Source organism: Durio zibethinus, chromosome 24 (genome assembly GCF_047325235.1).
Source record: "Durio zibethinus cultivar Kanyao isolate XHJ-2024 chromosome 24, ASM4732523v1, whole genome shotgun sequence".
Lineage (NCBI taxonomy): Eukaryota > Viridiplantae > Streptophyta > Magnoliopsida > Malvales > Malvaceae > Durio > Durio zibethinus.
Genome location: NC_143185.1, coordinates 8,700,792 through 8,772,880, shown reverse-complemented (window position 1 = coordinate 8,772,880; position 72,089 = coordinate 8,700,792). Strand labels below are relative to the sequence as shown.

At 28.7% G+C, this 72,089-nt stretch overlaps 5 protein-coding genes and 1 long non-coding RNA gene across 13 annotated transcripts; 3 read left to right on the top strand and 3 right to left on the bottom strand.

Annotated features, from left to right (window-relative positions):
- Positions 1–3,089: 3,089 nt before the first annotated feature.
- On the bottom strand, positions 3,090–8,675 carry LOC111316846 (putative methyltransferase PMT26). The gene is made up of 9 exons (XM_022919021.2): positions 8,325–8,675; positions 6,971–8,055; positions 6,731–6,880; positions 5,341–5,611; positions 5,104–5,214; positions 4,837–5,014; positions 4,326–4,598; positions 4,007–4,201; positions 3,090–3,606 (listed from the first exon to the last, which is right to left on the bottom strand). The coding sequence occupies exons 2-9, from the start codon at positions 8,006–8,008 to the stop codon at positions 3,378–3,380; spliced, it is 2,445 nt and encodes an 814-aa protein (XP_022774756.2). The 5' UTR covers positions 8,009–8,055; positions 8,325–8,675; the 3' UTR covers positions 3,090–3,377.
- A 10,335-nt stretch (positions 8,676–19,010) lies between these two features.
- On the bottom strand, positions 19,011–19,403 carry LOC149511901 (uncharacterized). The gene has a single exon (XM_089753449.1). The coding sequence runs from the start codon at positions 19,401–19,403 to the stop codon at positions 19,011–19,013; it is 393 nt and encodes a 130-aa protein (XP_089609575.1).
- An 11,431-nt stretch (positions 19,404–30,834) lies between these two features.
- TBL14 (TRICHOME BIREFRINGENCE-LIKE 14) lies at positions 30,835–37,226 on the top strand. 4 transcript variants are annotated; one of them, XM_022919020.2, is made up of 5 exons: positions 30,835–30,977; positions 31,067–31,278; positions 32,591–32,791; positions 35,242–35,437; positions 36,064–37,226. In XM_022919020.2, the coding sequence occupies exons 2-5, from the start codon at positions 31,119–31,121 to the stop codon at positions 36,890–36,892; spliced, it is 1,386 nt and encodes a 461-aa protein (XP_022774755.2). In that variant the 5' UTR covers positions 30,835–30,977; positions 31,067–31,118; the 3' UTR covers positions 36,893–37,226. The 4 variants fall into 4 exon arrangements, with proteins under 4 accessions (XP_022774755.2, XP_022774754.2, XP_089609908.1 ...); XM_022919019.2 differs by having other exon boundaries at positions 32,573–32,791; XM_089753782.1 differs by lacking the exon at positions 32,591–32,791.
- A 5,596-nt stretch (positions 37,227–42,822) lies between these two features.
- On the top strand, positions 42,823–48,134 carry LOC111316843 (putative mediator of RNA polymerase II transcription subunit 26c). 4 transcript variants are annotated; one of them, XR_016333332.1, is made up of 11 exons: positions 42,825–43,130; positions 45,336–45,831; positions 45,925–45,993; positions 46,075–46,157; positions 46,290–46,363; positions 46,894–46,943; positions 47,039–47,072; positions 47,178–47,293; positions 47,519–47,612; positions 47,705–47,957; positions 48,071–48,134. XR_016333332.1 is itself a non-coding variant. In XM_089753855.1 (10 exons), the coding sequence occupies exons 2-10, from the start codon at positions 45,451–45,453 to the stop codon at positions 47,812–47,814; spliced, it is 975 nt and encodes a 324-aa protein (XP_089609981.1). In that variant the 5' UTR covers positions 42,823–43,130; positions 45,336–45,450; the 3' UTR covers positions 47,815–48,134. The 4 variants fall into 4 exon arrangements, 3 of the variants coding, with proteins under 3 accessions (XP_089609981.1, XP_089609979.1, XP_089609980.1); XM_089753855.1 differs by having other exon boundaries at positions 42,823–43,130; positions 47,178–47,257; positions 47,705–48,134; XM_089753853.1 differs by having other exon boundaries at positions 47,705–48,134.
- Positions 48,135–53,055: 4,921 nt separating this feature from the next.
- Positions 53,056–54,834, top strand: LOC149511900 (uncharacterized). 2 transcript variants are annotated; one of them, XR_016333316.1, is made up of 2 exons: positions 53,056–53,543; positions 53,712–54,834. It is a non-coding gene; the product is annotated as an uncharacterized LOC149511900 (long non-coding RNA). The 2 variants fall into 2 exon arrangements; XR_016333315.1 differs by having other exon boundaries at positions 53,708–54,834.
- A 1,334-nt stretch (positions 54,835–56,168) lies between these two features.
- Positions 56,169–58,650, bottom strand: LOC111316842 (ABC transporter G family member 5-like). Its single transcript, XM_022919016.2, has one exon. The coding sequence runs from the start codon at positions 58,390–58,392 to the stop codon at positions 56,437–56,439; it is 1,956 nt and encodes a 651-aa protein (XP_022774751.2). The 5' UTR covers positions 58,393–58,650; the 3' UTR covers positions 56,169–56,436.
- Between the last annotated feature and the right edge of the window lie 13,439 nt (positions 58,651–72,089).

Sequence of the window (72,089 nt, the reverse complement as noted above, 5' to 3'; positions counted from 1 at the left end):
AGATGCAAAAGGGACAACAAAATGCCTTTAGAATACAATGAAACTTTGGCTTCCTTTGTTTCAAAAAAATTGACTTTCAAAAAATGTTTTCTAGACAATGTTTATATTTTTTGAATAAATAAAAATGTTATGTTATTTGGATGAGTTAATAAAAAATATTTTCTATTATTTTGTTTTTGTTTGAAAAATCAGTTTCTTTTCTCAAATAATATTAATATAACTATTAAAATATTAAAAATTATTTATTATTAAAGTATATTGAAATTATTTATTATTAAAATTATTAATTATTCAAGAATAATTATATTTTAGTAATAATATTTAATATTAAAATATTATATTAATATAAAAATACTTAAAATAAAACTATTTTTATGTTTATATTAATATTTTAAAATTTTAAAATAGTTTACTATTCTTAAAATATTATTTTTATTAATATTAACATAATATTATTTATTATTAAAATATTTATACTATTACAATATTTATATTTTATATTAAAAGTATCTATTATTAAATCAGAACAAAATTTTTTAATTTATATCTATTATTAAAATTGTCATATAAATACCATAATAAATAAAATATAAAATTATGTATTTTAGACTAAAAAAATAATAAGAAATTATTAAAAATATTCATATTAAAAAATAATATTATTATATGATTTAATATTAATTATTAAAATAATACAAATATTATTATATATGTTATTATTTATTATTAAAATAATAATATAATACTATTTATTATTGAAATATTAAAAATATTTATGTTTAATAATATACAAAATAAAAATATTTAAAATTGAAATATCAAAAGACTTTTAATGCTAATATTTTAAATTTTTAATTAAAATTAAATGAAATATTTTTATTAATATAATAATATTTCAAGCCAAATCAACTCAAGTTCAAACTTAAAATATTATGTTCAAAGTCTTATTTGAGTATAACTATAAAAATATTTAAAATTAAAATAATAAAAGACTTTTAATATTAATATTTTAATATTTTAAAATAAAATTAAATAAAAATATTATTTATTAATTTAATAATATTTTGGATCAAATCAAATTAAGTTTGAGCTTAAAAAATCATGTACAAAGTCTGATTTGAGTAAAATTATACTCAAACACATTGATAAGTAATTCTTCTCATATGTAATTTTTTTTTTAAAATTGTCTCCCCCTTTTAAAAAAGAAATATAATTTTTAGAAAAATTGTCTCGTTTTTCATTGACCAATAAGTTATTTTTTGTTGACCAATAAGTTTCTACTAAACAAACATTTGAAAATATAGAAATGATTTTTCAAAAGTTATTTTCTGTGAAACAAATGGAATCTTATGTGAAATCACCTTGTACTTATGATATCAAACCACTAGACACCTTTGATATAAGATGAAAATGCCTTCTTTGAATGAGATTTTTTACAAAAACAATGTAAAAGTCACTTCTATTTTGAGAGTGAGGGGGGAGAAAGTTCATCAAAAAATTTTAGCATCTCAATGTGTTTTAATCATCTCTATTTATAACGATTGAATCCAAAAATTATAATCATTTAATTGTATTGTTTCATTGAACAAAGAACACAACTCTATGAATAATTAAATATGTAATTATTCATATGAAAGATCATTTGATTCATTCTAACTCATTCACTATTCAAAATTACAGCTTTACAACTATAGTCGATTCCACCCCAAGGGGAATAAATCATTTTCTTTGTATTTTTTGTTTCTTTCAAAGGAGAGATCTTCTCTTTTAAAGGATATTTCTGCAACATTGATATTAATACATGAAAAGGTTAGGGAGCTTGATCCCTCTACTTTTTAGTGTTCTTGTACTAAGATGGTATATTTCTGGTTTTTACCTCATAACTAGGGTGACTAATTTGTTGTATGGATTGTCAAACACTATGACACGTTATATTTGATATATTGTCTGGTATATCAGAGGTTGATGCCCCAGATGGGATTATATAAGCCATTCTTGAAGGAGTCTTGCTACTACTTCCTAATTCTGAAAATTTTAATATAGTTATTTTATCTTCATATTATGCAACTCTTTCAATTTCCTGAGATCTGAGAGGCTTAGATGTATGTTAACATCCATCTTTGTTGGGAGTTTTACATCAGACCATTTAATAGTTTTTGGTACCACTAAGTTTGATTTTTCTATATTAACTTTGTAATAGTAATGTTCTTCCTTTTGATGATTCTAGTAATCTAGCATTTAGACATATAATGTTCATTACTTTGTAATAAACTCTAAATGCTAATGCTAAATTATGATATCCATGTAATCATATTAAATCCTGCTAGTTTTAAATTAGCAATAAAAATTTTCAATGCATGTTGGTCCTTCAATGATATAGTAAAGTTTGGACAGCAATTAAAATATACGGTCCTTCACACGAACTAGATTCTATTATTCCTAATATTAACAAACACATAAAATTAAATTATTTTAAATAATAAAGGTCAAAGTTGGAAAACAATTGATAAAAAAAATCAGAAGACAAACAGACTATCCAATTGATAAAAGGGTCTCTCCTTTGTCAACTTGAGTTCCATTTTTGGGGAAAATGAGTAAAATCTTTTAATGCACTGGACCAATTTAAAAGCTTATACCCTTAAAATTGTCCAGTATATCTTACCATTTTATAGAAAATAAAAGTTCGAGTTTAGAGTTTCCAAATAACTTTTTCTCTCCTAGGACCTCCACCCTTACTGTTTGACACATGTCAAATGGTACAAGCTATCTTTTTTTTTTTTTTTAATGCGATATACACATCCTCCGGTTTCGTGCGAACAAATTCATGAAAAGTTATTTTTTCATACAACTTTCCGATGAATTCAGTCTATAAAGAGAGAGACGCACCTCTTTTATCACTTGAGCCAGAGCCAATAGTACAAAGCTATCCTTTAAAATAACTAATCGTATTTGAATTCCTTTCCTCTTGGCGAAGGTATATCCGCCAAAATAGAAAAACACAAGGGATGACAAACAGATTCAGCACCAAACAATTTCATCACAAAATTGAACATTTTTGCCTGTCCCAATTTCTATGAATGCTCCAGCCATGAATGCATGAATTAATTTTCCATTAAGAACTAACAGAATGACATTACATGAAAACTTGGACACCAAGCTTACAGGATAAAGGAATAAAAATCAAAAATAAAAGAAAAAGTAATGTATCCAATACTAAAGGACTACTTAACACGATACAAGCCTACAAAGGCTAACTTAGAGAACTAATCACCATGAATTGCAATTAGCAACCAAAACAAAAAAGAATAACTAGTCACATAAAAGTCCCAAACATCATGGAATAAAATGGGAGAGAGTTGAAAGGATAGCTACCATGCCTAAGCAATGGCATATGTGATTGTCTCTACGTCTTTAGGTCGCCACATGGATTTCTGGACAAGCAGCAAGCCCTCCTTGTCCTTCGAGTAAGTCATGTGGACTTCCCACTGCATGGACCTTAAAATATTCTCAAGATCGCTGATGGTCTCAACATTGTCCCGAACAATAAGCTTCCCTTCTGGCCTTAGTATTCGATCAACCTCCGTAACCACAACCACAAAATTGCACCTACAAGCCCATAATCAATAGCGAAGTTAGGCTGAAGCAGATAATGAATAGCATATTATGGCAAACACACTTTCAGGCTGGAAATAGGGATTCTGATCCTAAACCTTACATGATAAAAAAGGTAAATGAAACTTTTTATATATTAAAAAAACACATTAATGAAACTATGACTCAAAGAAATATGAAAAAATGACAATCTGATAAAAACACAAACAGAAATCAAGAACATGGTTGAAAAATCAAAATTATTTTAATCTAAGAACTTTGCTAGGAGTCATAAACAAAAGTCTTCAAGAACAAGAGTAATATTTATGCTTTTACCTACTGAAGGAAAACATAAGTTACCCAGCAAGGAAAGTGCAAAGGGTTGAGTCAAGAAAATGAAAATATTGATACAAACCTCTTTTTAACCTTGGAGAATAGATGGTCAGCATGGAGAAGATCATAAGACCTTGGATAGGTGCTAAATGATTCACACCAATCATGATACATACCAAATAGACCTCTTTCATATATTATGGGAAGTGTATCTGGAGAGTCAATTGGGACCACATTCATGACCCATAAATTCAGATCTTTGAGTGCCGCAGCAAATCTGTGAGCATACCACAGTCAGAATCAAGGAAAAGAAGATGAAACAATAAAATAACGAAAAGAGAAACCTGTCAAACCATCATAGCATTCCTACTTCATTGAAAATAATTCTTTTTGGTGCTTACCCTCCATAAACAGCTCTCATGTCCATGACATTTCTGACAGATGACCAGTTTATTCCCATCCCATTTATGTATGACTTGGTTACCACCCGTTTCCAGTGCTCATTGTCTGCAGCAAAATCCTCTGGCGCTGCTTTGCCATAAACTCCAACTTGGGAACTCAACAACCAATAAGGTGATTTTTCCAACCTTGCTGGCCATTGCTCAGGCCACTGAGACCCACGTTCTGCTGCATCTACAGGCACTTTGTGCATGCACGATTGCAGTGGTACATTCCTATAAATAAGAATCAAATTAAATGGCCGTTTGGATATCTATATTGCAAGAGATCGATATTTATTCTATAGTGAACAGAGCAATGATAGTCTTAGGACGGGTGACATGCTTGCTCAAAGAACGCAAGTTAGCATATTGTTAGCCGCTCAATGAATTTTTCTAGTGTCATCTTAAAGATGTGTTAGATTTGTTTTTAGCCAGAAATAGTTTTTACATCCAAGTCAAAAAGAAATATTACCAGGCAGCATTTGGATCATCAGACTCTGGACACAGTGGAGGGTCTTGTTGTGACCTTTGCTCATAGCAGTCGTTAGAAGTGGGCTTCTTAAATGTTGCTACAGCCACCCCGTTTACTGCATCCTTACTAGTTTTGTTTACAAGCTCCCAGCACATAGATTTTGTTAGTTCAACCATAGCTGCAGAAAATATACACATAAATGCAGTAGATGTTGACACAATAGACTTCTCACACTAGATCCAGAGATAGTACAACGGAATTATATACCTCTCCAGATTTCAACATCTTCAGGAATTTTCTGATAAACAGGAGTAGCAGACCACACAAAGAAACCACCAGGTCGCAGCACACGGTTTAACTCGAAGAGGAGTTTACCACCTGCAATATTGCTAAGACCAGTGAATATTCAAGCACTGCAAATTGATAAAATACACAGCAGCAACTGATTACTATGACTTGAAGATGACTCACAATAAAAAATTTATAAATTAGGTTGTAATATACCTTCTATATGCCATGGCACTCTACATCGTGCACAATGAACAACATCAAATACTCTGCCAGGGTAGGGAAGTCTCTTAGTACCCATCACAGCAGACACAGCGGGAATTCCCCTTTCAAGTGCAAATTGTACTTGAGCTTCATGTTCGTCTTTAGGTGCAAAGGACATAGCAAGCACATTTCTGTCAAAAAGAAAACCTCCAAAGCTGGCAACCCCACATCCAACGTCCAATATTACACGAGAGCGTTTTCCCCATGCTACATCATTCACAGACTGCAGAATAAATAATCAAACATTATGAGTAAGTTGATAGAACACATTGCAGGAGAGGAAAAGATTTGACCATGAATAAAATTCACAGTCATTTGGAATGCAACATGGAATTCAATGGGTGGTAAACAAGCATTCATTTAAATCATATAAAATATTTGCTTATAGATTCATACAATCAAAATTGCAGATGTAGAAAGCCTCACAACAAATGAAACTGATATATCACATGTGCACATAATCAACATACGTGACACACACAAACATATATTACATATGTCCAGAATGTTAACATAATATAAGCTTCTTGATTCTCCTAACAGGAGTGCATATTAACCACAAAACAAATTCATGGATACTCCAATGCCAACTCCCTTTCATGATCAATTAAGCATAATGATTGAATGCATCACTATCCTCATCTTGGAAGAAATGTTCCAACAAAAGCAAGAAGTTTCACATCAAGGAAATGCTTCTAACATAAGATCATGTCCTCTTTCATGGAATGTAAAATCATAGGTTTAAGATAATTATTAGAACAAAAATCAGCTTGAAAGTATTCATTATGTTTGCCTTTACCAGCAGCCCATAAGTTTTTTTATGTTAAAATCCACTAATTTTCTTCCTTTACTGAAGATATGTCTTCTATAACTTCTAACTACAGGAAACATTAACTTACTAGAAGAAATGCAATCAGCAATTCCTGATAGGGCTTTAACAGATAATTTTGTTATAATTCAAATTTTAAGAGAATGGATTCTAGGTAAACAGAAGGTTGACATGGATGATATGTTGCATAGGCTGAATTAAAATTACAATCATAACAATCACAGTCGACTGATAATGGAAATCGAGAGAGTTGACAATAATAGCTATAGTGCTTCTCAATAAGGTAATGAAATGCCATTTTCAGCTAGAGTTTCAGGTAAAAAGTCATTAATACAAAAGTTTTTATCATGTGTTATATAAAGATTACCACCATAATAATAGCCAACAAACAGAAATATAGACAAAATGAGTATTCAACAAGTAAAGACCACACCAGGGGGAGTGAGACACAGTTATCGATGATGTCATATAATAATGAAGTTTGAAGACAATACATTCATTTTGAGCACTCACCTCTTCTATGAAGTCAATATAATGAAGAGCACCATGCTTAAACTGCGTTCCACCACCAGGAAATGTGAGGTATTCCCCAGTAACTTTCACCCAATTCTGATGCCCCTTAAATTCTGCCAGCTTGGTATGGGGAACATTGTAGTACCAAATCTGCAGCAGCAGGAAAGCATTTGTTAGTTCGTCTTATCCAGTACAGAATTAAAGTGAAAAATGAACCAGCACACGTTAAGTTTAAAGTACCTTATCCCTGCTTTTTGGCCACTCAATTGGGCGTTTGTATCCTTCAGGAAGAGGAACAAGGCAGGTTGGTGGTTTTTCTGGACAGTGCCTCTCTCGATGTTCATAATGTTTGGTAGAAGGGAGATGCCTGATAGCTTCCCAATTGTCAAGGCAAGGGATATAGTCAGGCCCAGCGGTGGAATTGCAAAGCTTCCAACTGTATTCCTTGGATGATAACTGAGCCTCCTTTTCATTCTTTGATTCTGTCGCCTGAGTAGAGAATGATCCATTCTGAGTCATGGTTTCGTTCAAAAGTTCAGACTGAGCACCAGATGGGAAAACTTCATTTAAGCTCTGGTTTTTCAACTGACCATCATCTTTTGCCTCATAAGAGCTTTTATCCGACTCCTTGTTATCATTTTGATCAACCTTCTCCTCGATCTGACCATCCACCTTATCCTCATTAGTCTCATAAGAGCTTTCATCTGGTTTCTTTTCACCATCATCAGAATCAGATTTCTTGTCATTCTCATCGGAGTCAGGTTTCGCATTGCTTTCTTCAGTATCAGACTTTTTGTCATCAGAATTCTCTTGAGAATCCCCTTGTCCACCCAACTTATCACCATTGTCATTGTCTTTCTCTCCACCTTCAGAATCCAATTGCACATCATCCTTCTTAGACTCATCCAACTTATTAGACTCTTCAGTATTCTCTTGATTTTCTTGTGTATTTAAGTTGGTGTTGCCCATATTCGAGTCCCCTTTGGTGGCATCCTCAGGTAAATCCCCGGGGTTATCTTCAAATTGCGGTGTGTTACCACTGTCAATCCTATCATTGATTACAGGCGTAACCTGATCCTTGAGCTGATTTTTCTTTTCTTGAGCCGGATCGTCCCCGTTTTGAACAGGAACAACCGAGGACGAAGTCATCATCCAAATCCCAACTAAACATAATCCCACGAAAACCACAATGGTGACAGTGGAACAATAACTCGAAGACGACGACTTCCTATTATTATTATTATTATTATCAATTCTACTATATTTTCCTAAAGCCATAATCACTATTTCCTTCCTTTTCCAATCAATTCTTCAAAATTTCACACCTGAATTTTTTTTAAGATAAAGGAAACCAGAACTAAGTTAATGAATCATCAAAAAAAATGCTGCTCGAATGGGATCTAAGAAATTAAAAAAAAAAAAAAACTTTGACATAGAAACAAAGCAACAGAGCATATAAGTGAAAGTTTTAAAGTCCAGATCTAGTAAAACAATGCTATGTAAAGAATAAAAAAAAAAGCATAGAATGGCGTCGCATCGCATTGGATCTGCAACAAACAAAGAAATCTATATCGTAAGCAGAAAAGAAATATACCTGAAAACAAAAATGAACGGATCTGAAAGAGAGAAGAGAGCTTTAACAGTCGTTATTGATTCATTGTTTCTGCATTAATTCCAGCTTTTAGCTGTCGCTGAAAATTTAAAAAATATATATATAGGTTTGGAGTTTTTTTATTCGTTTAATACAACGGTCCTAAGATGATATATAAAAAGGGGAAGAACGAGAGGGAAAAAAGGAAGGCGTCTTCAATAAGAGAACACGGAGAGAATGAGACGGCCTCGGGAAAGGGAAAGGCCGCGAAATCAGTAGGATAATTATTTAGTATGTCTATTTTTTTCTTTTCTATATTTTTTAGAGGAGAGAGGGTGAAAGCAGATAAGATCTGAGAGCATTTCACCTGAATTTTTTTTTTTATAAAAGTATTCTGTGTTGACTTGACATGTTTTCAAAATAATCGTTTATTAAATTTAAATAAATATGTTTTATTATATAATCATTATTCCTTATCGTGATAATAACGTAAAAATGTCATATTAACTTTAAGTGTATATTATCACATCATATTACGTGTTATTATCGATGCAACTTTAAAAATTTTAAAAAATAAAATTTTATTAATATAATAATATTATTTAATACTTATCACGACTGTTAAAAATTAATTATGATAAAATATATATATTTAAATTTTAATAATTAAATTAAAATTTTTGAAATATAATTAAAATAATTTAATTATCGATAGTATTATATACTCAATTTTTTATTTTCCGGATCAAAAGGTACTTTTGTAAATAACAAAATTATTTATTCGAACACTCACTCTTTAAAATGACAATATTGCCATTCCATGGACCCTACAAATGGTGACATTTCTTTTTCAAAATAATAAAAATCGACATTATTGATTTGAGGAAATTTTTTACATTTTAGAAAGAACGAAAAAAAAAATAAAAGAATAATCTTGGCTCTATTAAAAGAATTAGAATGATGCTCGCACTTAGTAGCTATATTTTTAAATAATTTTAATTTAAAAATTAAAAGTTAAAATTAGAAATTTATTATATAAATTTATTACATATAATTTGTTGGAAAGTACAAAATTTTTCGTCAATTATCGACTTAAATTTAAGGAAATTAATTTTTTTATTTAATGTCAATATATATTATTTTAAAATTCACATTTAAAAGTTTTAATCTCTACATTTATACTCATATTAACACGCTTAAAAGAATGTGAGTAGATTTATAAGGAAAAAAAATTATTTTGATTATATATTTTTCATCAATTATTATGGATTTATCATATTTCATTTTTTATGAATTTCGATACTTTAATTTTATTTTTTTATTTTTATTTTATTCTCTATGAATTTAATTAATTTTTATATTGAAAATTTTTAAGACATTGCTTAATATTTTGATAGAGTTAATGAAAATATACTAACCATAAAAATTATTTTATAAATTATTTATAACTTATTCAATCCTCATTTTTAAAATTTCTAAGACTTTATTAACATTTTGGTAGATTTAATAAAACTCTCATCAATTTAAAATTTTATTTTAAAAAATTATCACTATTTCTAATCAAACTTTCATCATTGTACATTTAAATAATTAATTAATTTTATATTTTAATAATGTAATTTTTCAAAATATAATTTTATAAATTAATGTAATATTAAAATAAAATAGATAATTAAAGAACACAAAAAATTTAAGTAAATATAATTCAAAGAAATTTTTAAAAAAGTGTTAATTGTCTTTGGTAGATTAATTTGGATTTGATATTGGAGGACTTGAATTGATATGAACTTAATTTTAAACTTAGATTTGATTGATTGGATTGAATGATACTTGAATGAGCGCAAAATAGAAAGCTCAACTTTTTTGATGCCATGCATTAAAAATAATAAAATAATTATTTTTATATGGACGTGTGTCAGACAAATAATTTTTATAAAATTTTTTTATATATAGTTATTTATATTTATCATTATGACATCAAGACATGAGATTAAACATGTAAACATTTTATTATTATGGAAATCACATGTTAGAATATGTCAAAACTTCACTAAGTTACTAACATGAAATTTAAATGCTGATGAGAGTTCAATCACACGTAATCAAGGTCCATGAAAGTGAAGCTTTCATCTCGTGCTTCTAAATGCCACCTCCGGTGGTCAAAATGGGAACTTAAACGTACAAAAATGATAGAGAACTTCTCTTTACCATTTTTTTAATGGAAGTTATGAAATCTAATCAGCTGCCTCATAGTATAATCCACATACACTAGTATAACTATTATATTTTTTGGACCTTTGAATTAAAATTAAATTCATGACTCATTTAAATTAAAATAAAATTTTTAAATTTAATAATTTTGATCTAAAAATTAAAAAAAAAAAGTGTAAAACATTATAATAGTGTAAGTGGATCCTACTATATATATATATATATCATATTTATTTAATGTAAAAAATTGCCGCCTATAATGAGTAAGCAAAATCTTATATGATAAATAACTACCAAAAGATACTTATGAGGGGTTTTTGATTTAAAACAAAACAACTACCTTGACTAGTTATTGACTTTGAATTAAAATGGATAAAAACCTCAAGCCCTTCTCTTTTTCATGAAAAATGACAACTGGCCATACGAGAAAAACATGAAATTCCTCAGACATGAATATGCCGTGTTCTTTTCTTCTCTCAATGAAACATGGTGTTCGACTATAATAAGAAACAAAAATAATGAATGTATTAAACTAAATCAAGAATGAGATAAATCTCAGTCATGTGGGATTATATAATTAATCACATAGAGAATAAGAGAGGAAAATAGTGAAATTGGCATAGAGAATGAAACTCTCCAAAAAATCTTATGTTTTGATGTTTAAGGACTTACACTGTAATTAATGGATAATTTTTAAATATGTGATCTTGTCCCCGATCAATCAATAAGTTGGCATCACTTTCATAACTCTTTGTAAACAAACTTCCGCTATGTTTTCACAATTTAAGTAAATCTTTCACATCATTTTCGATATATGATATTTTTTACAAATTATATTATTAATTTGAATATATCATAATACAGTACCAATTGACATTCATCAATATAGTTTGATATAAAATAACTTTATTAGTCCACTTACATAAGATAAAAACAACTTCACAATCGTATATGTATAAAAAAAGTAAGATTTAGATCAATCATATCTCAATTTTTGAACTTATTTTTTTTTCAAATAATTTTAAAGTTAACACCCTCTCAAAAAATAATGTTAATAAATTAGTAAAATAGTTGATTATTTTATTAAGATATTAAATTATAATATAAATATACATATGGGAATTATTTTTTCACTAATTAAAAATAGATTTATCAATTTAAAACTTGATTTTTTTTCCTAATTCACTTAATTTGAATCCTATCCCTTAAAACTCACTAGTATGTGTCCCCTACTTCATTGCGGGATTTTTTTATATATATTTATGAATCCTTTTAAGGAGGACTTCATTTATATTAATATATGAATTATATATATAAATTAAATAATAAAAATGTATTTTATAAATAAATATATTTGTAATAATTTATTAGATATTAATTTAATTTAATTTTTATTTTTAATGATTATTTTATTCATTTTATAATTAAATATTTCAAAGTTACCAACTTAATTTAACATATCAAAATTTCTTTTCTTTTGAAAACTGAAATATGCATACATTTGATTATTTGTAATGTTATATTGACTAATTAACTGATAAAAAGAAAATTTTAAAGAAAAAAAATTATAGATATTTGCAACATTTGATATTTTATATTAATTGTATATATATTAGGTATATAGATAGACAGATTTGTTAATACTCTCATGCAACATTGTATTCGGATTTTTTTTTATATATTTAATTAATTCTCATATTGATAATTTTTAAGAATCTCAAAATATTTTTATGGAGCCAACAATTATCTTAACTCAAGAATTAATTTAGAAAATTTATCATTTTCTAATCAAAGTCTCCTTCTTGGATTTTCAAATAATTAATTTATTATATATTTGTAATATATTTTTATCAATTTTAATTTTTATAAACTAATTGAATAAATTATCATAATAATAACAGTAGAAAAATTTATTAATGAACGTAAAAATACTATAATAATTTTTTTATTTGATTTCAAGCTTTGAATTTTTATTGTGCTTGCTTCCAAATGAATTGGATGATACTCAGACTAAGCCAAGCTAAGAAATTTTTTTCTAAAATGGATCAAACAAAATTCCAACCCGATTAATTCCCTTCAAAACCAACAAAAAATAATATAATTATTGACACAGCCCATAAAACTAAATATGTCAGTCATTAACGCTCAAGGGAATTCTTCTAATATTCTCTTCTTTTGAAAGAACAATAAATGATGAAAACCACACTCCAATAACACAAAAGAAAGGAAATTTGTGCCTATAAAAAGGAAAATATTGGTAAAACATAAAACAACCCACAACTAAATTTATGCAACAATTTTGACCTACAAAAACTCATATATAACCCATCAAAAAAAATAGTTTAGTTGTCATCATGATCTTAATTCTTATGAAATCCTTTTAATACAAGAAAGTATTGATGGCAGTGTACAAAAATTGATTAAAGAGCTCGGTTTTTCTTAAGTAAAGTTTTGATTTTAAGTTTTGAAAATGAAAAAAATAGGCATTGAAAAAACTTACTCCTCTTATGAGATTCGAACTAACTTGACTTTAAATTAATCAGAATTTAAAGTAATTACTGGACATTGGGAGATCCCAAACCAAAAAAATTTATAAAATCATAATAAATAGAACATACCAAAAAAATAATTTATGGAAATGGTGTTACTTTTTTCATCTTCATAATTAGTTCAAAACTTTACTTACGTGTTCTTTTTTCGTTGTAATTTTAGAAGCTTAGCTTTGACTTCAAGTTGGGCTCTCATGGAGTGAGGCCAAAGAATATGTTATTAAACTTTGGATAGGCGTCATCAATATATTTTGGATAACGCAGGACTAGTTTAATATTATTATTGTTGCAATTAAATAAAGTTTAAATTAAAAAAATTACATTTAAAAAATATAATTAAAAAGTTTAGGTCTTTGATATTGTTACAAATAAATGTTGTGAATAATTGAAATGTCAAAAAGATATGTAAAAAATAATAAATATTAAAAATATAAAAATATTAAAGTGATTTATTTATCTAAATATATTTTTTTATCGGAAAACATGTTTTGAATTTTTTTTATTTGGATTGAAAAATCAAAAGTTTAAATTAAAAAGTCTTTTTCTTTTTTTTTTTACTTTTTAGTATTGCATTTGAAACAAAAATAACTTTTGAGCACAAAAACTATTTCACCAACAATACTAAATGAGACTTTAATATTTAATCATTACTACTAAGCACTCGATGCTATTGTCTATATTCACAAGATATTAAACAGATATGTGTGCCTCAAGTTGATGAAAAAAGGTTACAGTTATTAATAAGGCTTAGTTCGATATTTATTTATGTTTCAGATGAAATTTGTGATTAGAAAAAACTTTTTATTTTGAAAATATAACCTCTTTTTATGCGAAAAAATCTAATGTTTATATTAAAGTACAAGTTTGTTTTGCATTTGTTTTTCATGAAAGCCCAACTATTTTTAAATTTCCAATTGGATGTGTGATAAATTATTATTTTATGCACAATAACAATAATAATAACAATGTACTAAGTCTTATATCTCATATTTTATGATCAACTGTATGAAAAACTAAATAAAAGAATCATGTTAGGTTGCAGTTTGAATTTTCTTGCACTACTCATTTCTATCAACAATAACCTTTTCATCTAATTCATTAACCATCATATTGTTTTTTATTACTTGCATCTATGTCTTTTGTAGTTTACCTCTAGAAGTTTTGATCTTTCCTAGATCTAAAGACTCAATTCTCCTAATTGGTGTACAGTTAAACCTACGTTTTATATGTCCAAATCATCTAAAATGACCATTTTTCCTCATTTTCTCAATTCAGATTACTCCTAATTTTTCTTAAATATCTTCATTTTTTATTTTATTTCTTCTAGTCTTACTACACATCTATCTAAGCATCCTCATCATTATTACGTTTATTTACTTCTTATGTTGTTTCTTAGCAGCTCAATATTCAGTTCCATATAGCAATGCAAGTCTTATAGTTATTTTATACAACTTCACTTTTAACTTCGAAGGCATGTTGCAATTACACAACACACCGAACACTCTTCACCGCCTTGCCCATCTTGCTTGAATTATGTGTTTGACATTCGTTTTGTATCTCAATATCATTTTGAATAATTGATCCAAAATATCGAAACTATCTATTTTTTTGTACTACCTCTCCTTCTAGCTTAATCATACTAGTACCTGCTTCTCTATCATTACTAAACTTACATTCCATATATTCAATTTCAGATCTACTTAATTTAAAACCTTGAGATTCCAATGTATTTCATAATTCTAATTTCGTATTAAGGTTATCACTAGTTTCAGCAACTAAGACTGTATCGTTGACAAATAGTGTCACCATAGCACCTTATCTTGGATATGTCCAGTGAGATCGTTCACAGCTAATACAAAAGGAAATGGACTCGGCACTGAGCCTTAATGTAATCTTGAGATAATGGAGAAGCTCTTTGTCATACTTCCAACAGTCTTCACATTTGTTACAACTCCTTCATAGATATCTTTAATTATGTTGTATTTTAAAGAGACTCTTTTTTCCATTAAGATCCACCAAAATATCTCTCAAGAAACTCTATTGCATGCTTTCTCCAACTTTCCAATAAAAGTCTTCAAAGGTGGATTGTCTTTGTTGTAGAATGTCCTAGCATAAACCCAAATTAATTGTCATAAATAATGACCTTATGTCGTAATTTATATTTAATTACTCTCTCAAATTATGTGACATTGTTATTTATACATAAATATTAAATTTTTTTTATCTCAATAAGCAAGTTTATCATTATCATAATAAATAACAAAGTTGAAATTTTTAAATTTCAGAAGCAAAATTAAAAGTAAAGATGTCATAAGTCGAATTACTCACATAGGCTCATGTATTCTATTTTATGAAGATTATTTCACATATAATCATTATAATATAATTAATCAATTATAATTTAAAATTATGTAAAATTCATCAAAATTTTTAATTATGAGTAATAAAAAATTATAAATGATTTGCTCTTTTTTTGTGGATAGATTTTTAGACCCTAGCCCAATCAAAATATTTTACTAATAATATTTTTTTTTATTTAATTTCTAAAATATATTTTAAAATATTAATATCAAATGATAATGAGTACTGAACTTTTACTAAATAAGTATGATTAGCTTCAAACAAATTGGTAATTTGTAAAGTTGATCGTTGGTAAAAAAATGTTATTTTCTATTGAATGTTGGTTTTTTCTTTTCTTTTTTTTTTTTTCTTTCCCTCTTCTCTCTTCTTCTCCTCTCCATGGCTTTTAGCACAATGTTTTTGTGAGATTGTTAACATCCACATAACACTAGATGTAGAGGCGAATCCAATAATAAAGATAGGATATTAGGGTTAGGGTTAAATCCTAAAAATTGAAAAAACAAAAAAATTTTAAAAAATTTTCTCCAAATATCCCTCAATTTTTAAAAAATATTTTTATTGACAAAATTAATAAATTTATCATCAACTTTATATATATATATATATATTTATATATATTATAGATAGATATTTTCAAAAGAAATCCAAAAGATATCGCCGATTAGATGTCTAGAGTTATTGAGGCTAGATATGATGCAAAGTTGAGATTAATCATTTTCGATAGGATCAATCTTCTCAACAAATATAAAAGTAAAAATTAATTATAAATTTCTTAATAACAACTTGGAAAACTCATTTCCTTTGCGATAAATATTTATTCCCGTAATCCTAGTGTAGTCAACACTAATTATTCCTGCTCCATTGCTCTTATTTGTAATTCTAAGAGAAAAGACAAATGTTAAAAATTTTCTACATAAAATGATTGTTGTAGAAAGATACGCCGATTAAAATAATATTTTTAAAGATATTTTTAATTAATATTTTGTTTATTTTTAAATTTAATAAAAATAATACATTAAATAAAAAATCAACTAATTTGTGTAAATATTTAATAAACTTCCGATTGCCAATTTATAAAAAAAAAAAAAAAAAATCATAAAGATGGAAGCGTCTAGGATGTCGTGAACTTGTTATTAATTTTTTAATAATACGGGCAAAACTAGTATTTGTATTTGTTTTGAATTTTTTAAGTAAACATAGATAATGAGAAGGATGGATCGAGGAAGGATAATTTAGTAATTTAGAATGTTAAATAGTAATACAATGATTTAACGAGTTTAATCAAGGGCGAATTTTTGGATCCAGCGCCAACGTATCGCCATGAGTTGGGATCAAAACGCACCGACTTTAAAATTAATGAAAATTCAATTACGCTAAACAAATTTAAAAATAAAAAAAGAGAGAGAGAAAGCGATACAGAGGGAACCGAGGACTGAGGAATGAAGTGGAATACGCGTAATGTGCCGATAATTGCGTGGTGTGGGTCCCACACTGCACGGAACTAGCGGAAGATCTTTTGGAATGTTAAGGCAGTTAGCCTTATTTTGTAATTTTCATTCTCTCTTAAAATCTCAAAAATTCAAAAAAAAAAAAAAAAAGTGAAAAGAGGGAAGAATTATTAGGTGAGTTTAAACCAATGTTTTTGAAATTGGACAGGAAGTTGAATGGATAAGGATTTCGATTTTCGATTCAATTGTTTCATTTAATTGAAGAGAAATTTTATTAATATGATGATTTTGATATTAAATAAGTATTAAAATTAATAAATTTTAACAAAATTTTACATTTGGTTTAATCCTATGGTTTTTAATATTGAAAAAAAAAATAATGATTCAAATCAAATTTTATAAAATTTTTAAATATCAATTTAATTATCGAAGTTTTTATCGGTTCTTGACCGATTCATTAAATATTTTATTTTATATCATGTTGCTTAGTCGCGGGTTGTTACAATCTTACAAAACTACTTTTAATTATGTTAAAAATAAATAAATATATAAAAATAGTACTAAACCCCAATGGTATCAAGAATTTAGATCAAAATTTTATCTAATGCCTCACTTTGTTATCTTTTTAAAATGTATTATTCCTTTTGTTTATTTTCTTTTGAATAATTTAAAATTATGTTTTTTTTAATTTCTTTAAACACCTAATATAATATATTTTTTGGTACAAAAGATGAACTATTCAATTAAAAAATATATTGGTACAACACATGTCCAGCAGCATCAACCTGGGATTTAAATAACAGTGAGATAGTAGTATAGCAACCACTATTTTATGGTAACATCACTATCTACCACCGTTATTAGAAAAACAAAAAAAAGAGAATTTGAATCCCACTTATAGTGACGTATCGCAACCGTGAATTGTTGCTTCACGTTGAATGCCTGCTATATTTTTCATTCAAAAATTCAAGAAAAAAATTTTTATTTGACTTTTGTTAAAAATTTAAAACAAAAATAGCAAGTTAGAAAATAAACATCAATTCACAAATTTAGCAAAAAAAAAAAAAAAAAACCCACAAAACTTAGACTTTTAGAGATATCAATTTTTTTAAATTCAACTTCAACCAAGATTAAGCGCAATTTAAGATAAGCAATTAATTTAACACTCAAATTATCTTTTTTTAAAAAAAATTCCAAATTTATAGTGATTTTAGGTGTTTATGATTGGATTAGGCTATGGTGCACTGCTAAAAAGGGGTAGGAGCTGCTATGACTTAAAATATGAGACAAGAGATGAGAGTAAGACTTAAGGTTGAGAGAGACAAGCAGAGAGCACACACCAAAAAAAAAAAAAAAGAGAGCTGAGAGATGAGGATAATGATGAATACCTAGAGAGAAAAATTATTGAATGAAGGGTAAAGGGATGAGAAGTTATGGTGTGGATCTGGGCAATTTAGTCAAGAGGCAAATGAAGTAGACTTAAAAGCTATTGTTGTTGAATGAAAAGTTATGGTGTGGGTTTGTACAATTTAGTCAAAAGGCAAAAAAAGTAGATTTGAAGGCTATTGTTGTTAAAAATTGCCCTTTTCGTGGAGGTTGGCAAATTTGATTTATTGTAGGCCTATAAAAAGTAATTTTCTTGGCCCATAAATAGTAATGCTCTTGCTTAATTTATAGATGCCTAATAACTTATTAGTTGATTTATATGCAATATAGTTTGGCAATAATTTGATAAGTACAATAATTAAATAATTAAATATATAATTAGTTATGGTTATCTATTTTTCACATGTTTATTTATCTCTTATTATTTTCTAATTATCATATGAGTAATTTTTTAAATATAAATATTTTACTATATATATATCTTTTTAAATAGATAAAACACACGACATGATATAAATTATTTTAAAAATCATAAAATAAGAATTTTTATGATTAATAATTAAAATTATTATATTTTATAGCACGTTGAGCAAAATAAAAAAAAATTCATGATCGTGATAGCCGCAATGACCACAAAGGTCTCCGTTATTTTTGCAATCATGACAAACGTGATACAACTGAAAATATGATCACTACTGCAATTTAAATCCTTGGCATCAGCATAAAGGAAATCCTTAATCATAAAACACAACAAAGTTAACATCACAATTGTTACCATTGTTACAACAATTCCTACTACTAAACCGACAAAAGGCATCAGCACATCGATTTCCTTTCCTGAAAACATACGTAATATGTTGGTTTTCAAATTCCTCCATCAGCTTCTTGCAATCAAAAATCAAATGATGGAAAATGAGGTTTGTCATTTGATGGTTTTTAACCATAGAGATAACAACAGTGGCATCAAGTTTAATCTTCAGATTGTGAATGTTAAGACTCTTAGCCAAAAGTAACTTATCTCTAAGAACCCACAACTCAGCCAAGATGTTTGCCCCTAAACCAATAAATCTAGAAGATCCAAAAATACACATTCCCTTTTTATCACAAATGATGGTACCAGTACCCATTTTTCTAGGGTTGCCCAAAGTCGAGCCATTCGTATTCAATTTGTACCATTCCTCATTTAAAGGATTCCATTTGATAGTCATGAAAGATTGCAATGGTACTCATGCTTATTTTTGGTTCATTGCAAAGAATTCAGTAGCCTTTACCATAGCATTCTTCACAAAATCCAAGTTTCCACCACTCTTTCTGAAAACCTTTTTTATTTTTCTCTTCTGAAAACCTTCATATTTCTTTCTAGCTATATCTCATATAGTATATGGATAAATAGTAAACTCTAGGGAATACCATGAGTGGATCGATGCTGGCTCGAAGCATTTATCCTAATCCATTGCTTACAATAGAGGATCTGTTGGGTCGGTGGCAAAAGGGCCTTTCTCATATATGTCCATAGGTTTCTAGTCCATTGACAGTTACAAAAAGGTACATAAAATCCTCTATGTCATGCATGCAAAACACGCATATGGCAAGGATTTTGACTTCTAACAAATGCACTTTGAGGAAATAAGATATCATGCATGCATTGCCAGATAAAGAATTTAATTTTTGGTAGGGTTTGTAATTTCCATATCCACTCCGATTGACCTTTTACCACGTTCTGGTTGGTACCTTAAGTAAGGTCATAGGCCGATTGAACTATGACACCAAAAAAGGTAGCCTAATAAATAAAATCTTATCCTTGTCATACCAATTGAGTAGGAATAGCTCTCATCATATCCAAAACATCATTAACGAGCTAGAAGGAAATTAAGAGAGAATGATGATTCTTCAATGCATTAAGGCACTGCCCTATGGTAACTTGATCTACAAATAAACTCTCAAACTACCATTACTTTTCCAGTTATCATGTCAAAAGTTCATGGTTGAACTATCCCTAATGACCCAATCGATCCCTTTTTCAACAATTAAGCCTGTCCATCTAATGGCCTTCCACATAGTTGACATTCTAGAAACCTTCCTCACTATACCATTCGCCCGAAGATTTTTTTTTTCATCATCTTGACCTACAGAGCTTCTCTTTGGTGAAGAAACCTCTAAACCAACTTAGCTAACTAAATTTCATTATGAGTTCTAATCTCTCTTAAACCTAAACCATCTTCACTCTTTTCTTAGTAACTTCACTCCGATTGAAAAGGTGCAATCTCTTCTTATCCTCTTTTTTTCCTTCATAAAATGTACTTGTTGACTTTATACAATTCCTTGAAAATACTAGACGAAAGGGCTCGACATTGCATGTAATAACTAAGGATGTTTTCCATGACCAACTTGATCAACACCACTCCGCCCACTAGAGATAAAAGGTTAGCTTTCCAACTGACTAACTTTGTTCTCACCTTTTTCATGATGAAAGCATAATCATTTTTGTTGACTCTCCTTTTATGAATAAAAGAAACCAGATATTTTCCAAGATCTAAGATTTCATTGATACCTAACAGATTGGTAATATCCCTTCTACGCTCTTGTTTTATATTGAATAAGAAGAAAACCCTAGATTTTTCCAAATTAATATTTTATCCTAAACCACCACAAAATTCCATTAGGACATACTTTATTGACCTAGCAATGCCCTCATCAGCTCTACGTAATAGAAAATTGTCATATGCAAATATAACATGGGAGAATGTAAGGCCATTTTACAAGTTTTTGGTAGGTGATTGGGCAATTCCTGCAAGTGCACAGGCCGTTTAAGTAATAATAGAGTCTAAAAAGTTTAGATGTCGATCCCACGATGATTAGTTAAAGAGATTCTTAACCTAAGTACCTATTACCCGCACACCCTATCTAAAGTTGGTTCAATCAAACAAAGGAAAACATGACATCAAACTAACTAAAAAAAATAAAATTAAAGCATTTAACACAAGTATAGTAAGGTGTAAGCATGCAATATGTAAATTAAGTAAAACAAAAGAATATGCAAAAATAGTAGATAAAATGGAATGCAATGAACTAAACATGAATTAAAATGAAAATCTAATCTAAGAATTGAAAATGGCAAGTGCAAGCAACAAGTAAAACAGTAGCTATAGAAATGTAACCAACTTAACTACTAAAAATCGAATATAAACCACTCTAAATAACTACAATTACTAACTTAAGAAAATATTAGAAAATTCTTTAAACTTAAGCTAAACAAACTGAAATTTATACCAATAGAATATAAATTGAAGATCCAAATAAAATGGAAATGAAAATAAAGCAACAAGATCGCAAATCCTAAAAGAACTCGCAAAACCAAAATATAGATGCAAAGCTTGAAACAAAAAATTTAGCAAGTAAAACTAGATCTAATTTGCATCAAATTGAATGAAATGAAATTTGAAATTGCAAAAGCAGTTAGTGAACTAGAATAGAAACAACATTATAGTACAATTAATAAAAGAAAATTGCAAGACCTAGATAAGAATTTGAAAACTGAAATGCGTTTTAAAATTTGGAAACTACCTAACTTTAGAAGAAAATTTAGATCTACAACTCTCTAAATAGAATGAACTTAAACTAAGATAAAAAAAAACCTAGATCTACAAGTTTATAACATGAATCAACAATGAAATTAGATCAAACAATTAAAATTCTAGCTCATTGAACTAAAATTCAAAACTAGTGCAAAACTGGAAAAACAGAGCACTTGCAAAGAACATAATCCAAACAGTATGTAAAAACATGAATTTAATTGCAATCAAGTAAGAATTAACAAATAAACACATAGATTGAAGAGTGTAAGGAGTAGAAATTTCAAACCAAATGTCAAGATGGAAAGAAGATCCTTGTTATTCTGTCACTCATGCAAAGCTCAACTCTGCCACTAGTTTTAATTGAAAGGTTGAAGCTTGATCTAGAATTTTGTGAATGAATTTGAATGAGATTTTTTTCTAGATTTAACATCTATGAGTTAGGAATCTAAGAAAAAATTTTTGGCTCAAAACAAGCTAGATTTCATCAAGATTTGATCAAAACTTTGCAAGGAGGTCAAAATTGAAAGTTGAAAAATAAATATGATATTCATGTGAAATTAATGGAAATTGAAGATGATAACGTGAGAATATGAAATTTTCATTGAGAAAATATAAAAGCAAATTGAAAATTGATGCAACAAAGTTATATTTGTATAGAAAGTAAAAGAAAATTGGTTGCCAAACAGCTTTATTTGGAAAGTGGAAAGGAGAGTAAATGCAAAAAAATTAAAACTAAAATCTAAAAATCTATCTAATTCTCATCTTTTGGCTAGCCACTCCCCTCTATTTATAGGTAAATGGGAGGTCATTAGCATCTAAAATTTCAGCAAAAATAACTAAGTAATTGCCATATTCTAGATCTATCTTCCTTTCTTCATTCATGGCTTTGCTTGCTTGTACGACTCCTTTAGCTCCCCTTGCTTTCAAGCTTTCTTTTTATGATCTTTTGCATTTCAAGAAGTCAAGATTACTACCAATGGGAGTTCTTCAAATAGGCAACTTAGCAATCTTAGTGGTCTTCTTTAAATCTCCAAAAATGGCACTAACATTGCATTTGGTCACATAAAGCTTGCTACACAGCACACTTGCACTTTAGTAACTTCATTTTTTGTGCCTATTTTAACAACTTTCCTCTTCATTTTTGCTGCCAAATTTTAAGTCATTAAGTGAACAAATTTTACATTATAATCACTAGAAATTTTCTAAAAAATTGTAAATTAAAAATTAGCTTATAACTACACTAATGCATTTAATACCTTTTTAGTATATATGTATAAAGATACTGCAAACATGATAATGTACTAATGAGTGTAGACACCCTATTTTATTCGGGAATTTTCTCAAAATTCATTGGGCTTCGAATTTTAAGCCCTAATTTAAAAAGTTTTGGACTTGAGAATTAATAACTGAAAAATTTTTATTTTAACTTTGATTTGATTTTATTGGTTAAAGTACAAAAAAAAAGAAAAAAAAACATGTGATTTATTCTTGGCAGATTGCTTTTGGATTTGATTCTGCTAGATTCAATCTCAGATTCAATAATTCATTGCTTAATCAATTATGGAAAGCTTAGGGCTTAACCAATGCAAAAAAGAGAAAAATTACACAAAATCAAATCATGGAGATTTTTCCTAGATATGGTGGAATTAAAGTTTTTTTAATTTAGTTGGAATTTGATCCCTATAAAAAGATCTTGAATCTATGATCAAATGGGGGGTCAAACAAGTGGAATCGAAAAAACAATTAAGAGAAATTCCAAGCAAAAAGAATTTAGTTTTCAAGTTTAATTCTCCGGCTAGATAATAGTGTCATGATCAAATAAAAGCAGAAGACAACAAGTAAATCAAACATACATAAAAGCAAATAAGCAAACAGCTATAAGATCAACTAGTAGGACCAAAAGCATTTAGTAAAAATTCATAGCCTTGACAATCTTAAGTAATCTCCAATTTAGTAAAAATCAATAATCATAATAAGCTGTCAAGAGCAGAAAGCAATTGAAGAAACATTAAGGCGAAAGTAAGTAAAGAGCATTCAAGCAATCCTAGCATGATTGATAGAACCAAGCAAAAAACATTCAAGCAAGAATCAAAGAAAACAAATATTAATCCATAGAATGATTAACATTCCATTTGCCACATGAATAAAATGTCATTTTTCATGATGGTAAAGACTTATGTAACATTTTAAGCAGGCCAAATGTAAATAATACAATGTTCATAGAATGGATATGAACAAATGAGTTGCATGAGGATGCAAGGAATTCAACCTATGTTGATTTCCCAACAAAGTGGGTTTGGTGCAAAAGCAAGAAGGAATATAAACCTAAAAAGAGAGAAAAGTCTATCGATAGATTATTTTACGCTCATCCATCTTCTAGGCAGAGATATTTTTTAAGGATACTCCTTAATGTTGTAAAAGGCACTAAATCCTTTGAAGATATAAAGAAAATTGATAAGATTATTTATCTGACTTATAAAGATGCTTGTAGAGCATTATGATTGCTTGTAGAGCATTATGATTGCTTGAAAGCGATTATAAGTAGAATGAAACATTACGGGAAGCATCTATATAGGCTACTGGACATCAACTACATGTTCTATTTGTTACCATTCTTTTGTTTTATGAAGTTATAGAACCGAATGAGTTATGGAACAAGAATTGAAAGCTATTTTCTGAAGATATTTTATATCAACAAAGAATGGGATATAAACAAGCAGACCTAAATCTAACTCCTAAACAATTGTAAAACTATACTTTGTTTGAGATCGAGAAGATAATGAAACAAAATAAAAGATCATTAAGGGAGTTTAAGACTATTCCTTACCCTAATTTTATGTCATTCATTTATGAAATTAATTATTTAGTTTTGAAGGAAATGAGTTATGATAGAGATACGTTATTATGGGATCATAATAACCTATATAATGGACTCAACAATGAACAAAAAGCTGTATATAATGTTGTTATCCATTCGTGGACAATGTTAGTGGCGAATTTTTTTTTTGTTTATGAAAATGGAGGTACTGGAAAGACATTTTTTATAGAGAACAATTATTTCTATGATTCGATCTTAAGGTAATATTGTTATTGTAGTTGCATCTTCAGGTATTGTTGCTTTATTATTACCTAAAGGAGAACAGTGCACTTTAAATTTAAAATTCCTATAAAGTTAGACAAAGACTCATATTATGATGTTAAGCAAGACAGTCCACTTACTGAATTACTCTACAGGACAACTTTGATTATATGAAATGAAGCTCCAATGGCATACAGACATGCATTTGAAGCTGTTGATTATATGTTATGACATATTATGCATTCCAAGGATCCTAATTCTGAATAATAGATTTTTAGGGAAAAAACTATGATATTATGAGGTGATTTTAGGCAAATATTGCCAATGGTTCCTCGAGGTAGCAAAAGTGACATTGTAGCCACTACAATTTCTAAATCTAAAATTTGGGAACATTGTCAAATATTTACTCTCTTTATTAACATGAGATTGAGAAATCAATCATATAGCTTAATATTAGACCTTAGCTAATGGTTATTAAACTTGGGTGATGGTAGGTTGCCTTTAGCTGGATCAAGTGAAAATACAGATTCAACATGGATTAATATTTCGAATGAGTTTTTAATTTCACATGAGAATGATTCAATAAGGTAAATTATTGATTTTACATATCCTAATTTGGAAAATGCATTCAATAATATGTCTTATTTAAAAGATCGAGCTATATTAACACTGACTAATGAAGTAGTTGATCAAGTTAATACTTACACACATTCAAAGTTTCTTAGTGAAGTAAAAAAATATCTTAGTGCTGATAGGATTTCACCTACCTCGGCTAATGTCGAAGAACAATCTATTTTATATCCTTCAAAATTCTTGAATTCGCTTAAGTTTTTTGGGGTACCTAATTATGAAATTGATTTGAAAGTTGGGGTTCTTATTATTTTTTTGTGCAACATAAATCAAAGTGTTGGTCTTTGCAGTGATACTAGATTAGCTGTCACAAAATTGGGCTATAAGGTAATTAACGCTGAGACAATAACTTAGACTAATATAGGGAGTCGGTTGTTCATCCCTCGAGTGAAAATGTCCCATTTAGAATAAAAATGGCCATTCACTCTAACATGAAGACAGCTCTTAATCAAAGTTTCTTTTGCAATGACCATAAAAAAAAGTCAAGGACAAATATTTGAAAATGTCAGTGTGTATTTACGAAAATCGATTTTCACTCATGGCCAATTATATGTAGTTGCTTCCAGAGTAACATCACTAGAGGGATTAAAATTTTTAATTGAAAACAATGATCAAAATATTCATTCGTGCACAAATAATGTTGTATAAATTGAGGTGTTTGATGATGTTTTTCAAATGTGACACACTTGATTTAATATCTAATTATTTAATGTATGCATATATTTACAAATTTTGTGCATTTTTATTCTAATTATATTTAATATTTAAATAATTCAAAACTTTCATTTTTTTCTTATAAGGCATGATGCAAGGTTACCAATACTTATGACATATTTCAACAATTGGAGACTAAGGGAAGGTTAAAGTAAGAATCACTAGAATGTGGGATGCTGTGAATGTTAATAAGAATGGAGAAGTTATAGGTTTGGTAATGATTCTGTTGGATGACAATGTGAAAGCTTTATTTACCTTAATTTGTACATAATAGATTATTCATTTTATATATCTCTAATAAAATTATTCAATAAACATTTTCTTTTTTTTTTACAAGATGATCATATTCATGCAATGGCATTCATAAATTTGGTAGACAAGTATCGTACACTATTGATGGAAGGGAATGTTTACATGATTCATAATTTCAAAGTTTGCAATGTGTTTGGCTCCTATCGAACTATGAAAAATGATTTGATGGTCTACTTCAAACTCAATACATTTGTCAAGATTGTTAATGGTTTGAATAGTTCACTTAAGTTGCATAAATTTGAGTTTCTGGAGTTCGATGCTATTCAATCACATTATCATGATAAAACATATTTAACAGGTCCATTGACTTCAACTTTATATAATTCTTTTTAATTTTTCATTTTATATTAATTTGACTAATTATGCTTTGAAACTATTTGATTATTAAAGATGTTATTGAAAAATTGAGCAAGATAAGTTCAATCGTGAATCAAGATGTTCGAGATGAAAAAGTAAATAAAAGGGTATTAGAAATAAAAAATGCAAGGTATGTATTGAGAAATACTTAATTAGATAATGCATATGTGAAATTAATTATTTAATTAACTATTTTGATTTTTTTCTCATAGTGGAAACTCAATGGAAATTGCTCTTTGGGGTGGAGTTGCATATCAATTTGATGAGAGTATTTTAGCAAGCAATAATGAAACTATCATATTGGTTGTGACATCCACTATTGTCAAACAATTTAGAGGTAAGTAAAAAATATATATTTTAATTAATTTAGTTTTAATCCCAATTATTTAAATAATATTTCTTATATTGAATATTTAATTTAGGTAAATACAATTTATCATCTACATCAGCAACAAAGGTATACAAGAATTTGGATATACTTGAAGCTGCTATAATTCTAAATAGGTACTTACATATTTATCAATAGTAGATATAAAAGTTATTTAAAAAATATTAAAGCATAAAAATGATATAATGCATTTTACAAAATATATATTTATAATTTCTAATGCAAATACACTCAAATTGTTGGTGATTCTCAAGTCCAAGAGTATCTGACACCAATAAAAAAAGTCATATCTTCCAAAGAAATGTTATTTGCAAATAGGAGATTAATAGCTGATATTTATCATGTCATGAATAACAATTCATGCAAGGTAAGAATTATAGACTTTAGTTAAATATATTTCAATTTAAATATATATTGTATTATAATTAAGAAAAATACTTTTTATTTTTACTACCAACAGAAGAAAAAGTTCACCTGTCAAGGTACTATAATGCAAATCGACGTGAGGCATGGATGGTATTATTTGTCATGTGTAGTGCATAGAAAAAAGGTGTTAGAAGTTGATGGAGGTTATGCTTGCAAGGATTGTGTACATCAAACCCAACTTTCAGTTATAAGGTATAATTAAATTCCATTATCATTATATGTCAATTTAAGTAAAATTTATTGAAATATTTTTAAATAACTTTTAAAACATAATCGTTTGGATATTTACTTTTTTTTTGCATTTTTTTCAATTGAAGGTAAGTTTGATTATTATTAATATTCCATCATAGGTACAAGTTAATTGTTAATGTATCGAACGAGCTTGGCAATGCACCATTTGTCCTTTTTAATGGAAAAGCTAATCAAATTCTAAAGTATACAGTTGAACAATTGTTTTAAATGAAAATTGAGGTTATATCATATTCAAAATAATTTTCTAAATTTGTATAAATATCAATGTTATTTAATTAAACTTATATAAAACTCATTCAAGGAAGATGGAGATGCCAAAGTGGAAAAAATATTGGAAGAGTTGATAGGTCATTCATATATTTTTGAAGTAGAACTCAATGATTACAATTTTTTTCATGAAAGTTCAAGATTGATTATTTCACATGTTCATGAGATACTTTATACAGAAGAGAGTCGGTATTTACTTGAAAAAAATATAAAACGTAAGTAGTTTAATACATTTCATTAAAACTTTTTTGTCAATAATTTGCTTAAATAATTGTTTATAATTTAATACTACTATTTAAAATTTAAAATTATTTCATTTTAGTTTTTACAGAAACATAATTTCGTATTATATATCAACCTCAAAACAATTGAAAGGGACAAAGATTTGGAAAGCCATATAGATGCTGAAGATTATGATATTACTGAAACTCCTACAAAAAATATATACACTGGAGTAAATTATCACGTATATTATTTAAACATTTAAAATTATTATTTCTTTTAAGTAAATAAAATTTATCTTAAAATTAATAAATTTGTAAGTGCATAAAAATGATAAAAGAAGTTGGAGATGATACAAATTAAATAAAGTTCATCTGAAGTGATAAGACTTTTAGTTTCTATTTTAATATTTTGTTGGCGTAATTAATAATTTTTTTACAATATCTTCTTGATGTTTTTTTTTCCTCCAATATTATTTATTATATATTTTAAAGTTTATTAATTTGTTAATTAAAATTTTTATTTTTATTATGATTTGATATTTTAATTATATTATTTATATTTTATATATATATTGAACATGTCAATAATTTAATAATATTAATTTTTATTTTTATTTAAATATAAATAAAATAAAAATAATTCATAATCGCAGGATATCAAGCTAGTGGAATTTATATTTTGATTTTGTACTTTGGTCAACGAGAAACCTAAGGTCAAGGCCAAAACTGTGAAAAAATTTTCTTTCTTCGCTTTTTTCTTAGTAAGAAAAATAAAATAAAATAATAAAAAATATTGGTCATTAAGCATTAGACTTAATTATATTTTGATGTTGTTTGTTGAATTTTACACAATCTAAAGAAAAAGCTAAAATATCTCTTAATCCAACAACTTCAGCCACGGGATCTAGCAAAAACTTATTTAGATTTCCCATTCTCAGATCAGATGACCAGTGAAAGACAATGATGAAAAACAAATTTGATGGATGTAATTAAATAAGACATAATTCGATGGCTTAATTTCGCAAATGATACAGAATTGAAGGTTATTAAGTCATTTGACCTTTATTTAATTAGTTCTAATCACCATTAACGAGTGAGTTTGTTTGTTCAGTTATGAAATAAATGTACTATTTTTTCTTAAGTAAAAAATCTGAGAGTATTGTTTATTTGTTCTCTTTCCAATCCAGTGTACTTGGATTCTATTATTCACAGTCATTATCACCGATAGAATTGTGCCACGTATAAAATTCTTTTTCTTTACACACGTCGTAGTTTTATTGGATTAAATATCAGTTATGAAAGAAATGTACTACTCATTACTTCCTATTTTCTTTCTTTTTTTATGTTTGAAAATTTTATTTTTTATAGCTTTTTATTTTTAACATTAAAAATTATTAAAATTTTATTTTATAAAAAAAATTAAAATTAAATATATTAAAATATTTTTTTAAAATTTTATAAAAATAAAAAAGGTTCAACTAGGGATATAAATGATATATTAGTACTCACAAGCTACTCGGATTTGATTCGAAAAAATTCAAATTCGATTCGATTATTATCGAGTTGAACTCGAACTCGAGTAATTTGACTTATTGATTGAGTCGAATTTAAGTATTCTTATATCCGATTTGAGTAATTCAAGAGCTTAATTGAGTTTTTATATTTAAATATATTTTTATTGAAATAATTAATAAATTATTTCGAATTTAAGTTCGAGCATAAATAATCAAATTTTTATCGAGTATACGAATCGAATTTATTTTTATATATTAATTGAGTTTAATCGAACCAGTTCGAATAACTCAAATTCGATCATGAATTGAGTTCGAAGTTAAAAAATAAAATTCGATCGAGTTTAAATTAAATATCTAATCATGAATTATGAATCAAACTCGAATTTAAATTTTTTACTATATTGATTCGATTCAATTATCCTTAGGCTCATCCCATTTAGGTAAAAAAGAATATTTTTCTTAACAATAATCTGAAAGGATTATTTATTTGTTTTCTTTCCAATCAGAGTACTTGGATTCTATTATTCACACTCTCTATCACCGATAAAATTGTGCCACGTATAAAAGTTCATTCTTTTTAAACGCGTTGAAGTTTTATTGGTTTTAAATTGTCAGCTAAGTGTTACATCCGTCAATTCAAAATAGAACTGGTAATTAATATACGAATAAAAGAAACAAATATAATATTTTTTAAAATTAATAAATATTATAAATAAATTTTAAAATATATATTATATTTTTCATATTAATATAAATTGTAACATTTAATTTTATATAAAACATTAAATAAATACATAATTATTAATATTTTACATACAAATACACAAATTATAAGCTAAAAAATCATTGAAAAAAAGACTCTTTCTGTCGGTCTGTCTCTGTCTGGCAATCTCTCAATATCAAAATCAGCAGATCCATTGAGAGAGAAAAACTGAGAATGAGGAGGCCTACGAGCAAATTCAAGTTCTTTTCTTCTTCAATCTCCTTTTGTTTCATTCTTCTTTTAAATTAGTAATTAACAATTTACTTGAATCTTTTTCTTTTTAATACAGCCGACGCCTCCTTGGATAAGGTTAAAGTTACTATATTTTAAGGTGTTGGAGAATGATGAAAGGATGCAATTTTCATATACTGAAAGGAACCCATGTTTCTGTTGCTCTTCTTACTCTTGGTTTTGTAACTATAATGCTTTGGGCTTGGGAGAAGAATCCTCTCCTTGCTACCCTTTTATTAGCCCAACAAAGTTTTAGATTCCCTTCTTCAGGTTTGTTTCCTTTCCACTCCACCTGTACCAATTCGCATATCTTTGTAAATTTTGTATCTGAATGTCTTCCATGGAGATTTCTTTAGTGGTAGAGCTGGGATGCACTTTATAACAATGTAAATTTAACTCTTTTTTGGTACTTTTTGAGAAGAAAAATGGAATATTTAAGTTAGTGACACATTGGAGTTGTTTAAACAGAACAATGTGAAAAAAAAAAGAACAAAAAAAAAGAAAAAAGAAAAAGAGAGGATAAGAGGGGAAGGGATGAATCTTAGTCCTTAGATAAGAGAGAATTATGTGCCCTTTTGATCCTTGCAAATCCGGTGTTCGGCTAGCTAGTTATTCTCAATGATGTTTCATGAGGATTTTAAGATGAAGCAATGTTGTGGTTTGACAAATGAGTGGAACGCTAGCAGTAGGAATATATGATAAATTTTGGATTTCACTAAGTGGGGAAGAGGAAGACGAACTTTAGTTTTTGGAAATGGTTTGGTTCCAATACCTTTGAAAGCATTTGGAATTGAAATTTAATATGGAATTGAAGTGCATTAAAAGTGTAAAAGGCATAAGAGATTGCCCAAAAAAGACCTGGGATGGTGAAAATAACATGATTAATGTTATATTCTATGGAAAGTATGACCCTTGGGCTATATGATGAAGAGAATCCCACGGGGCTTGCCTCATTAGTATGAATCACATTTTGTGAGGTTCATTGATAAGTATTTTGTGATTTCTTTGATTGTTCAATTAAACTTTCATGTTTTTGTGTAGTAAGTGAATATAGCATTTGTTAGTTTAGAGATTGTGAATTTTAGATGCTTTTGTCAAGAAGTTAAAATGAAATAGATCAAAAGAAAAGATTACTATTCTTGGACAATATAATAATTTTTTGTAGCAGTCATTGAGCTATATGTCCATGTATACGACTGCAAAATAGCTGAGTCATAATATTAGTGCCTTTGATTCTTTAACTTTCATTTCCTTATATCTTTTAATTGGGAAAAATCAAATCAGATGCTAATAGAAAACTGTTAGGATGATATAGATTCTATCTGGTTGGTACTTAGGGAGTATGTTTTCATTAGGATGAGTAAATGGTCCAAAACGTGTGCTATATGGCATGCCTTATGGATACTAAAGATTGCAAAAGTAGCTAGCTTAACACCACAATCTTGCTGCTGGGTCATATTTGATTCATTTTGATCAATTGTTTACTAGATATTTAATGTATGAAATATTTGAATTCAACAATATTTTTCTAAACTTAATATAAATTCTTCTTTGACTTTTTAAGTTTTCTTGCTGCACTTAGAGTTTCTTGTGGATGCACCAAATAATTCGTCAGTTTCCAGGAGCCCTAAAGGGCATACAGAGGAAGTAAATAAGTCAATTTTGACAAAAGAAGCAGAAAGGCCAGGAGAACATCGTAATGCCTATTCATCAACATCTATAACCACGTTCACTTCTGAAGTTAAAGATAATGATGCTGAGGAGTTATCCTCCACAAATGCAGGTTGAGAATGAAGTAGCTGTCTTTTTAAAAAAATGTTCCATCTCTCTTTTATGCAAACTCAACTAATTTGTTTGACTGGACTTCTTCTTAAATGCTTGTTTGAGCTCCTGACTAGACTAACTTGCAGAATAAGCATGTTGGTAGAGTTGGCTTTTACCTGTCTGTATTAGGACCAACAATTTGTTGTTTGGTTTGCTTATGTTGCTGCAACTCTTCATTTTCCTTGTAGTACCCATGTCCGATACTTATCCTACACACATGAATATGGAGCTCCAACCTTCCAAATTGTGGAAAAACTCAAAAAAAAAAAAAAAAATTGCATGTGCCAGCATCGGACACATACCCATATCTGACACTCAGCCCCCCAAGTACAAGTAACACATAGTGCTTTGTTATGCAAGTGCTGAATTGTTTCTGTGTCATAATAAACTTATTTCATATTTTTGTTTTTTTAATCAAACTTGTTTAATTAGTTTTAGCATTCCATTGTAATCTCTTAACTTGGACAGCGGTTACCATAACTTGGTGGTGGAAGTCACATTGAACTTTAAGCAGAGCTGCTGACTATAAATGATTTACTATAGAAATAACTAGCGTGTTTACTTGACAAACTTTCCATAATTGAATTAGAAAGTCCTAGAAGTAGTTGAACCATGAAATGCTGGCTACACTTGAGGCTTAGTTATGCAATTCTTTTAGGGAAGATTTTTGTAAATGTACTTTATAGCTCTATAGCTCATTGCCATTTTAATTTTAGTTGATGATTCGATTTTCTCCTATTTTATTTCCAATGGGCGGTAAGAAGACCAGGCCCTTTCAAGGGAAATCTATGATGACTTGCAAAGATGTACTTGAGAAGGAAAAATTTTTTGGTGGGAAGCTAAGCCAGTAATAGTGAAATTTTCTTGACCTAGACTTGGGTGAGAGAAGTGCATTGGCTGCCATTGTAATTGGAACTGAATAGAACTTCTTTTCCAAAAACCTTTATTAAAATGGTTGAGATCCAAAATCAAATGGGTGATCTTGGGAAATGTGGGTTTTTGATTATTAAAGGAGCCGGAAAGGATACAAGTCTATTTCCTATGAGGTTTAACTATGTTATTGGGGGATCATGGGGCTGCAACTAGATTATATCTAATTTGTACTGATAATTGATGCTTTCCATTTCTTCTTTATCTCTCTCTAGATCACTTTAAAAGTTGGAGGTAGTAAATGTGAGATACAGGGTGCATATAATTAATAATGTGTTTGTCAAAGCCTTGCACTTTTGAATCATTGTTAGGGGAAGAGTTGATTAGTGTTTTTGCATGATTGGAATTTAAAAGATTCAGTTTTCATGCCTGGTTTGCTTGAAATTTACCGACATTTGCGCTAAATCTGCTCAGCTGCTAAATTGGGGAATTTACGGCTACCCGTTAGTGTTAATTATGTGCATATCTAAAGTTTTTGGAGGGGCTGTGGTTTCATATCAGAGTAAAATGAACTTGTTGCAAAAACACAGAAAGATTAGTAAAAAGGAGGGAAGTAATATTCCTGGCATCAGTTCTGAGGTCCTTCAAGAGTCAAAAACTCATTTTGATGGATAAAATTGCATAAACTTGTGTGCTCATTATTAATTGACCTAGAAAGTCTTCTAGCTTTCTTGTGTCTAAGGAAACTTAGATTTCATACTATAAACCTGATTAATGAATTTCTCCTGGAATGTATGAACATGACTCAGAAATCAGAATATGGTCAGAATTGATAAATAACCTTCTCCTGTAATAGGTGAAAATTTACACTGTAGTGATTTTCTTTGTTTTTCTTTTCACCTTTGGATTCTTATCTAATGATCCAGGACATAACCCTGGATGCAAAGAATAAAAAAAGGAGAGTTCCTTGCTTCATCTTTTGAAATGGTATTATGATTTGAGTGTCATCTAGAAAAACCTAAAATGAAGTGTAAGTGAAGTAGAACCAGTATATTCCTAATGAGATAAAACACAAAATATCCCTTAGTGAATGCAATTCTAGCTAAACAAATATTTCAAAGAGGCCAATGTTTAACATAGGGCATAATGCTTCTTCTTGTGCAACTAATGGCTTGCATAAAGAAAATAACATAATAATATTTTAAATTATATGGAAAATTGTTAAATAAAATTTACAGAAGTTTAAGAAAATAGGAGATTTTGAAATATCTTCATGGTATTTTTCTTACTACTAAGAAAATAGGAGATTCTGAAATATCTACATTGTATTTTTCTTACTACTATTTCTTTTCTTCTTTTTCTTTGATAATTTCTATGCTCCCTTAATGGTGCATTAATTGCAGTCTTTGATGTTATTATATATATTTTAAGTTGTTAAATTTATTGAGAAGCTTTAGTGCATCAGATTTAAGTTTTTCATGCATCTTTAGGATTTGTCTCTATATCTCTAAAGAGTTTTTCCACTTTTTGATAACTCAGATTGCAATTATGCCAAGGGTAGATGGGTTGCTGACAGCCGGCAGCCATTTTATTCTGGGATTGGATGTAAACGGTGGTTATCAGGAATGTGGGCTTGCAGACTTACCCAACGGACAGACTTCTCTTTTGAGGCATATAGATGGCAGCCCAAGAATTGTAAAATATCAGAGTTTGAGCGGTTTGCATTCTTGAGAAGGTATTATGTAATTTTTTGTAATTACCCTACATATTATTCCTCTCTTTTTTCTCCTTTATGTTCTTTAATATGGTTAGAAACTAGTTACCGAGGTCCAGTCATCTTCATGTAAATAATTGGTCAATCTGATTATCTTTTATCGTTCCTATAGGAGGCTTTGTCACAATAGAAAAAGAAAAAGAGATTTTCTTGATGAACTTTTGCTGTTTTCAGGACGGCAGTCACCCTCCCCTGCTTTCTTTTGTCCTCTCTATGGCAAGGGAAAAGTTTTCTGCCAAAAGGAAATGTCTCCTTAGTCTCTCATGTTGCTAATCTTATTCATTTTTAAAGTACTAAACAAATCTCAGTATTCACTGCAGACGAAGTTCAAGATATTTTGAAAAACTAAGAATAATGAAGATTAATGATGCTAACAGTGTCTTACATCACCTGCTTCTGCATTGCCTAGATTGTGGTTCTTTCTTCACTACTCAGCTGGAAATTCCTTGTTTTGTGATGCATTTTCTTTTACTACTGTCTTAACTTATCAGGGTTATCAGAAATTTCAGGTTTTTAATTTTTTTAAAATTCTCTAATCGTAGGTACTCTTTTATTTTTTTTATTCTAACCATGGCTCTAAGTTTCAGAATGCAGGATAAAACAATTGCATTTATAGGAGACTCGTTAGGCAGGCAACAGTTCCAATCCATGATGTGTATGGCCTCAGGAGGGGAAGACAGTCCAGAAGTTGAAGATGCTGCAAGGAAATATGGGCTTGTCAAACCTCGTGGAGCCAAACGTCCTGATGGATGGGTTTATCGGTTCCCAAATACAAATACCACCATTTTATATTACTGGTCAGCTAGCCTCTCTGACCTGGAGCCTATTAACAGCATAGACCCAGCCTCTGATGTTGCCATGCATTTGGACCGTCCACCATCTTTCCTAAGACGATTCCTTCATCGATTTGATGTATTAGTTCTCAACACGGGTCATCACTGGAACAGAGGGAAGCTTGCAGCAAACCGTTGGGTGATGCATGTGGATGGGAAGCCCAATGAGAATAAAGAACTTGAAGATATAAGGAATGCCAAGAATTTCACAGTGCATAGTGTTGTCAGGTGGCTAGATTCACAACTTCTCTCACACCCCCGACTGAAAGCTTTCTTTAGAACAATCTCTCCAAGGCACTTCCATAATGGAGATTGGAACACTGGAGGTACTTGCAATAATACTGTTCCTTTAACTGGAGGCAGTGAGGTCTCGCAGGATGAGTCTAGTGACAAAGTTGTTGAGAGTGCTGTTAGGGGTACAAAGGTAAAGATTTTGGATATAACTGCTATTTCTGAACTCAGGGATGAAGCTCACGTGTCTGATTCAAGCATTAGACCAACTCAGGGTATCAACGATTGCTTGCATTGGTGCCTACCCGGTGTACCAGACACATGGAATGAACTCCTTATTGCACAGATATAGGGCCTCACATGCATCTGAGAAGGCATTTTTACGAAGATACAATGCGCAGCTGGTATTCATCCCAGTTTAAATGACCTTAATTCTTTCATTTCCTCCTTTTTTCCTTGATATATTCTTTCTTATTGATCAGAGAATAGGTGAATCGTCTACTCATAATTCCTCTCTCCTTATTTTACCTGAGAATGTCATTGTTGATACCTAAATTTTAGGAGCTAAGATTGGTTTTAACATATTGCTGAGGCTGTTCCAGGTGAACTTGATTACTAGTTGTATCATGTATTTACAGTACGGAGCTATTAATATGAGAGAAAGAAAAAATCTTCTTCTCTTACTATATCCCATATTTTAACCATTACATTCATTTAGGTGTCATTTCTTGGATTTTTTGCCTGTATTTGTATCGCAATTTTGGTAGACTAAATTTCATCTATACTAGGTGTGATGCCCTAGCGGTGTCTTGGGCGACAGGTTTTTTGTTTTTGGCATCCTTATTCATCACTTTTTTGTTGTTGTAAAATTTACTTAATTAAAAACTAATAAAAGGTAAAAAAAAATAAAAAGGATGATATGTGGCTATTTTAATTGGTTTTATATTCTTATAAAATTTATTTAACAAAAAATTAAAAAAAAAAAAAAAGGGGACAGAGACGATAAACGGAAAAAAAATTTAAAATAAAAACACGTTTATAGAGAATGTCATTTGAACATTTTTATCGAATTTAAAATATTAAAATAATTTAAAATATATAATTAAATTAATAATAAAAAATATTTTTATATATATCTTGAAATGAGTTATTACAGATAATCTTGAACACGATTTCATTTCGTTTTCGTTTCTCGTTAAAAAGTGCAACCCTTCTCAATTTGATTTTGATTTTAAAAAAATTAAAAAATATTTTTTTAAATTGGGCTTTTCTTACAAATTTATTTAAATTAAAATAAAAAATGGCAAAAATTAAAAAAAAAAAAGATATCACATTGACATTTTGAACGAGGATGAAATAAAAGTCAAAATAAATATAATTTATATAAAAAATAGATAAATGCATGGATTATATCTTAATTATTTACAAACATAATATTTTTTATCTTTGGAAAGATTAAAAAAACCTCAAAAGAAAGTATGATATAAAATGGGTCTCATTTTTAAAATAAAATTTATAAAAAAAATATTTATTAAATATAAAAAAATTTGACAAAAAATGACGTGATTTAAAACTCAAACATGTTCTTCAGTACATGATCAAAATTTAAGTATTAGATGCTGCCATGCTTATATTTAGTAAAGTATGGGCTATGCCGACATCTCCCAAAGTGTGTTTTGAACAAGGTGGTGTCCGTAACTTGTCATTTTCTATGGAACCCAACAAATAAACACAAGCCATTGAGCATTTGATTTCAATTGTAAGTGCATGTATCAACTTATTCAAATAATTAAATTTGAATTTAAAATTTAACTCAATTAATTTATACAATTATTTTAAAAGATAATATTTAGTAGATCTTAAATTAAAATTTCAACATTTTTTATTTTTTTTATCCTCAAACTATGTTTTTTTTTTTATAAAAAAAAATAAATAATTTGAATATTTCTTATTTCTTAATGGTAAGGTGTTAAAAATGTAATAAACTCAGATAGGTATTACTAGTTAAGGAGTTTTTTTAGATACAATTACTAATTAAGGAGTTGATTGCCTCCTTTAGATTCTCAATTCCAAGTGACAATATTGGTGCACAAAAAAAAAAAAGGCTTGAATTTATATGCCTTTTCCAGCATTTGATTATAAAATTATCTTCCCCAGTTTTGAATAGGGGAAGCTCTTCCTATATTTCTATGGAAAAAGAGCTGCTTGTCCAAGATTACCATACCCTTGCAACTACGTTTGAATTTGATACAGGAGCTACTAGTACTATCATATGAAGTGGTATCAAGGAAAACCAGCAAACTGTCACTTCATTTGGGTATAAATAGAAAGGTAAAAGTGAGGTGGAATTAGGATAGTCTTTAGGTGATCCATAAGTCATTCATTTTTTACATCATAGTGTTTAGGTTTTTGAGTAAGTTCATATTGATTGCTATTTGGTTCAACCTCAGTTTATATTGACATGGTGATCGGGGTTCCTACAAGTTAAATTGTCTAGTTGAATAGATATAGAAATATGGTATAGAAACTAAAGATTGAAAAAGAACTTGCATCTTTTCTACTAGAAATTGGGAAGTTACAAGTATGAGTGAGACAAAATGGAAAAAAAAAAAAAAAGAAACTTGTCTGCTGCCAAGAAAATCCTTAGAATGTAGTCATATGCAACTAAGACAAATAGTAGCTCAAAGTTTGGAAAGTCAGATTGAATTGGGGCAACTAATTGACAAGGCAAAGGCACTGGAGAGAATATGGTCATGGGTAGAGCCAAATGGTGAATGAGGGTTAGCAGTAATTGTTTGGATCATGGTTAAATTAAATTGATTTGCCTTGTTTTATATATATCTGATAACTCTCTCTTTCCATTTAAATAAAACTTCACTAATTCTGCATGATATTTGTACATAAATTTTGGTTGTTGGAGTTGTTTATTATTCTTGCTCCTCTTACGAGTTAATTTTCCTTCTAAGTCTCTTAATTAGCTTAGTGCTTGTGTCACTACTCCAATATTTTCTGTTGTTGTTAATGGTGGATTGTTAGGCTCTTTCTCTGGTAGACAAGGAGATGCTCTTTCTCCTTATCTGCTTTTTATTGTTATGGATGTTTTATCTTCTCTTTTGAATGATGCAGCAGTGAAGAAGAAATTTGGTTGTCATCTTTGACTCATTTATGTTTTGCAGAAGACCTTGAGATATTACTTATGGAACTAAGGAGTTTATTATGAGTTTATCTGCTATTTTGTAGCAGTTTTACTCCACGTCTGGTCTCCAGCTCAACAGTCCACAGTCAGAATTTCTCAGGCGATGTGGATCCTTTTTTTTTTTTTTTTCTGATATTCCCGAAAGTACTGGATTTAAACTTGGTAGTTGGTACCTTGCCTGTTAGGTAACTTCGTGTGCCGTTGGTGACTCGGTTAGGTTCACTACTGAGCTCTGTAATATCAGTGATCCTCTCATCCAGAAATTGGTTAAAAGAATTAATAGTTGGTCTTCCAAAAGATTGTCTTATGATGACTGTCTACAATTAATTCAATCTGTTCTTTTCAGCTTGCAGAATTTCTGGTGTTCTCTGTATTCTGCCTGGCGAAGTAATCTAGAAAATTAATCAATTACGCTCTGGTAGAGAAGACAATGAAAGGGGAGCTAAAGTAAGCTGGGTGTTTTTGTGTAATCTAAGGTTGAAAAATCTGAAAGTCTGGAATATTGCTTGCATTCTCAGACATGTCTGGTTTATTTGTAGCTTATGCATGAATCCATGCATATGCTCTGAGAACAAATAGTTTTTGGCAGTTAGGATTTGTAGGTGGGCTCGGAGGAGGATACTGTTTTTTTTTTCTTTTAATGAAAAAAATAGTATAAACCAACGAAGTTAGAATTGCAATGGTTTGACCTCTCTTATCAACCAACAAATTAAAGCATGTATAGCAGTTATCTACTTCTTTTTGGATTTTGAATAAAAAATTTTAAACTATCCATAAAAAACAAAATAAATAAAATTGTACTCTAGGGGTTTAACAATTCTTGGATATACCTTGAATGTGAGTAGTTGGGCTGTAGAATGGACAGGATTGAGTCCATCGATCAGTCTGTTCGCTTTTACGCTTCGTAGGCGTTCTCTGTTTAGAATACAAATCTCTTGGTTAGTTTAGTAGAGGAAAAACAAATATAAAAGATTTGTATATCTCATTTTGCTTTTTGTTAATAAAAACAAGGGTAACTACGCTTTATATCTTTTTGATCAAATTATATAATTAATTTTTGTATTTATATGAAATTTGAACTTTAATTTTGATACAATATTTATAAAAATTAGATCCTTATATTGTTTAATTTAACAATGTTAATCCAATTGATAACAATATTAATTGATCTTCATTAAATTAATTGACATAACCATTGATCATATTGACTTGACATTAATTTATTGGCATGACAATTGGAATTGATGAAATCAATTGTTAAATTATGTAAAAAATCTTTGTATTCATACGAAAATTAAAATTTATTTTCTATACTTGCATAAAATTTAAAATATTTTGAATTTTTTAGTTTTTTAAAAATATTTTAGTTCCTTTAATATATTAGTTTTTTATTATATATAATTAATTATTAATAATATCATAATAATATTATTATTACTATCATTTTTATTAATCAATTATAATATTAAAATTTTAAATTAATATATCAAAATTAATATTATTTTAATTAATATAAATATATCATATAACAAAATTTATAATGAACTAAACTATTAAATAGAGTTGTATTTATAATGAATCCGAAATAGATCATGAATAAAATAATCATTCTGTCCAGCCAAACCAAATAAAAAATTTAAACTTAAATTCCTACTAAAGACAAGCTTCTATTTATTTGAAAGACAAATTTTAAATTATAACAAAACAAAAGGAAGAAATGATTTATTTGATAAACTAAAACATCAATATTGTGTATTATAACAAAAATTTTTAATTTTTTGGGTCTTCACAAAAAAAACTAATTTAAATAATTATGTTAAATTAAATAATAAGATTAATTTTAAAACCAATACAAATTAAGTTTAGTAAATTATTTTAATGTATTTAGAATCTTGAATCTATATTTGATTATAAAAAATATTTAAATAGTATTTAATTTAAAGAAATAGAAACATTATTTTATGAATAATTTCATTCTAATTCATTAGATAAATTAAATAAAAAAATAATAATTTTAATAAAATTAGATAGTGATAGATTTGTATCATATGTATATAAACTTGTGATGGATTTTTTATAAATTGGTTTAAGATTTTTTATATGGCCATAATATATTACAATTATTATAGAAAATTGTGATAAAATTAGTAACAAATTCATATTTTATGACAAAATTTAATAAGAAATAGGGATAGAACTAATAATAACATTTTATATGAGTTACAAAAATTGTGACAGATTTAATGATAATATATGAAACGTGTGACTAAATATTGTGATAGAATATTATGAGAGAGCATTGTAGCAATTTTTAAATTTAATGTTTTAAAAAATTAAAAAATTTAAATTTTGTTGAATTAAAGAAACTAAATTTTAAATTTTGTGCAAGTATAAAAATTACATTTCAAATTTCATGCGAATACATAGATTAAATTTTAAATTTCATGTTAATATAAAAATTAAATTTTTAATTCGTATAAATATATGAATCATTTACATAATTTAATAATTAATTTTATTAATTTTAATTGTTATATCAACAAATCAATATCACATTATTAAAGTCAACATCATATTAGTATAATCAACGATTATATCAATTAATTTAACGAAAATCAAGTAAAACTATTATCACTTAAAAGTAATAATGTACTCTTTACGGAAACCAAATTTATTCGCAAGTGTTAACGGAGAAAAAAAAAATGATACTTGAAAAAGAAGTTAAGAAAACTAAAGGTAGAGGTTATAAATTTTATAATTTTAAATATAATATATGATATAAAAATAATAAAATTTAAAATTTTAATAATTATTTAATTAAAATTAAAAAATATATTTTATATTTAACATATTAATATAAATTATAATATAATAATTTTTATATTTTATATATTTAACATAAAATAATTACAATATAAATATACAAATTATTAAATCTAAATTTACCCTATAAACGTTAAAAACAATGACTTGGTGTTTTAAGTGGGACAGTTTATTTATTTAAGAATTACAGCAGGCGCAAATTGGATGACGGAAACAAGTGGCCACCGACTCATTGTATAAAGCAAAATCAGAGTCGGATTATATACGACAATTTTCCCCCCACCCACGAACAATATTCTCCCAGCAATTCTGCTACTGGGCACAGGGCCCTCCATACCCTCCTTAAGCAAGCTTTATTATTTTATTTTGTTTTATATAAAAAATCCCACATTATTTCACAGTCCCTTCCATTTTTTATGATCTCCCGAACCTTATACTTAAACTCCCAAACTGACTTTTTTTTTAACTCCTTTTCTCTGTGTTGTTATAAAAAATTTTCATAGTTTTCATCAGATTATTCTTATAATAGGGGAGAAGAGATTTCTGCTTCATCCAAAATCTTAAGCCAAAGGTGAATTTGCTTTAATCTTTCAAGATTTTAATCAAAAGTCGATTTAATCTCATTATTTTTCTCTAATTGTAATAGGTTTTTTTTTTTTTTTGGGGGGGGGGGGGGTTTGAGGTAAAAGGGAAAGAGGGGTTGGAGAGGTCTGCTGTGTACTCTGCTAATAAATTTATCATATCCCTTATTCCCTTTTTTAATGATGATTCTTTCATTGCTCCTCTTACTTTTACTCAACAAGAAAATCACTGATAAACTTTATTTCTTTCAAAATTTGAAAAAAGAAAAAAACAAACCAATGGGAAATGCTATGGTTTGAGTTCAATTTTAGCAAACCATTTTATCTGTATGTCTGTTATTTCTATTGCCCCAGTTATGCTTCTCTTGTACTTTTGAATTATCTGTTTCTATTGGTATATCGATTTTTGTAATTATTGTTGCTGCTACTGTCCCAAGTGGAAATTCTTCTGAATTGGTTCATACACTTGTTATGTTTCCATTTAACTAGACCTGGCAGTTTGTGTATTTGTATAGGCTCTATTTCTTGTCAAACATGTATAAAATATGAAAATTATTGTGTCACAATTCATGTTCATATGTCAAATATGGAACACAATTTTTGGTTTTTGTCAAATCTACCTTTGCTAAAATTTTTAACCAATATGTCTTTTCTTATTATTGTTTTTGTGTCCTATCATTGTGTTGTATTTAAAATTGCTAGCTCTACATTTAACCCAATATGTTAATTTAGTTTATTGGCCAAACTGTATGTTAACTTGATAATTCAGTGTTGGCTTCTTTATTTATTACTTAAATTTACCTGGCAACCGTTTAAACACGTTTGTGAAGTTTTTAAACTTATCACAAATGTATAGGCTAATAATCCATATATTTTTGGATATTGTTTTACTACCCTTATTTACCCATTATGTTGGAATGGCATATCAGGATGGTAGTGAGTAGGTTTATCTTTTAATAGTATAGACAAAGATCAGTTTGAAGTACTTGCCATGCTAACTTCTTAAATATAAAATCTCTTGATTGAGTTTGATGCCATCCAACCGATAAAGGAAAAATGAGTTACTGCCATTCTTTTATCTCTCGTGTGGTTGTTTGCTATATTTTCGAAAGAAGATACATCCGGAAAGAAGGGCATAATTAAGTCATAATGATTAGTATGGTTACTAATTTTAGTTGTGCATTAACAATCAGGAATTTCCCTTTCAAGCAGGTCTTTTCATTAATGTATCTCTCTCATACTACTACCATGTTTAATACAAAATTTAAGGGGGGAAAAGACAGTCCATCTCCTATATAATTTGGATATTTGGTTATCATGTAGTTTTGAAGTGCAAGATTAACTTGCCATTGTTTATCAGTTGATGTCATTTGTTCTTTTTTCAAAGATTCGAGTATTTCTTCTTTGTACATTAAAAGCTTCGAATATCTGATGATTATATTTGTTTCTTTTTTCTTTAAATGAAAATTTTGTGTGATGGGATATATGAGGAAATCAACATTTCTTGTTGAAATGAGTAATTATTCATGAACTTCTGGGTAATTGGTAAGGTTTATGCTGTCCATGGATCTTGTTAGTTAGAAAAATGAGGTCTATTTTGATATTTTTCTGAACTTTCCGTAACTTACAGCCTAGAGTCTAAATTTGGGCATGTATCACTGGTTAAGTTTTGCACTGTGATTATGATACCTGTAATAATGCAGAGAAGACCAAATAATTGCTAATATATGTGGACATTTTTTTAATTTAACAATTTGGCATTGAATAAGATTCTTGAGATGAGTAGGTTGAGATTAAAGTGGATGATGAGAATGGAAAATCCAGTTTTATTCATGAAGGAAAATTTTTGCATCATAAATTAACCCAACAAGCATTCACCTTACATGTGTTGCCAAAGGCTGAAACTAGTTGTCGGTAAAGGAACTGAGGCCTATTTCTAACATGACTTAAAGGATTATTTGTGAGCTTTGGTTTTTTTTTTTTTTAAAGGTGTGTTTTGTTTCAGTTAGATCCTTTTCTTCATATTTTTGTTAGTATTGGCTGGTGTTTTATTGGTTGAACTTGGAGTTTCTTTCTTATACAATTTTACTGCTCTTTCCAGACTTCTGATTGGTATTCCTAATTTTATCAAATTCTGACTGTTAATATGAATTTAGATCATCAAATGTAATCTTAGATCTGTTTCCTTTTTGCAGCTCCAATCTTTGTTTAATACCTTGAAACAGTTCTGAAATTATCAGAATACATTCAGAACCCATTGTAGGAGGTCATCAAACAAAATCAATTCTTTTCGCTTGCTATCAAAATCTGATGGATTTAGATGATTTCCGATCAGTTCTTGAAACTGCTGAGGTCGATATTTGGACTTTTATTGACACAGCTATCCTGGTGGCTTCATTGGATTATGGACAGGAGCTACAGCAACGGAGAGATAGAATTGTGGAGAGGCTTTATGCAACTTCTATGGTTACTCGATGTAGAAACTGTGATTTTGGTAAGATACCAAATGATTTTGAAGTGAAAGCTGATATGAGGAGAGAGAGTAACCATGAAGATAAAGGAAGAGGTGTGTCACCTAATACACCACAGTCAGATAATGTGGATGATGAGTTGGATCCATATGGAGGCTTGTTTGATGATGAGCAGAAGAGGATTCTTGAAATTAAGGAGCATCTTGAAGAACCTAATCAGGTCTTTGCTTAAATTCTTGTTTTGAGTCTGTGAATGTTGATGAGTTTGTGTTTGGCTTTTAGGATGTCCTTTTGATTCTTGTGTGTTTTCCAGTCTGAAGATTCTCTGATTGATTTGCTTCAAAGTTTGGCAGACTTGGACATAACATTCCAAGCTCTCAAGGTAATGATTTGGGACAAATTTCCTTTTCTCTTATTTTGTTTTACCTCATGATTATTCTCATGTTACAATTGTTTCCTTCAGGAAACTGATATTGGGAGGCATGTGAACAAATTGAGGAAACATTCATCAAATGACGTAAGGAGATTAGTAAAGCAACTTGTCAGGTTTGAAAGACCAAAAACAATGGATTCTATGTATAAATGTTCTGCTGTGATTTATTTTTTACTTGGACAGGATGTGTGAATGTTGAAAGAGCAGTTGAAAGCAGCGTTATGATTCTGTTGTTTGTTTTCCAGGAAATGGAAAGAGATTGTTGATGAATGGGTGAAGTTGAATCAACCTGGAGAACTAGAATCCTCTGCACTTATGGGTAAAATTATCATCTAAGTTTAACGTAAAAAAATTTTCTTATCCTTTTAAGTGAGAAAAATCTCAAATCTGAAATGAAGATGAGTTGAGATTAAGGTGCTGTTCGATAAACTTCAAAACTCAATGCTGAAAAGTGCTGAATTTTCAGTTTCTCGTAAAACCTGTTTGGTTTATTGCTGAAAATTAAATAAAGACTGAATTGATTTTTTTTTTATGGAAAAAAGAGAATACGATTTTATAGAAATTATACATCTAGTAAGAGTTAGAAAAACTGGCATAGAAGAAATGTTAAGTAATACTTACATGGTTACATAGTAAGATTGAGGATATGGGGTCAACCATAAAAAGTTTACAATAGTGCTAACTAAACATGTAAAGTAGCTTGTAACAATTTCAATAATTTTTCATTGAAAATTATCTATAAAACGGCTTGCAAATTAAGTAATCAAATGCTTTAAAATCTTCAATCTTTTTTTTTTTTTTTTATCTATTTGCATTTACATTACAATGATAATTAATAATATTTGGCAGTTGATGGAGATTCGCCCCAGCAAAAACTTCCTCAAAATGGTTACCACCAGGTGAAAGGAATTTTTTCTTGTTGATTGCTTTTGTTATAAACATTGTTGAGGATTCTATCTATGATTTTTTTTCCTAAGATTTGGTTCTTTAATAGGTTCCTGACTTTACGTACTCTCCAAATCCACACAGTGAGTAAAATCTAATTCATAGTTGGATTTGGTCTTTGTTCCTTTCTTCTATGCATTTGATTCATTAACTTTTTTCTTATTGCCTTTTGGGGTGACAATTGACAGATGGGAGTTCTAGCTCAGACAAGAATAATTCGGAGCCACAAAGGAAACAGAAGTCAGTCCCCCCTCGAAAAGAAGCTCCAGTTAAACCTACTTACTCAGCCCCTGTTGTACTAAATGTATGGTGTCTCTACATGCCAAATTAGAGCCTTTAGTTGTACATGCGAGCTCGTGTATTTGTGTGTCATGCTTCTTTTTTTTCAAAAAAGAAAACAACTTTTTATTTGTTTCTAAGAAACTGGTGTTGTGGCATATTCCATATTGCTGAAGCATATGATTCTTAAGAACTGTGAAGCTATGCTTTACCATGAGTAAATAGTTATTTCTTGATTGGTATTTTGCAGAGACAAAGAGAACAAAAGGAAATCAACTTGGACTCTGAAAGACTGGCTTCAGCCAGAAAAAGGCTTCAAGAAAATTACAAAGAAGCTGAAAATGGTTTGATTTTTTACTTTTGTTCCACTTTCCTTGGTTGCCCATCTATGTTGATACTAATTGTTTTGCCCTGGCATTTTGTGCGCATTTTGAAGCCAAAAGGCAAAGAACAATTCAAGTGATGGACATTCACGACCTACCTAAACCCAAGAATGCCTTCTTTGGAAAGAAGAAAATTGGTAGCTCTCAAGGGAGACATTGGTGATTGGTGAGTGAATTTTTTCTGAAGACATCACTCCATCATGCATGCCAAAGACTTCTGGTGTCATAGAGATAAGCTGTTCATTTACTCATGCCAAAGCCTCCTAGGGTTCACCAGAAAACCAGAAGCCGGTGTATCCTTAAGTGGTAAGCTTATTAAAAAAAAAATTTTTTTTTTCCAATTTTCTTTTTGACTAATAAGTAAATACGAGGAAATAACTATTTTAAAGCTTTTTATTTATTTATTTGTTTATTTTCAGGGCATTTAGGTGTGGATAAACTTTTCTATACAAAATAAGATATTTGGTTTTAGTTTATTTGTAACTTTTTGACCGGATGTTTTAAGAATGCAAAAGCATTGCTTTTGGGTAACAAGGTTTTTGACTTCTATTAACATATTCATAACCAACATTTTTACAACAACAAAAGCCACACGCGATAGCTCCTTGATTGTTGACAAGCAAACAGGTCATTTTGCATGGATCAGGTCTACTACAAACGGAAAGCCATCAGACTTGGTCGGTCGGCTTGGTTACATTTGTTCTGGACTCACTGTCCTTGCTAACGGATACCTTGCATTGAAGACAATCGCTTCTGTCATCAGTGAATCAGCAATTAGCCTTCTTTCCATAAACAGCACCATTAATCATCATCCTCCACCTAGTTTCCTCAGCTCCATGCCTGTCGTGAATTCAGGGTTCATATAAACCTTTCATATTGTCTCCTGAATCAACATAAAGCACATTGTTTCAACCTAGATTATTTTCTTCCAACAATAAACCAATATTGTCCCAACCAACAATATGCAACAGCCTCCAAAAATTGGCTTTAAATTAGATTAGGAACCTTTCTCAAAAATTGGAAGAATGAATTCTTTTCTAACATTTAATCTTCAACTCATAAACGTGAAATCATCTTTTTTTTTTTTTAAGAAAAAAATACGAGTAGATAATTTATTTAATTTTTTAGGTTAAGATAAAATATATTATATATAATAATATAAGATAAATGGTTACAGGTCATATATTTAAAATAATTTCAACAAATAATCACTGATAAAATTTTAATTAAATTTTTTTGTAAAAAAAAAAATTTTAATTGATTAGACTTATCATTTATTAATAAATCATCTTATTTCCTTCCTTGTCTAAAGTGCACAAATTACGAAATGGGATTGGTCAAAATGGTTTTTAGAAAGCTATCAAATCAATGAAGAAGATTGACCAAAATCATAGATTCAGTAACTTCCAACAGCAATCCACAGTCTGACGTCTCAACTAGTGGATTGCTTGAAGGTTGAACCATCTTTTTTAGAGCATCAAGAGAAAAAAAATTTTATGTAAAATTAACCAAGAAATAAGGATTAGAGAGGGGAAAATGGTGGTGTTCTGGTGGACAAATCAATCATGTAAGCCAAGATGCATTGAGTGAATATGCGCCTAACCCATTTTCCCTCCAACATTATGTATTTTTTATGATAAAATATATTTTAAATAAAATGAAGTCAAAGTTAAAATAAAAATTGACCATAAAAAATCAAAGAGTATTTATTGGACAAAACAAATATACATTACAGTTTAACACCATGAATAATGTACTATTAATTATTATGTACGAAAAAAATGAAAAATGAAAGATGTACAAAGTTGACAAAACCTTTAACATAAGTTAGTCTTCTAATTAGATCAAAATGTTCATTTAGCCCGTCTACCAAATTATAATATTTCAATCGATAATGAAATTAATTATTATGATAAATTTTAAACAATTCGATAAATATTTACTAAATTTTGTTTGTAGAGATTAATTTTATTAATTTTTAAATTAATATTGTTAATCTATTTTTTAAAAATTTATTAAATTTTTTTTATAGTTCTATCTTTTATTAATTTCTTTTAATCCAAAACTTAACGATTAATGATTTTCCAAAAAAAAAAAAAAAAACAAAGCTCTATAAAAGTCTCTCTAATAAAAAATATTAAATAAAATTAAATAAAAAAACCCTATCAAGGCAGTTAATTAAAAACGCGGGAGGAAACAGTTATTAAAATTTATTGTCTACTGCAACGTTGGCCAAATTGTAAACGGAACGATACGCAAAAACCAACATAATAATAATAAAAAAAAGGGCTCAACAGCCTCTCTTCTTCGAAGTTAATGGAATGGTGAACCGTGGATTTGATCTAACAAATTGTGTGTTACGTAAAATATCCCGTTTAATTCGGGATCTCTTAAATTTGTTTTTGAACTCATTAATAAACTTGGGGGTTTTTCGGCTTTAATCTGGCCCGCTTGGAATCTGATTTGGAATTTGAGATTGTGTTATAATATTCTGGCCAATAATAGTTCCAAAAGCCCAATTCTCTTTTACTTTCCTTTTTATTTTATTTATTTATTACTTTCCTTTACTTTGAAAAATAAAAAAATTATATAAAGGATAAAAAATAATAAAAATAGAAAATCAAAAAATCAAAATTTGAGAAGGGAATCGAGTAAAAATAACAAAATCACATTCTGATCAAAATCTTTCAATTTAAAATTGAAGGCAGGATCAATCGAATAAGAAATTTTTCAAAATTAAAATTTTAAATCCCCTCTTAATCCAAAATCATATCTCCGTCGGGATGAATTCACTATGTAAATACCAGCAACAGAGAACTCATAAAAAGAAAAAAAAATTCGTCCATAATCAACTATCAAAGCCTAGCCTAGCCTACTACTACCCAAACCCTTTAGCTTGAACTAGCTCCACCATCAAGAAGGCAATTTCATATCATTTTAAAAAATTAAATAAAAATTTTCAGATCTATTTAAAACAATTAAATAAAAAATTTCATATCTTTTTAAAATATTAAGTAAAAATTTTCAAATCAATTTAAAAATTGATCTATCATAATTTTTTTTATTAAAAAAATTTATTTTGAATCTATTCTTAATTAAAAATTTTTATTTATAAAAAAATTAAAAAATAGACAATCAAAATGGCTATCAGCGTCTTTGATCCGGTAAGGAGAAGAAATCGAATTATTGAAAATAATAATTTAATTTTTATAAATATAAAATTTTAATAAAAAATATATTCAAAATATTTTTTTTGGATAGCAAAAAGATTTTTGATTAGATTAATAAATCCATGTTTTAATCAATATGAAAATTTATACTTAATATTTTAAAACGATATAAAGTTTTTTATTTAACTTTTAAAATTTATATTGAAATTTTTATTTAATGTTTTAAAATGATATAGAATTTTTTAAAAAATGATTTTCAAAATTATAACTAAATTTTAATTTTTAAATATATTTTCTATGTAGTATTTTATAGACAAATAGTACCATGACAAAAAAAATAAAAATTATTTTAAATTATATATTTTATAAAATATAAATGAAATGTAAAAAATTATTTTTTCTTTTTATTTTTAATAAAATATCTTTTCTAAAATATATTAGAAAAAGGAAAAGATAACAACATTTAATATTTTAATAAAAAATAAAATTTTTGGATAAAAATAATATTTTCAAATATGATTTACTAGTAAAATAATATTTTTAATATAAAGTGGTTTTTAATTTGTACAATGATACGGAATTTTTTCAAAAAAATTAAAAAACTTTTAAGTTAGTTTTAATTTTTGAATATATATTTTTTATGCAAAACAAAAAATATTTAACTAATAAATTTATTACAATAAAAAAATAAAAAAATTATTTTAAATTTAATATATTGAATATTGTATAAAATTATATTTGAAATAAAAATTAAGATAGTTGTATTCTTAATCTCTAAATTTTGAATAAAATTCAATTTTAATCTTTCTATTTATCACGTGATATGTCAATTAATATGATATATATGACACCAATTGACAGTAAATTTAAACAATTCCTTAAATGAAAAGATCAAATTATAACAATTTTAAGCAATTGAAATTTTTTAATGATTAAAAATCAAAATAAAATTTGGGTCAAAGTTTAGAAACCATTAATGTTATTAATTATTAAATTTTTTTTTTGCTTTTTTACTTATCTATTTATTTACTTTTGTATATATTTAGTTCTTAAATTAGAAATATGTTGATAAGTAATAAAATTAGATATATAAGTTAAATAACAATTAATAAATTAAATTTTCTTGTAAATCATGCATTTTTTATATATATATTTGAAAGTTATTTTGATGATAAAATTTTAAAAAAATAAAAAAATGGATATTTTTTTATAAAAAATTTTTAGGTGAAAAGTTTTCTTTTAAGTTCTCTAGAATGGTGAAAATTTTAAATGAGAATTTTAATAAAAATAATTTTTATTTAATTTTAAATAAAAAATAGTAAATTCAAAATTCAAAATGAAGTTTTTTTATAAATTTTTAAAAAGAAATGATAATTATTTCGAGAATGAAATTTTATAACATTAAGAACGGTTGATTTTTTAGAAATTATTAAGTGAAACATTTTTTAAAATGGTGAAAATTTTAGATGAAAATTTTAATAAAAAATAATTTATATTTATTTTCAAATCAAGAACAAAAAGTAAAAAATGTAATTTTTGAAAATGAATAGAGATTATTCTGATGATGAAATTCTAACAATCAAGTATTATTGATTTTTTAAAAATTTTTAGGTGAAAAGCTTTTTTCAATTTTTAGAATGATAGATAATATAGATTAAAATTTTAATAATTGATATTTATTTTCAACCAATAATAAAGGTATAAAAAAACAAAGTAAAATTTAAAAAATTGAAAGTAAAAGGAAATTATTTTAATGATGAAGTTCTAAAAAAAAATTAAAAATGGTGATTTTTAAAAAATTTCTAAGTTAGAAATTTATTTTTAAATTTTGTTAGAATGATGAAAAAATTAAATAAAATTTTAATAATGAAATTAACCTTTGTTTTCCTGCATGGTAAAAATACAAATACAAATGATAAATTTTAAAAATAATAAAATTTTTTAAAATAAGAATAAAGTAAACCTATGGTGAAGTTTTAAGAAATCAAGAATTATGGATTTTTTTTTAAAATTTTTATAAGGAAAATATTTTAAAAATATTTTAGTATAGTGAAAGTTTAAATGTATTTTTAATAAAATAAATAAATTAAAACAAAAAAGTAGAAAAAGAAAATTAACTAAATGAATTAAATTAAGTTTGATGATAAAACTTTTTTAAGTGAATAAATTATCTAAGGAATATTTTTGAAGTGAAAAAAATTTAAAAATTGCAAGGTAGGAAAGACTTAAAAATTTTTAAAATATAAAAGATAGAATTAAAACAAGTAAAATAAAAATAAAAAGACTACTTAGCTACGACGTTTTAAAATGATTTAAAATTATTTAATACCATATTGGACGAGTGCCATCGATGCTAATATCTTTTTCTCACATGATGGAACTCTTATTTGATATCTTTTTTACACATAATATGACTCTTAAACTTACTTCTCAGAACCTATTTATTTTAAGAAGCTTTAATCAAGCTCAGGATTTTTTTAAAAAAAAATATATTCACTTAAATAACTAATCTCATCTAATTAAAAATATCAGTAAAGATTACTTGTGTCCGAGTTCAGGAACTTGTGCCCTAGAAGGTGTTTTCTATCTCCGATTGCCCTAATCCTCTCCTTCTGCTGATCTTTCTGATTACTTTTTGATATCCTATCAAAACCCCATTTTGCTTCGGAGACTTTTATCTTCAATTGGTTTATTGATGTCTGTCGCAAATGTGTCTTCGAAGGTATTTGACAAAATGCTCCAGAGAAACATTGTTTTCTTCTCTATGTTATCAAATGGGGTTTTCCTAATGAGGCTGTGAGGATTTTGTGTCAACATTTAAGCATGATTGGTGCTCATGTAATTCATTAATAACAATTTTGTAATATTTTCTGATTTTTTTGATAGTCAGCTTGCTTTGCTCGGGAAGATAGATTTGAAGAAACTTTTTAGGTTGCACTGATTGCAGAATGGGGGAGATGAAGAAGCCCTTAGACTCTTTTGCTTCCTAAAGAGGACATGTCTTTGATATGTTTGGCCAACCCTTAAACCTTTGGCAATCTACTGAATGCTTGTGCTGCAACTTGGAAGGCAAGCTCACATACATGTCTTGAAGCATGGATTTTTCTCGGTTTTGAGAAGAATATGGTAATTTTGGGGAAAACTCTCTCTTAGACGTGTACATGAAAATCCTGATGAAAAGGGATTGCTCTCATGGAATGCCATGATACTAGCAGGATGTGGAATGTCGCTAAAGCTTTTGAATTCTTCCAGGGTATTAGAAAGTAAATCATGTTCCCATGTTGGTGTTCATTGTGCCTGTAGTCAATCATGCTGGGCTAGTTAAAGAGGGACATATTAATTATTTCATCTGTATGAGCAGGCAACATAGTTTGGTACAGGGAAGGATCATTATAAAGGCATGGTTTGATTTCCTTGATCAAGCTGGCTTCCTCAAGGAAGCAAAGAATTCAATAAAGGCAACATCTCTTGAAGCCTGACGTTGCTGTCTTGGGATCTTTGCTTTGTGCTTGTGAAGTTTACATGGCAACATTACCTTAGGGAAGTATGTGGTGGGAAGCTTCAAGCAACCTGGTTGTAGCTGGATTGAGATATTGGGTTATGTACATGATTTCATGGTGAAAGATAAAATGTATCCGGAGGAGTAAATCTATTTGGTTCTCAAAACTCTCGCAAGATAAATGAAGTGAGCTTACTACCGCATGCTAGTGATGAAGAAGCTTTAGAGGAGCATAGAGTATCTGAATCATCCTTATAAACAATTTTCCTCCTGGAGCATCTGCTGGGTAATTACATTTTAAAAGTGATGTTGCTAAATTTATACATGTTTGAAATTCCTCATTTCTTGCATTGTCTGTTTCACCAACCCGTTAGATTCTTTCTGATAATATGAACAAGAAGAAGGAAGCAGAAAGAAAATATTTGTCCCAGGGCTCCACACCTCTTGTGTACGGATAGCCTTGATTCTAGCTCGAACTAATATTTTCGTGTATTAAGTAATCATTTCCCTTTCTTAGTAGCATGTCCTTTAAATAACTTACTCTAAAGGGTGTCAAATGGGTGGTTACAACCGGGTCAAGTTCACCCATTTAAACTATACTTGAACGCCTGACCCACTCATGCCCAGTATCCAATCCACCCCTTTTTATTTTCCCCCCTTCTCCCTCCAATATTAAAATATTTTTCATTTCCAGAGCAAAAAATATTTTCACTCTCTCTTCATTTGTCCTATTAAAACTATATTTCCATGATATTTAGGTACTTATAATTTTGATCCTTTCCTCAATAATCTCTTCTGAAAGTTTTAAATTAAATTTACAGATTCAAGAAGGTGTCTCTGTGTGTTGACAATTGCTTAGCTTTATCATAACGCTAGAGAAAAAACATAAACGACATATGTATGACTAGAATTTTTTGTCACCGCAAGAATCAAGGTCAAAATGCCTGCCTGTTAATTGATCCTTGGCTCTTGTAACTTGGAAGGCATGCTCGTAGTTTCTTAGTTAAAGCAGCCTCTCCCAGCCCATTTACTTGAGTGATACAGCTTTCTATCAAGTCTTAAGTTCAGTTGGAATTAAATCAAGTTATAGCAGTTTACAGCTGTGGTACTCAGTTTTATTTGCTTTAATTTTCTAACATTTTCTTTTTCTGTTCAGGACTTCATGATTTTGTTATTAACCACTTTGAGAATGGGATTATTTGTTATTGAAGTAGATATTAATTTTGGTCTCATGTTCTTGCTTTATTTTGCTATGCTGCAAATTTATGATGAATTATATGCTTTTTCTGATTACTGAAATATTGCTAAAATATAACTAATAGTGGTCAAAGTATATCTCATCACCATAGTGTTTTAACCATTCAAAGATGAATGCAATTTTACTAATGGTTATGGGCAGTGGTGGTACCTGCCTGCCCACTAGGCACCCATATATAACGTACAAAATACTGGGTTAAATGGATTGATCCATTTTGTTTAGTAAACAGGTAGATTGGTTGGATGTTTTTAGAGCTGGTGTTGGCCTATTAGGTGTAAATGAGTATGAACTCAAATTGCCGTCAGTCGCATATGAACTCAAATTTCCACCCTAATAATTGTAGGCCCGATTACAGCAGTGGCTGTTAACATGATCTAAATTCCTGCTCGACTAACCTAGAAGATAGATAAATTAATTCAGCCAAACAAGTACTTCTTCCATGTTTCCAAACTATGTCTCTTTCTTTTTTTCTTTTTTTTTTTTTCTGAAAATCTAATTCTTTTAATTTTTTATTTTAAATTTTAATATAAAACACAGATCATTTTTTATAATCTAGGAAAGTCAAATAGGATAAGTTATGCCAAATGAAATGGAAGGAGTAATATCTTTTGCAGACCTTGAATAGTCAAACAGTGTAAGGCATACAATATCTTGCAGAATCAAAATTCAAGAAAAGTTATACTTTGTGGCTTGAAAAAAAGTAAAATAAGAAGACAATACTAGAACAAGCCTCTTGAACAAGAGTAGAGCAGGGAATAATACATTTTTTTTTCTCCTTAGGCTGCTCTTAATTATGTAATTCCAAAATCATGTGAACCATCTTGTTGACATACACGTGAGAGAGAGAGAGAGGACTGTTCAAGCAAGTGCTGCCCTGAGACTCCTCTGCGAACATCTACATCTAAGAATGACATAAGAAACGAACCTGTAAACCAAGATGAAGCACACCATTATCACCACATTCCTCCACCTGCTCTCTTCCCCGTACCCTTCTTCTCTTAGTACTGCCTCTCCGCTCACCAAGCAACTTCCAAACATGTACTCCAAGCACTTCTCTGAGTTTGAGAACTCATTTATCAGAAACCCTTCAAATGGATACTTAAACAGGGATATGTAATGCATGAAAATCCAATAATTTGGAATCCCATGTTTTGATATGAAGTATCCGGAGAACAGAAAGAAGGACCCCATCACACCGGATATCACTGAATTTCCAACAATGAAAGTAGGCACAAGAGCACTGAAACACACCACAACTGAATTTGCAGTATAGAGAATCAACCAAATCAACAGCAGGAAGTGCATGAATGCCATGAAATTCGGATTTAGTCCCACCAGCCAGTATAATGGAATTGAGAATAAAATGGCTAGGATGAGTAGGAAGGGTAGATAAACAAGCCCGTTAGCTATGGCATATGACGAAACTCTGTAGCTTCCACATGAGGTTTCCTTCATTAGAATCTCCCTTTCTTGCAAAAAGATTGGCAGTGCTTCTGTGGTGCTAGATAGCAAGAATGTCAATATAAATGCAAACAGACCTACTTTTTCCTTTGCTCCAGTAAGATCATCTTTGACATTATGAAAGATGGAGCCTAAAACAAGCCCAGAAATCAGCATTTGAATTGTCCTGCATGCAAAGAGCTCCTTGGTCCTGAATATGTTTTTCGAGAACCTATGGGTGAGAATCATGGTTTCCTGCAATCTTGAATTCGCGAAATCTCTTGGAAAATCAATCCCAACATTGACAGTTTCTTCGTCAACAACCTTGGATTGCTGAAATAGCTGTTGAAGGGTAAACTTGCCACTTCTGCTCTCACAGTCTCCGCCTTTCCTTTGTTGTGACGGCACAGAAAAAAACTGTTCTTGCACTTGTTGCTGTCCCTTTCGCTGTTGTTGAATAGCTTCAATAGACTCAATAGCAAATTCGACAATATTGACATGAAGAGGAAGCTGCAATCCAATTTCCCTCAAATTTGCACCAAGCTGATCCACCGTGCCTTGATGCAAAACGGAGCCATTATCCAGTAAAAGTATCGAACTGAATAACTTCACAATGCGAAAACCAGGCTGGTGAATGCTTAGAATTATTGTCCTTCCCCTGGTTTCAGCCATTACCTTCAGCATGTCAATAATTTGTAGTGCAGATCTGCTATCAAGACTTGAAGTTGGTTCATCAAGAATTAACACTTTGGGATCATGAATCACATCTACACCAATAGAAACCCGGCGCCTTTCTCCACCAGATATACCACGGATCCTATCATCACCAACTCGAGTCATGGCTACGTCCTCCAGTCCAAGTTCCTGGATCAAGGACCTGACCCTAGAGCTCAGTTGAGCTTGAGGAAGTCCTAAACGTAACTTGGCACTGAACATGAGGGTTTCTTCAACTGTTAGGAGGGGAAAGAGGTTGTCCTTTTGGGCGACATAGCCAGAGATTTTCTTGAACTGAGCTTTATCAACCGGGCTTTGGTTGACGAAAATGGAACCACTTTGCGGGGTGAGTTTCCCAGCTAGGATCTCAAGTAAGGAAGATTTTCCTGCTCCACTTGGACCAACAATGGCGAGGATTTCCCATGGTTTTGCTTTGCAGTTTACATCTTTTAGGACAAGTCGGATTCCAGGGCATGGTTCTTCAAACTTCGTTGATGGCTGTTGTTGTAGTTCTTGATCAACTTCTTGCTGCTGGTTTTTGTTGAAGATTTGAGAAGGGTTTTCTCTCTTTTTTCTATAAATCTCGTAGTTGATACCAACTGCTTCAATCTCACAGCCTTGTTTCTTCATTGAAGAAAGCTCCCTGATTCTTTTTTCCATCTTTCTTTTTTTTTTTTTTTGTTTACTCCCCCAGCCTCAATCTGCCTCAACTTTTACTGAAAATAAGCACTAGAATATCCAATTCTTTTAAATTGAAATGTCGCTACTTTAATCCAAAGATTTTGGCCTCAATTTAACAACAGTGAAACTATACAAGTGTGGAGCATTTTTTTTTTTTTTCAAGGGAGCAGTACAATAACTCAAACTTATCCAATGTAAGATCTTTATTTCAATCTCACTACATTCTTACCAGTACCACTAGCAGAGCCGGATGAAAGGCTTAAACTAAGTGTATATGGATTTCCTGAAAAATAATAAACAAAATTTTTCCTGATATTCTAAATTTTTTCTCTAAACACTTTTTTTCAATTGATAAAATTGATAAATTTGTGTGTAATTCTTAAATGAATGATTATTTAATTATATATATTAAAAAAATAATATAACTGTCGTTTTAACAATGAGATTTTGTCATAAACAATCATAATAATATAATAATTTATCATATTAATTTTTTTAAATATCATAATTAAACATTAAAAAAAATTTCTAAATCCGTCGCAATAACAGGGCAAATAGTTTAAGTTAAACATAGTGCAGTGAAACTTCTTGTTGAATTGTTTACGTCGTTCACGTGCAAGCTGCCATTTCAATATTATTTTATGTGTCATGGAAATTTGCATTTCACGTGGTATGGTGCAAGCTCGTAACATTTCAAGATTTGAATTAAAAAATATAGGCTATTTTAATTTACAAAATAAAGATGATTAAAGATGACAAATTTGAATGGGTGGCATGCATGATCAATACTAGGCCAGCAATTCTGGGAAAATTTGACAAGATAAATAATGGTCCCCATGGAATCTCTTAACATGTGGCTGAAATCAAATTGTGGCTCAAAACGAAAGTAACCCCTCCAATTTTATATGCCTCAAATTGTTCGGATAAATGATCAAATCAATAACGTCTTTGTTTATCCAATTTGCTGACTAAAGTTAATGAGCAGTGCTTTGTTACTAGCTGATTAGGAGAATGAAAATATTTGCAAAAATTCAACATTCCTAGCCTTGTTCTATGTCATATGAATTAAAAAATAATAACACTCAAATTAGCATTTGACATGATCAACTAATTTTTCAATTAATTCACATGACTTTAATGTTTACGCTTAAAAATTATCAATTGAAAACAATTTTTGATATGAAGATAAAAGGTTCAAATGTAAATTAAAAAAAAAAAAAAAACAGTTCTAAGATGAATCAGTTGTCAAATTTTGCCTCTCCATAGTTCATTTTAAAACCGAAGACATTCGAATGTCTTATTACATTTAGAAGGCTTGCTTTTTGTTTTTGACAAAATTAAAAATAAAATATATAACCAGAGTTTGGAAGAATCTATTTACATGCATTGCGTGGTTAGAATAAAGCATGCCACCTAACCTTTTTTTTTTTATCTGTTTAAACTTTAAATGCATGAATGGTATGTGTTGATTTGAACATCATCGTCATCATCATCATTTTTTTTTCTCTTATAAACTCCATTATCACAAAGATGATAGGAGATGTTTGAATCAAATGTCTGTTATTTTTAAAACTCAGTTTTTATTATCGAAAAAATATATATAAAACTTTCAATGATTTGAAAGGGTGGAAAATAACAAAATAGGATGAATCTTTTTCGTGGATGAGAGCAAGAGAAAAGATCTTTCTCTTTTGCTGGCCTCTAATTTTTCATAGGAACCTATTTGTCGTTTTTTGGTCTGTTAAATTATAATAATAATAATTTTAAAATTTGTTTGGACATAGCATTATTTTATTTTTATTTAAGTAAAATATATGAGATTTAGAAGTAGGATTGTAGCACCCGTGAAGGTTGTTGCCAAAAGCAGTATAAGTGGTATGGACCCCAGTTTCTCCTACCTGTCAAGACTCAACACCTCATTTTCATCCTCTTCCTTTGCTTTATTAGACAAAAGTCGCCCGTGAACCCATTCGTCCTACCCTCTACTTGCCCCCTCCCAATCCTTTTCATCACCCAAAAATACCATACCCCAAGAAAAGAGGGCAAAACATCTCTAATAGATCCGTCCACACCACATGAACCAGGCACCTTCAATAATTCAGTAACAGTTAAGTCCTTAGCACATGAGCCACGCACCTAATTATGCCATGGGATGCAGCCCTGCGAGCAATCGTGGCTTTAAAATCTTTCTTAAAAATTTCTTTCATCATTAATTACAACTTGTCTGCATTGTATTTTTCTAGTATTCAAATTATCTCTAAAGCCCGGACCTGCATAATGCTTCTTTCGCAATATCCATGTATATTTGCTTGATTTTAATCCGTACAAAACAAACAAACTTGCATGGAGAATGGAGATAACTAAATGCAATTCTTCACTAAAAAAAAAAAACACTTGAATAGATAATGATTAAAGTTCTAATTCTCTTTTAAAAATACAAACTTTCATAATATTTTTAATGGCCATTTTATATTTTTAATACAATTCAATTCATAGATATTATTTTTTTATCTAAATATTTATTAATTATTGATTTTAATCACATCATTATAATAATTAATTTTATCAATATTATTATTTTTGATTTTATTGAAATAAATTATATTGTTCATTCAAATGAATCTTAAGCGTAATTGATTCATTGGTTTTGTATTAATTTTTTTAACATATTATATATAATTATTGTATTTACAACTTATCAATTATAATTTAAAATTAGAAAGTATCCAAAAAAATATTTTTAAATTTTTTATGACACCCATATTTATAACTTGTAAATCTTGAATATAATATTTTATTTTGATTGAATATTTATAAAATGATAATAACAAATTCTAGGTGAAATAATCTTTTTCTTTTGTTTGGTTCAGTTACGTAATCACTGTCTTTATTGGCAGATCAGGAGCAAAACACACTCGTTTAGGTTAGACCAGCAGGCTACCAAGTCTAAGTTTGTAGCTCTATTAATTTAATAAAGGTTTGATTGACCTTTGATCTTAGTTTGTTCAAAAATTGATATTCAGTGGATATGGAACCCTGCATCTTTCTGGGTATAATCAGCTATATATATTCAACAATTGGCATATATGTACTTTAAATCCTGATTGCATTCAATATTTTTTTCAAGTACATAAAAAGATTTTTTTTGTCCAACTTAAAAAAAAAGTAACGTTCAAAAGCTATAACGAAGCCAATTTTTTTTTTTTTTTGGCTAAAACTATATTTAATATTTCGATAGACGGTGTAGTGCAATGAAAACTCTTTACTGCTCATCCAAACATAGTCTAAGTGATATAGTTGTTCAAATGCATTGGACTTGTTTGAGAGATAAAAATTAATTGTGAGTGAAAAACTTTTTAGATGAGGAATAATTTTGAGGCCTCAAAAAAAATAAAAAAAAAATTGTTTGATACTTTTAAATTTTAAGAGATAATACTCTATAAAAAATGGTCTTCTAATTAATATGGTTTTTCGTTGCAAAATCTAATTGATATTATTAATTTAAATAAAAATAAAAATATTCAATAAATGTTAATTGTTATTACATAAATGTTGTCAAAATTATTTAGAACTTATATATTTTTTGTACACCAAGTTCAAAATGTAATATGTTTATAAATAACCATTTAAATAAATGGAAACAAATTATGCTTTCAATATCAATTAAAATTTTTATTATTAGAAATTAAATCAAATTATTTTACGAATGAATGTTTTAATAATATTAACATATTTTCAAACATCACAAATATTAATATACGTTAAGTTATATAAAAAAATAAAAACATTTATAAAAACTAAAATATATTAATTATACGTATTAAGTTTAATCATAATATAAATTATATAATTTATAAATAATTACTTTTAATATATATTAATTTTTAACTCTTATTTCATTATTATAATTATCATGATCCATAAAATAAAATTATTTTCATAATAGCATATATTAATGTATGTTAAAAAAATATAAATTATTTAAAAAAATTATTTGAATAAAAAAATTCACTAACGAGATAATGCGCGGGAAAGAAGGCTAGTATTTATCATAAAAAAACAGAAATCATAATTCTACAGTACTAAATTGATTATTTATTAGTATGTATTAAAATATTTGTTAATATTTAATCTTTTTTGTAAAACATGTTAGATAACTTATTTATATTAATTCACGATAGTAATATAAAACAAATAAACCCACTTTTTTTTGTGGTCTTCATCACGAAAGAGTAGGCCATAAATGTACTGTCATAGGCTACTTCTAATCTGCTACAATTCACGAGATCAAAGATTTCACTAAAAACAAATCAAGTTCATGGCAGACACAGCTGTCGCCTTTCCTCAGTGCCAAAAAATTTCTTGTGATCCTTTTCTAATTTTTGGTTTAATATTTAAATGTATCTTTAAATTTTAGCAAAAAAAACAAAAAAAAAAAAAGAAAATCTGATCCTTTTATTGCCTGCGAATGAAAATATAATTATTTTTTTAATTATAAACTTTTAAAATCAATCAAAATAATTCAATTAGAACAATGGAAGAATAAGATTTATTATTTGACACTGTGGATAAACACGTGAAAGTCATTATTAATTTTCTGTTATTCTAGTTGAATTTTTTATATATCAACTTAAGTTATAGAATAACTAGATTGTTCCAATTAATTTTTTTAATTATTTTTACAATTTATAATTATAATTAGATAAAAATAAAATATTATAATATTATTTACATGTAATAAATGTTAAGAGTTTAAGTCTATTTTTTTACTAAAATTTGAGGTAAGAGTGTAAACGAATAGTGTTTAATAAATAATTCTTAATGAATTCAGTTTTCATTCATTTATTAAAACAAATAAAAGATTTTGAGTAAGATTTTATAATTCATTTAATAAATGAGCAGATCTTAAACAAAATGCATTTAGTTTGTTTATAATTAAGAAAAAATTCGTTTATACAATATAAGAAAATAGACATTTGGTGATACTTTTTTAATGTTGTTTCACCAAAAAAACACCGTCAAATGCTGGGCTTTTATAATTTTAGTAGCATTTATTATATAAATGCTACTAAATATTTATATAGCGGTGTTTATTGTGTAAAATTTCCTAACATATTTCAAAAAATTGTTTATTTCAAAATATATTTTTTCTAAAACTTTTTAGAAAGTCAAAACACAATGTTTTGGTTTAATTTTATCATGTTTATTCTTATAAACGTTGCTAAGTAGTCTTATAAACACCATCAAGTTAAAGAATTTAATAGTGTTTCTTGTGACAAACGTCGCTAAGTTTTCCCTAAATTCAATCGAAAGCCCTTTTTTTTCAACCCAAAACTTTTTCATCTCTCTCTTTTGTATTTCTCCTGCCTATAACTCCTTTCATCTCTTACTCTCACTCTCGATTTCTTTTTCCCTTTCATTTATATTTTCCTTTTCTTCATTTCCTTTTCATTACAGTTCTTTTTCCTTTTTCTAGTTCAGTGCCTTCAAGTTTGGTAACAATGGTTTAGGGTTTAGCTACCATTTAGGTCTTTCCTTTTCATGTAACCAAGACCTTTCTCTTTTCATTCCCTTTTTTAATTTTCTTCTCTGGTTTTTTTTTCTAGTCCCTTTCACCATTTAGGGTAATATATTTTTCTCATTTTTTGACTATTTATTTTCAATTTTTTTGCTCAATTTTTATATTAATCTTTAACAATACTACTATTTTTCTTTTTTCATTTCTTTTTAGTCGAGATTAAGGTTAGTTTATCAACAGTTTTGTCCATTGTGTCGTTGCCCACTAGTTCTTTGTGAACGTAATTCCCTTTTCAATAGGTTCTATTTTTTATTTATAATTTTTGTCTCATTTAAATTTGCATTCAAACAGTATAAAGTTAGTTTTAAAAAAATGCACTTAGTTTTAACCTTATATTCACTCAGTCTTGTACTTTGATTTGCAATTGGAAAATTACCTTTGCTTGTTTTCTTATACCAAATCATATGATTATAATCCTCTCTTTAAAGTGATGTGATATCTTTTAAGTGCAAACATTACATAATTCAAAAGATTTACAACTTTCTTATGCTAGCTTTATTTGGACCATGGTATAAGTTGAAAAGAGCAATGACATAAAATTGCTAGCCATTACCACCATTACTGCAAGTATGACCATAAACAATGGACAAAAGGTATCAAAACAAAAAATTGAACAATTAAAATGGAGGTAAGTGAGCATCACATTTCCAACTAACAAAGTTCAGCTAATCAAAAAGATGATGTGGTAAATCACTAAGCCATGATTACGTGCATAATTTATATCTTTATTACATTTTCAAAGAACAATTCTAAAACATTTTGTAGAAAACTAGGAAATGAGGCTAAGATAATCCAAACTAAGACCACACCATCTTTAAAGTTAAATCTTCTATCTACTTTTGGCTCTTCTTAAAACTTGCTGGATTTTTTATCTTAATGCTAGAAAAAGAAAACCCCAAGTGGATAGTCTTTTTCTTTACAAAGAGAACAAATAGTTGACTTGGACGCACATGTAAATCTCCACTATCACACACTATGTAACAAGATAGGGTGTTGCTTTTTTTTGGTAGGGCATTTTTTCTTTATGTTGTGTTTAAGGAATATACCAAAATTTGGCCAACTCTTATTTCCATACACCTCACATATTGACAAAGCAAATCAAACTTAGTGAGAGAAATAAAATAAAACAAACAAATGCAAAATTTTTTCTTTCTTTATTACTAGTTTTTAAGAGATATAATAACAAAAAAAAATCATAGAGAGAGAAAATATGGATGAAAAGAGGGAGTAATAGATCGGACTTTATCCAAATGCCAATAAAAAGTTTTAAAACTTAAGTAGATGGTTATTATTTAAAGATGTATTTTATTGACTGAACTTTTCATCACGGTTATCTTTGCATGATTTACTTATGGAATATATGTATTGTTACATAAAAAATCACCTTTAGTTAATTCATGTAACTTGTTAGGAGATCTAAGCTTGTTACCATTTTAAGTGTAATATTTAGTCTAATTAAGAATGTTAGAATTTGTTGTCATATAAATAATTATATAACCATTTTTTTTTTATAATATAGCAAGTATTAAAATGAATAAAAGTTAGATGAAAAAGTCAAGGTTAAGTCAAAAGTACCAGGAAAGAGTAAAAAATTTTCTTAATTTTGATTTGATAATGAAAGTGAAGATAATATGATATTTTGTCCATGTTTATGGTGTGCTAATATCAACTGGCATATGCGTGAAGTTGTTTTCGAACATTTAATTTGTATTGGATTTCCTTTAAAATATGTTGATTGGTATTTTCATGGAAAGTTTGTACCTTCAAGGTCATTAACTAGAGTTTCTTCAATTTTAAGAGCTTTCTAAAACCAACATGATCCTATTAGATAAGATGACATAGAAGGCATGTTACGAGATGTTTTTAATATTCATAACCAACATTTTCAAAATCTATCTCCTCAAAATGATGGATTTAATGAGTCAAATGTTGAAAGGAATGATTTTGGTGAACATGAGATAGCTATAGGTAACCAACAACCTAGTAGAGAAGCACCAAAGTTTTATAGGTTACTTGAGGATATGAATTAAAAACTTTATAAGGGATTTAAACATTTAAGGTTATCTTTCTATGTGTGCCTTTTTCACTTGAAATGCTTATGTAGATGGATTGAAAACTCTTTAACCTTATTATTAGAGTTTATGAAAGAAATGCTTTCTTTCACAAAAATCCTTGAATCTTGTATGGATTCAAAGAAAATGATCAAAGAGTTAGGTATTGGATATGAGAAAATTCATAGTTGTCATAATGATTGTATGCTGTATTAAGGTGATAAAAAATTAATAATCTTATCATGTGTGTTGTAATTCTCATTGTTGATAAAAAACTTGAAAAAAGCTTGAATGAGGATGACGATGACGTACATGTTAAAAAGAAACCTATAAAAGTTTTACAATATTTTCCATTAATATAAAGACTTCAACAAATTTTCTTATTTTTCAAAATTACGGATTCTATAAGGTGGCATCATGATGAACGGATAGATGATGGATCATTGAGGCATCTTACTGATTCTTTGGTATAAAAATTATTTTACTCTAGATTTTCATATTTTACTTCTGATTTTTGAAATGTTATGCTTGAACTAACATCTGACTGATTTAATATGTTCAAAGTGATGGGTACTTCTTATAGTACTTGGCCAATTGTATTGATTCCTTATTATTTGCCACTATAAACTGCCATGAAGCAACATTCATTTATCTTGTTAATGATAATTCATAGCGAGAAAGGTTTGGGAAATGATATAGACATTTTTTTGCAACATTTTATTGAAAAGTTAAAGTAATTATAAGAAAAAGTTGAGACTTATGAAATGTCAAAAAAAGAGAACTTCAATATACGTGTTGTTTTATTATGGATTATTAATGATTTTTATATTTGCGTGAATTTATCTAGTTGGAGTACTAAAGATCATTACGTTTGTCCTTGTTGTGCCGCATAAAATGTTTAAAATGGTTATAAAATGGTAAGAAGTTCACTTATATGGCACATCCTTAGTGGTTAGATGATAATTATCAATTTAGATTCTAAAACTATCTTTTTGATGGAATTGAAGAGTTAAGGAAAATGCCCTTTCCTATTATTAGGTCTAATATCTTGTCAAAGTTAAAAGATATCAATTTTACTTATAAAAAATGAATCAATCAAGGAAAATAGTGAGGGAGATGTTTGAATGTGTCTCTCTTACTCATCAAGTTGGTGAGGATGATACTTAATTGGGTGATATTAATGTTCAAAGTGATGAGGAAGAAGATGACCTGAATAAGGTTGATTTGTGCTAAAAAAGAAGTATATTTTTTTAGTTACTTTATTAGGAATATAATTTATTACATCAAAATGTTAATATGATGCACATAGAGAAAAATATTTGTAAAAATTTTATCAGGATAATTCTTAATATGAATAAGAGATCAAAGGACAACTTAAAAAGTTGGCTTGATCTCATTGACATGGGGATTCACCCTAACCTTCATCCCAAGTTACTTCCTATTAGCAAATTACGATTAGCTCTTGCTTGTTTTGGGATGTCTAAAATAGAGAAAATGTGTTTTATAAGGTGTTGAAAAATATGAAAGTCTTGTATGCCTATGCGTCAAATGTATCGAGATGTGTGAATCTTAAAAAGCAAAAACATTTTGTCATTAAAGTTACATGGTTACTACATATTGATGCATGACTTACTTCCCCTTGCTTTACGTTCATCAATGTCAAAGGAAGTGACTTTACTTGTAATTGAACTTAGTAGCATATTTAAAGCTATTTGTGGGAAAGTTCTAAATGTGGAAGAGCTTGATAAACTTTAAGATTAGGCCACGATAACTTTATGCCATTTAGAGAGGATTTTCCCTTCAAATTTCATCACTATATTATGATCTATTTGATTATTATCATAACGTTTAAGTCTGAAAACTTATTCATTAAACACAAAAATATAGAGTCACCACTAAACTTTTTTACCCAAGTGTGGTTGAACACCTGATTGAACTTATACTTTTTAAGGTTATCCTAAGTTTAAATTAAGGGTCTCTAAAAAAAATAGGTTTTGGTCTACATCAACAGCACTAAGTTCATGAGTCGGTTATGTGTAGAGAAAGTTTTAGCACCCAATTAACCCCAAAATTGGTACCAAATTAATAACATATTATTTGATTCAAGCCTCAATAAAAGATGGTTTTTGTTAATTTCGATATTTAAAACATTGGAAAAAAGTTTTTAAACTTTCTCCAAAAAAAAAAATTTTCTCACCTTAAGAGTATTCAAGATAAACTCATTGTTTACTTGAAAAAGTTCTATCATCGGATTCTTTAAATATCGTATCTAAAGGTCAAATTCAACTCTTTTTATTTATTTACAATATTTTCATACAAAAAAGTCTATAAAGAAACACCATGCAGTAATATTAAACAATCATGCAATAAATCAATTAAATATCATAAATATCATGCCAAATATAAAAATCATACTAAAAATCATGCAAGGATATCATGTAAAAATATTATAATCATGCAAGAATAAATAACGTACAAATATATAAATAAATCATCTATGCAAAATATCATGCATATAAATAAAGTCAATGCAAAAATATTGTTGGATTATGGGATCCTGCAATCTTTCTTTGGGACTCAGTATGTCGGTTCATCGGGGTGAGGTATCCCATGGTGGATCAAATTTCAGTGTATGGCAACCCAACCTGCTAAGGCCCAATGGGTGAGGTATCCCAAAAAGGTTTTGCGAAGCCCCTTATGTCCACCTGTTATTTAGTACGAGGCTTTACGGTATTAAAAAGAATAAGGAAATAAAGTTGGACTTTCACTATCAGCTATGACTTTTGGTGTTGTGGTAAGCGCTTAATCTTGAAAATTGTTATCAGAGCAAAGTTATAGGTTTGAGTCCCCCAGGTGTCGCTGGATGAGATTGTTGGATTATGGGGTCTAGTGATCTCTCTTAGGGACTTGGTATGTTGGTTCATTTGGGTGAGGTATCCCATGGTGGATTAGATTTCGGTGTATGGTAACCCAACTTGCTAAAGCCCAATGGGTGAGGTATCCCAATAAGGCTTTGCAAAGCCCCTTATGTTCACATATTGCTTAGTATGGGGCTCTGTGCTTCTAAAAAGAATAAAGAAATAAAGTTGTACCTTCACTATTAGCTATAGCTTTTGGTATAGTGGTAAATGCTTGATCCTAAAATAATATTGTTAGCTTTTTAGGTGAGATGATGATTAAAGAAGGAATGAATTGGATTTCTCCAAGTTCTTCCCAAATAATGATTTCAAAATAATTGAATGAGGAGTTAAAACAATAAGCACTTTTAATGAAAATATAATGCAAGCAATAACAATTAATGAGCTTAAAATCAAATATAAACAATAATAGATGTAAGGAGATAGGGATAGAGAAATCAAACACAATGATTTATAGAGGTTCGATCTTTCTCCACAAGGCACCTACGTCTTTTTTTCTTGGTTGTCAACACCAAGGTTTCTATCCACTAATCTTAAATTGAAAATACAACCCTATCTTTTTATCTCTAAGACTTAAGATAGAAACCTTACACTCTTTACTTTTTAGAATAAGTAGTAATCTCACAATCCCACAAATTCAAGAGGATGCCTAATCTCTTGATTACAAAATTACTTAATACAAAATGCAAACTTAGAATACATTCAAAGGCTAAGTGTTTGCCTAATGAAGTATAAAGAAATTTGATGAATGAACAACAAAAATAATTTGGTTACAACAAATACAAAGTTGTAGACTTTTAAGCTCTAACAACTCTTGATTTTTTGAGAGAATGAAAATATAGCTTATTGATTTTTGCTCTCTTGATTCATCAATCTTCTTAGTGTGTTGGAGTGGCCAATATATAGAAAACTTGAAAAACTAACCATTGGGAAGGTTTGGAAGAAGAAATGCCATTGGAAGTATGAAAAACTAGCTGTTGGAGTGATTTTGGGAAGACTTGATCGATCCCTTCCATGAGGAGATTGATTGGTACATGTTTTGGAACCAATTCACGCTTGAAAATGCATAACCCAGTCGATCCCCTCATTGAGGGAATGGATTGGTTCAATGAGGTGATCAATCCCCTACATAGGGTGATCAATGCCATCTTTAACCAGAAGCACAATACTACATTCTAGGTAAAAAATCAATTGATCCCTTCTTGAGGGGATCGATCCTGTCCATTTGGGTGAATGTCTCCTATATTGCACTTTACTCACTAATTTGATCATATTTAAGTTATACAAATCTAAATCACAAATCGTTTAAAGATTTAGAAACTAGACTTAAAGGGCTTTCTATTCACATAAAATTCATCACCTAATTCATTGTATACAAATTATAGTGAATTTTTAAATCTACTCTTTGTGCAGTTTTTGACAACTACAAAAGTGTTTAGTAAAAATTCAAAATCTTTTCTTAGAAAATTTGGATTTTGATTTTGTTTAATCCATTAGAAAGTAGACTCAAAGAGCTTTCCAAGCATATAAAATTCAAATATTAAAACTTTGTGAATTAATATAGAAAAATAAAATAGTTTAATGGTGAAAAACTTTGTTCTTGTAAAACAACTTTCTTAAGTTAATCTATTTCTCAAGCCAATTTTATCAAAATAGTATTAAGTCCAAAATGAGTAGGTTCACTTTAGAAACAACAATTGGACTTTCATTTAAGCTTAAATAAATAATCTTTAAAGATAGATTTGGTTTGAGAAATATGAAAACAAAGAAAGGTTTGTTTAAACTTTGAAAAACACATTATTTATTTAGTACCAAAAATATAAAACTTAAGAATATGTACTAAATAAATCTTTTTCAAAAACTTGATCAAGCTTATTTACCTTAATATTTTGTCATTACAAAATAAGGATCAATTCAAGGTTAGTAAATATCATGCAAATATATGTTATAATTATTCATGCAAAAAAATCATAATAAAATCATGCAAATAAAATATTATAAAAATCATGCCAATTCATGCAAAATATCAAACAATTATATATTCATGCAAAAAATCAAAATAAAAGCATGCAAATAAAATCATAAATAAACATGCAAATTATAAATATCTCACAAAGGTTTTTTTTTTTCTTTTTCTTTTTCTTATCACTTTTAATTCAATCACAAATTAAAAATAACAAAACTAAAAACAAACAAAACATAAAATAAAAATAAAAATAAAAATAAAAGTGAAAACTTTTGACTAGTTGGATTCGAAACGAGTCAACACACGAGTCTTGCTGGGTTAACATGCAGATCATATCCCTTCTAAACAATGACGTTCTGAGTTTTCTGTAAAAGTCAAATTTCAATATTTTTCCTTAGAATCACCCTTCTTTTGCTTTCTCTATATTTCTTTCCTTTGCCCTCTTTTTAGAACTCCACTAGAAAACCCCACCATCTGGCCAAAATTTGTAGAATGTAGGAGTAAAAAATTCAAACGGTGTCAAAAAATTTAAACAAACCCAAAAACCCAAAAAATCTTAGAATCCAGCTACCGTGAAAACTCTTTGACTATGGTAAATCTATTGAAAAATTCAAATATTTGTCAAAATATTTAAAAAAATCCCAAAAAAATTTTCGAAAATGAAAATAATAGAAAATAAAAAAACCCAAAACCCAGAATTCCTAGAATCTTCATCCTAAATCCAAAATCACAAAAATTCAAGCCAAACTTACAATCCAAAAATTTTTAGAAGAATCTTGAAACCTGAGTATCAATAGCAAAAACCAAAAACCCAAAGGCTTAAAACAACTTCTAAAACTTCACAAAACCAAATTCCTAGATGAAAAACGAAACAAAAAAAGATTCTAATACTTTGATTGTCGTGGTTTGCTTATTGCTTCTGTTTCTTGCTTGTTCCCTTATAATCACAGATTTCAGGTCTCTATATAGGGATTGAAATTCCAATTCAACTAAGAAATCCAAAATCTTTTCGAATCTACTAAAAATTTCCTAAATTTATTTCTTTGTGATATTTCTTTTTTTCTTAGATTGGGGTTCAAGAATATCCATATATAATTAATCATTAAATTGCAACCTTTAACCGGATCTAACAACAAATCTAAAGTTTTCCTTTTTGCAATAAA

Excerpts from the sequence above, each read along its gene's own strand:
- LOC111316846 (XM_022919021.2), bottom strand. The coding sequence starts at position 8,008 with ATGGCTTTAGGAAAATATAGTAGAATTGATAATAATAATAATAATAAT. Across the intron at positions 5,215-5,340 it reads AGTGCCATGGCATATAGAAG|GTGGTAAACTCCTCTTCGAG; the intron begins GTATATTACAAC and ends GCAATATTGCAG. Across the intron at positions 3,607-4,006 it reads TTCTCCAAGGTTAAAAAGAG|GTGCAATTTTGTGGTTGTGG; the intron begins GTTTGTATCAAT and ends ATGGGCTTGTAG.
- LOC149511901 (XM_089753449.1), bottom strand. The coding sequence starts at position 19,403 with ATGGGTACTGGTACCATCATTTGTGATAAAAAGGGAATGTGTATTTTT.
- TBL14 (XM_022919019.2), top strand. The coding sequence starts at position 31,119 with ATGATGAAAGGATGCAATTTTCATATACTGAAAGGAACCCATGTTTCT. Across the intron at positions 32,792-35,241 it reads GTTATCCTCCACAAATGCAG|ATTGCAATTATGCCAAGGGT; the intron begins GTTGAGAATGAA and ends TTGATAACTCAG. Across the intron at positions 35,438-36,063 it reads CGGTTTGCATTCTTGAGAAG|AATGCAGGATAAAACAATTG; the intron begins GTATTATGTAAT and ends TCTAAGTTTCAG.
- LOC111316843 (XM_089753853.1), top strand. The coding sequence starts at position 45,451 with ATGGATTTAGATGATTTCCGATCAGTTCTTGAAACTGCTGAGGTCGAT. Across the intron at positions 47,073-47,177 it reads GTACTCTCCAAATCCACACA|ATGGGAGTTCTAGCTCAGAC; the intron begins GTGAGTAAAATC and ends GACAATTGACAG. Across the intron at positions 47,613-47,704 it reads TTACAAAGAAGCTGAAAATG|CCAAAAGGCAAAGAACAATT; the intron begins GTTTGATTTTTT and ends CGCATTTTGAAG.
- LOC111316842 (XM_022919016.2), bottom strand. The coding sequence starts at position 58,392 with ATGGAAAAAAGAATCAGGGAGCTTTCTTCAATGAAGAAACAAGGCTGT.